A 67,098-nucleotide genomic window follows, 5' to 3' on the forward strand; every position below is an offset into this window, starting at 1 on the left:
CTACTTTCCTAAATAAACGGATCAGACAATATAAAATACATTTCGGTGGTTTGGTCCACTTTGGCCTAATTAGCACCCCCCATATAAAATCCTGGTTACGGGCCTAGCTAAACTTTACTTCCAATTACAACTTACACCAAAATAGCCCAAACTGACTGTATATGTGACCTACAGGATTACTGGAGCACCAACAGGTCAGCACCACCGAAAGATGCTGTTAACAACTTTGAGCTAGTTGAAGCCACGGAGATGGGTGGATATACCAGCGTTAAATTTGAAAGAAATTTGACGACAGGAGAATCAAAAGATGTTCAGTTTACGGTAAGGTTGTACAACAAATAGTACAGTAACTGGTGTGAGTGCACTCTGTAGCTAGTCTTTACACTGGACTGTTAAGTAAACCTATTGAGCTGCTAAGTTTTACTTAACCAAGGATACATGTGTGAAGGCCTAAGAACAATTTCAAGTTCTTTTAATTTGCATCTCATTGAAGTCGGAAAGTTTGAACGATTTAAGAAAAAAAGTTTCAAGTGACTTAAAAACCATCCTTAAAACCGACTTTGCGAACTTGCGCATTCTTGAGCTTTGTTTGAGGCAAAGCATGTCAATCAATCTTAATTATATTGCCTTCCTGGGAAAAGAGACTTAAGCTAACCTGAAGTAAAAAAAGAATCATTTGTGTCTGAAGCTTTATTTTATAGGATACTATTTTTCACGAAAAAGGTATCCCTTTCGTATACCTTCTATTGACGAGTGGTTTCCCTTTAACAAACCTTGTTTAGAACTTTCATCCCTTTTAACTGCTGAAAATACACTGTCTTTTAAATAGGAATCAGTCACAAAGCTATAAAATTCATCTGTTTGCGGCATTTTTGGGTTAGGGTATCGTTACTGTTTTCATTAATAAACAATTGGAATGTAGCTAACGCGTACAGTAATTGAGAAAACAACTTAAAATTTCCCTTCAGTACATAAAAAGTTTATAAAACACGTTTAAAATTCGGCTATAAAATCGCAACAAGTACACTTTACGTTTACCGTAGGTTACTCATCATTTCCTAGCCTTTAATTTGAAAAAAAAACTTCGCAAACTTAATTGTCAATTGATAATTTTCAGTTACAAGTTACTGCTGGCTTTTTACATAGTTTCTTTCTTTGTCTAACTTTGGAAATCAGATCAATACTGAACTCTACATTGTCTGGGCTATGCACTCAACTACGGATGCCAATTCAGCGTCGGCAACTTTGAGTCCATTCCACACTAACAGGGGAAGATCAGCAAATAAGCAAAACCTGATCGCTATGGCCATGGCTGCAGTTATGACACCTACCACCACTACCATGATGATGCCATCCACATCTGCTGTTTCTACGCCTCAACCAACAGGTAATGACAGATGTCAATATAAATAATATAGTCCCGGATTCTAATTTACTTGATTACTTCCCGCAATTATTGGCAGTGGAACCTCAATATAACGAAGGGCCAAGGGACGGGCAAAAGTTGGTCGCTATAACAAGGTTTCGTTATATCGAGGATGATTTTCATATATTTTACTATTACTCAGGGGTAAAGAAAATCGTTCGTTATATCGTGGACTTCGTTACATAGAGGTTCGTTATATCATGAGGTTCCACTGTACGTAATTTGTCAGAAAAAGCTATGAATGAACAAACAAAGAAGATTTACATCATTCTTCTACTTTAATAACTTTTCATCACTCGACAACTGAAAAAATGATAGCAAAAACTATTGATTTGGTGTCCTTGACGTTGTCTCGGACAACCCTTGAAGGGAATAAATAACACATAATATTTTTGAATCCAAATACTTTTAAAATCCGCAAAGAAAAAATTTCCATTTTCACACGTTTCCGTATTCAAATCGAATTTGCCGTTCCGCCGCGTACCCGACACGCATTCGGATTCACTCTAGTACCCAGGACTATTCTGGGAATATTGGCAACAAAGCTAAGCATGCGTCGTAAAGTGCCTCAAATCTGCATGTAGAATTAAAGGAGCTGTGTCACGGCGAAATTTAGCCAAATTAGGAAATTACAAAATGCCCGTTAAATTAAATGAAACCTAAAAATAACCACTTAAAACTTTAAAGGAAGGCTAAAATAACATAACAGAAACAACAGATGCCACGGATGGGCAAAACTGAAGAAGATTGAAACGGATTGAAGTTAGGGTTTTTGAAAACTGTTCAGCCTAACAGGTTTTCAAAGTTGATCCCTGCTGCTTGCAACTTTAAAAATAATGCTCATGAGACATATCTGTTTGTCACGGATCTTTGATTTTCTCATTTGCATGTAATTTCTTTGCTTACTTTGAGTTCCATAGCGATTGAGGGAGAGTAATTTGCAAAATTTAACAAAATGAACTGGACTGCCGTGACGCAGCCTCTTTAAAGCAGAATCACCCCAGAAGAGCTTTGCAAAGGGCAAGCTAAGGTTCACTCTTCGATGGGTAAGAGAAAGAACCTGGCAACGAGGTTGCCATCTTGAATACAGTATTCACGGTAAAGAACTGGGCTTGATCTTGTTACGTCACCGGATAAAACAATATTAAATCCGAACTTAGTGTCTACACGATTCCTGTTTCATGGGATATTCAAAAAATAAATCCGCTTAACGATGTATTGGGGTTTTAATTGCCAGTGCGCTTGTCGTAAATTCTGATGTATTTATCAAATTCTCAGCCTTGGGTTTATTCTTAAACTAACAATAACCAAAGGTTACGGAGTGCTGGCCACAGCGATCGAAGGTCAAAACGCTTTTGGTCCAACGCTGTGCTTTGTGTAAGTTTCATGTGACAGATCGTCTAAACAGGCGTGATCAGATTACGAGTGATCGAAGGTCCAAACGCGGGTGGTCAAATTGCCTTCTGTGCATCGGCATTCATTCTTAGTGGAAGTCCGAACGAACGCTGGCTACATACATGAGCCGCATACGCAAGAACAACCTGGATATTAGGATTAAGGGCTGCTCTTGTCACTTGCACTTATTCTTAGAATTTCGCAGATTTCACCCTCGACATTCTTATAAAATATATTCTTAAAATGATTATGTATAATCTTAAATAATCCGAGACACCGCGCAAGCAATTGACTGCCCTGATTTCCACTGTAAATGTCAAATTGCATGGGTAAACGGGATTTAACATTAAGTCACATATTTCAAATCGTACAGCACCTCACATTTTCTTCCGGCTTTGGAAACTGAGACCAAAACCTCTGCACAGATTTTTTTCTTCTTTTTTTTTAATTCGACAGCGCTCTACTAGCAATTTTATTGTCAAATATTCCCCTGCTGCTTAATAAGCTTACTCGTTCAGGGAATTCTCGGCATCCGAAGCGAGGGTTGTTTCGATGGCGATCCTCAAGAACTACGCATTTTAATGCTTATCTTGTTTCCTTTTTTTTTCCATGTAGTAGACGTATTGAATTACGCTGTGTTTAGTGATGGTAACGGCAATTTCATGTTGCATTGGACCTATAGCAACAACAAGCTGCTCTTTAACATGACTTGTAAAGCAACCGGCTGGTGTGCAGTGGGTTTTACAGAAAATCCTGGCGGTGGAGGTATGGTAAACTACGATATCGCTGCCGGCGGGGTCTCTGCTAATAACACATCTTATCTTAAGGTAAGTTTGTATAATGTGACCGGTTGTACTTTTCGGTAGCCAAGTAAACTATAAGTTAATTGATCGTTTACCTGGTTGCTAGAGAAAGCTTGCTTAGATGAATAGATACATGTCGCACTTTGTAATAATTGTCGCACTTTGTAATAAAATTGTCGCACTTTCTAATACCTATCGCACTTTGTAATAAAATAAGCTGTCGTAACAAACTTGTAATAAACTTGAAATAGATGGTCAGAGGACAAGTAAACCCAATAACAAGTATTCTAATCGACAACAACAACAATAATAACAACAATAACAATAATAGTTGTTTATTGTTATTACTATTAACATATTCAGGATTTAAAAGAAATACATAAGGTGGGATGAATTCTAAAATTAAACCAAAAACTCTTTTACTTTTGTACTGAAACAAAGGAGGAGAGGCATCACTGCCCACACTAGTCTGTTTACTGAACTTGTTATTACATAGAAATTTCCTTATTTATGTCTTTCCATACGATCATAAACAATTATTGGATGAGGTTTTTGTGATATCCGGAGTCATTAATAATTCGTAAAGGAAAAAACAAACAAATTATATTTAATTAGTGTCTTTATATCTGACATAGACACGGCTAAACTTTACTTCCAATTACAACTTACACCAAAATAACCCAAACTGACTGTATATGTGACCTACAGGATTACTGGAGCACCGGCAGGTCAGCACCACCAAAAGATGCTGTTAACAACTTTGAGCTAGTTGAAGCCACGGAGATGGGTGGATATACCAGCGTTAAATTTGAAAGAAATTTGACGACAGGAGAATCAAACATAGATGTTCAGTTCACGGTAAGGTTGTACAAGAAACATTCCAGTAACATATGTGAGTGCACTCTGTAGCTAGTCTTTACACTAGACCGTTAAGTAATTTTATGAGCTGCTAAGTTTTACTTAACCAAAGATACATGTTTGAAGGCTTAAGAAAAATTTCAAGTTCTTTTACTTTGCATCTCGTTGTAGTCGGGAAAGTTGAAACGATTTAAGAAAAAAAGTTTCAAGTGACTTAAAAACCATCCTCAAAACCGAGTTTGCGAACTTCCGCATTCTTGAGCTTTGTTTGAGGCAAAGCATGTCAATCAATCTTAATTATATTGCGTGGGAAAAAGGACTTAAGATAACTTCAAGTGAAAAAAAGGATCATTCCTTTCTGGAGCTTTATTTTATGGTACTATTTTTCACGAAAAAAGGTACCCCTTTCGTATACCTTCTATTCACGAATGGTACCCCTTTAACATACCTTGTTTAGAACTTTCGTCCCTTTTACCTGCTGTAAATACACTGTCTTTTAAATAGGAATCAATCACAAAAATAGAATGTTTTCTCAACTTTAGTTATAAAGCCATTAAATTCATCTGTTTGCGGCATTTTGGGGTTAGGGTACCGTTACTGATTTCATTAATAAACAATTGGAATGTAGATAACGCGTACAGTAATTGAGAAAACAACTTAAAATTTCCCTTCAGTACATAAAAAGTTTTTAAAACACGTTTAAAATTCGGCTGTAAATTCGCAACAAGTGGACTTTCTGTGTACCGTAGGTTACTCATCATTTTCATGCCTTTAATTTAAAGAAAAAAAAACTTCGCAAACTTTTCAATTGATAATTTTCAGTTACAAGTTACTGCCGGCTTTTTACATAGTTACTTTTTTATTCTACCTTTGGAAATCAGATCAATACTGAAGTCTATATTGTCTGGGCTATGCACCCAACTACGGATGCCAATTCAGCGTCGGCAAATTTGAGCCCACAGCACGTTAGCAGGGGAAGATCAGCAAATAAGCAAAACCTAATCGCTATGGCCATGGCTGCAGCGTTGACACCTACCACCACTACCATGATGATGCCATCCACATCTGTTGTTTCTACGCCTCAACCAACAGGTAATGACAGATGTCAATATAAATAATATAGTCCCGGATTCTAATTTACTTGATTACTTCCCGCAATTATTGGCAGTGGAACCTCAATATAACAAAGGACCAAGGGACGGGCAAAATTTGGTCGCTATAACAAGGTTTCGTTATATCGAGGATGATTTTCATATATTTTACTATTACTCAGGGGTAAAGAAAATCGTTCGTTATATCGACGTCTGCTTTACATAGAGGTTTGTTATATCATGAGGTTTCACTGTACGTAATTTGTCAGAAAAAGCTATGAATGACCAAACAAAGAAGATTTACATCATTCTTCTAATAAATTTTCATCACTCGACAACTGAAAAAATGATAGCAAAAACTATTGATTTGGTGTCCTTGACGTTGTTTCGGACAACGCTTGAAGGGAATAAATAACACATAATATTTTTGAATCCAAATACTTTTAAAATCCGCAAAGAAAAAATTTCCATTTCCACACGTATCCGTATTCAAATCGAATTTGCCCGTTCCGCCGCGTACCCGACACGCATCCGGATTCACTATAGTACCCAGGACTGCTCTGGGAATATTGGCAACAAAGCTAAACATGCGTCGTAAAGCGCCTCAAATCTGCATGTAGAATTATGGCAGAATCACCCCAGAAGAGCTTTGCAAAGAGCAAGCTAAGGTTCACTCCTTGACGGGTAAGAGAGAGAACCTGGCAACGAGGTTCCCATCTTGAATACAGTATTCACGGTAAAGAACTGGGCTTGATCTTTTTACGTCACCGGATAAAACAATATTAAATCCGAACTTAGTGTCTACACGATTCCGAATTCATGGCATATTCAAAAATTTCCACTCTGGAGAGCGGATTCAAAAAGTTGCAGATTCGTATGCCCGATTCACCGGATACGTGTGGACAAAAGTCTTGCTTATGCACACTCTTTTTGAGAAAGAATGTTGTTTTTCCGGCCCCGGGCTAAATTAATATTCTCATTTTCCTGTCCATTTTAGGCTGAGAATACCTGGAATTATTCTTAATTAAAAATGGCGTTAAATCTGCTTAAGGATATATTGGAGTTTTAATTCCCAGTGCGTATGCCGTTTTGTTAAGTGAAAAGCATAAATTCTGCTGTATTTATCACATTCTCAGCCTTGGGTTTATTCTTAAACTAGTAATAACCAAAGGTTACGCAGTGCTGACGACAACGATCGAAGGTCAAAACGCTTTTGGTCCAACGCTGTACTTTGTGTAAGTTTCATGTGACAGATCGTCTAAACACTCTTGGTCAGATTACGAGTGATCGAAGGCCCAAATACGCGTGGTCAAATTGCCTTCTGTGCATCGGCCTTCATTCTTAGCGACGTCCAAACGAATGCTGGCTACGTACATGCGACGCATACGCAAGAACAACCTGGAGATTAGAATTGAGGGCTCCTCTTGTCACCTGCACATATTCTTAGAATTTCGCAGATATGAGCCTCGACATTCTTATAAAATATATTCTTAAAATGATTATGTATAATCTTGCATAATCCGAGACCCCGCGCGAGCAACTGACCGCCCTGATTTTCACCGTAAAATGTCAAATTGCATGGGTAAACGGAATTTAATATTAAGGTCACATATTTCAAATGGTACAGCACCTCACACTTTCTTCCGGCTTTCGAACTGAGACCAAAACCTCTGCACAGATTTTTTCTTCTTTTTTACAATTCGACAGCGCTCTAATAAATCTATAGTGAAATAATTCCCTGCGGCTTAATCCGCTTATTCGTTCAGCGAATTATCGGCATTCGAAACGAGGGTTGTTTCGATGGCGATCCTCAAGAACTACGCATTTTTATACTTATCCTGTTTCCTTTTTTTCCATGTAGTAGACGTATTGAATTACGCTGTGTTTAGTGCTGGTAACGGCAATTTCATGTTGCATTGGACCTATAGCAACAACAAGCTGCTCTTCAACATGACTTGTAAAGCAACCGGCTGGTGTGCAGTGGGTTTTACAGAAAATCCTGGCGGTGGAGGTATGGTAAACTACGATATCGCTGCCGGCGGGGTCTCTGCTAATAACATATCTTATCTTGAGGTAAGTTTGAATGATGTGACCGGTTTTACTTTTCGGTAGTGAAGTAAACTATAAGTTAATTGATCGTTTACCTGGTTGCTAGAGAAAGATTGAGCTTAGATGAACAGATACATGTCGCACTTTGTAATAATCGTCGCACCTTGTAATACCTATCGAGCTTTGTAATAAAATTGTCGCATTTTGTAATAAAAAAGCTCTCGCACTTTGTAATAAAATAAGCGGTCGTAATAAACTTGTAATAAACTTCAAATAGATGGTCGGAGGACAATTAAACCCAATAACAAGAATCCGAATCGACAACAACAACAATAATAATAACAATAACAATAACAATAATAGTTGTTTATTTGTTATTATTATTATTATTAACATAATCGGGATTTAAGGGAAATACATAAGGTGGAACGAATTCTAAAAACTAAAAACTCTTACTTTTGTACTGAAACGAAGGAGGAGAGGCATCACTTCCCACACTAGTCTGTTTACTGAACTTGTTACTACATAGAAGTTTCCTTGTTTATGTCTTTCCATACGATGATAAACAATTATTGGATGAGGTTTTTGTGATATCCGGAGTCATTAATAATTCATAAAGGAAAAAATATATATATTTAATTAGTGTCTTTTTATTTTACATACACAAAGCTAAACTTTACTTCCAATGACAACTTACACAAAAATAACCCAAACTGACTGTATATGTGACCTACAGGATTACTGGAGCACTAGCACGTCATCACCACCAAAAGATGCTGTTAACAACTTTGAGCTAGTTGAAGCCACGGAGATGGGTGGATATACCAGCGTTACATTTGAAAGAAATTTGACGACAGGAGAATCAGACATAGATGTTCAGTTTACGGTAAGGTTGTACAACAAATATTCCAGTAACATGTGTAAGTGAACTCTGCAGCTAGTCTTTACACTAGACCGTTAAGTAAAACTTATGAGCTGCTAAGTTTTACTTAACCTAAGATACATGTGTGAAGGCCTAAGAAAAATTTCAAGTTCTTTTACTTTGCATCTCAAGAAAGTCGGAAAGTTGAAACGATTCAACTTGAGAAAAACAGCTTCAATTGTTTAAAAACCATCCTTAAAACCGACTTTGCGAACTTGCGCATTCTTGAGCTTTCTTTGAGGCAAAGCATGTCAATCAATCTTAATTAAATAGCGTGCCTGGGAAAAAAGTCTTCAGTTAACCTGAAGTAAAAAAACAATCATTTGTGTCTGGAGCTTTATTTTGTATGATACTATTTTTCACGAAAAAGGTACCCCTTTCGTATACCTTCTATTCACGAATGGTACCTCTTTTACATACCTTGTTTAGAAATTTCATCCCTTTTAACTGCTGTAAATACACTGTCTTTTGAATAGGAATCAATCACAGAATTAGAATGTTTTCTCAGCTTGAGTTATAAAGCCATAAAATTCATCTGTTTGCGGCATTTTGGGGTTAGGGTACCAGTGGTACCGTTACTGTTTCATTAATAAACAATTGGAATGTAGATAACGGGTACAGTAATTGAGAAAACAAATTAAAATTTCCCTTCAGTACATAAAAGTATATAAAACAAGTTTAAAATTCGGCTAATAAATCTCAACAAGTGCACTTTCTGTGTACCGTAGGTTACTCATCATTTTCATGCCTTTAATTAAAAAAAGAAAAAACTTCGCAAACTTGTCAATTGATAATTTTCAGTTACAAGTTACTGCCGGCTTATTAGAAAGTTACCTTTTTTGTCTACCTTTGGGAATCAGATCAATACTGAAGTCTATATTGTCTGGGCTATGCACTCAACTACGGATGCCAATCCAGCGTCGGCAAATTTAAGCCCAAAGCACACTAGCAGGGGAAGATCAGCAAATAAGCAAAACCTGATCGCTATGGCAATGGCTGCAGCCATGACACCTACCACCACTACCATGATGATGCCATCCACATCTGTTGTTTCTACGCCTCAACCAACAGGTAATGACAGATTCAATATAAATAATATAGTCCCGGATTCTAATTAACTTGATTACTTTCCGTAATTATTGGCAGTGGAACCTCAATATAACGAAGGGCCAAGGGACGGGCAAAATGTGGTCGCTATAACAAGGTTTCGTTATATCGAGGATGATTGTCATATATTTTACTATTACCAGGGTAAAGAAAATCCTTCGTTATATCGAGGACTTCTTTACAAGGAGGTTCGTTATATCATGAGGTTCCACTGTACGTAAAGAAGAAGATCATTCTTCTTTACTCATTCTTTTCTTTACTTTAATCATTCTTCTAATAACTTTTCATCACTCGACAATTGAAAAAATGATAGCAAAAGCTATTGATCTTGTGTCCTTGACGTTCTCTCGGACAACGCTTGAAGGGAATAAATAACGCATAATAGTTTTGAATCTAAATACTTTTGAAATCTGCCAAGAAAAAATTTCCATTTCGACAGGTATCCGTAGTCAAATCGAATTTGCTCGTTTCGGCGCGTATCCGACACGCATCCGGATTCACTGTAGTACCCAGGACTGCTCTGGGAATATTGGCAACGAAGCTAAGCATGCGTTGTAAAGCGCGTGAAATCTGCAAGTAGAATTATGGCAGAATCACCCCAGAAGTGCTTTGCAAAGAGCAAGCTAATTTCACACCTCGACGGGTAAGAGAGAGAACCTGGCAACGAGGTTGCCATCTTGAATACAGTATTCACGGTAAAGAACTGCGCTTGATCTTGTTACGTCACCGGATAAAACAATATTAAATCCGGACTTAGTGTCTACACGATTCCGAATTCATGGCATATTCAAAAAATAAATCCGCTTAAGGATGTATTGAGGTTTTAATTGCCAGTGCGCTTGCCGTTTTGTTACGGAAAAGCATAAACTCTGCTGTATTTATCAACTGCTCAGCCTTGGGCTTTAATTACCTTTTAATATCAGGGTGACGAATTACGTTAGCAATCTTGGATTTTTGACATGTTTATTTATCCTGGATCGTATCCATCGACAACTCCACTCTCTCAAATGTTTAGCAGGGTTTTCATTTGAGGCCGGAGGCCGGACGTTTCGTCGTTTGCCATTCCACGTCCGGTACTTTGAGATCAATATTGGCGATTTTTTTTTACTACTGTATTATATATTTTTCTTACTAAGGCATCTCATGAACATACTGACTAGAGGATAACAGAATAATCAATTACATTCTTCAAAACGGCCATATAACTCTTTTTTCTTTGCTTATTGAGCGGCGGGATATTTTATTGGTTTCCCCTCTTCATTTAAACGGAATTGAAGTGACTATTTCGTTCTCATTCCTGCTCGGCCAAGTCTTGAATAATCAAGTCTTGAGGGAAATCCCCAGGTAAAACACGCAACTTGTGTTAGTCAAACTGTTGAAAGAATGAAGAGGATAAGGGAGTTTTTCGTCCCGACGGCCAAGAGAAAACAAGGTAAGTTGAAGGGCATGATTATTCTGAATGAGTGTTTCACTGTACTGCGCTGTGAGCAGTGAGCGCCAGCATTGCCTAGGAAACTGTTTCCTTGGTTCCAGAAACGCTGGAAATGGCGTTTCTGAGTATTCTATTTTAAAAATTTCCTGGGGGAGCATGCCCCCAGACCCCCCTAGGTGCTTGCGCCTTCGGCGCTCGCGACGCGCCTTACGGCGCCAAGAAAAAATTAACGTCCGGTGCTTTCAGAAGTATGTCCGCTACTTTACAAAACAGTTGAAAACCCTGGTTTAGGCCTTAAATTTGGCTTATAAAGTTCAGAATTTTTCAGACCTTTTCGGCAAAATACCTGTATAAATCCTTCTTGATGTTCTTCTTGTGTGTTCAGGTTTTCTAAAGCGTGTTTTTGTGCCCTGACATTTTCATTCGCGGCATTTTAAAACTTCGTCGCCATCTTGACACTGAGACGTACGGAAGGGTTGCCATGGCAATTTTGTAATTTCACATGTGAAATTACAAATTAACGCTGAAATTTCGCGCCAGAATTAGGGAGTAATTCGTCACCTACGATATTAAGTCACATATTTCAAATCGTACAGCACCTCACATTTTCTTCCGGCTTTCGAACTGAGACCAACACCTCTGCACAGATTTTTTCTTCTTTTTTACAATTCGACCGCGCTCTAGTAAATCTATCGACAAATAATCCCCTGGGGCTAATAATCCGCTTATTCGTTGAGGGATTTCTCGGCATCCGAAGCGAGAGTGGTTTCGATGGCATTCCTAAAGAACTACGCATTTTTATGCTTATCTTGTTTCCATTTTTTCCATGTAGTTGATGTATTGAATTACGCTGTGTTTAGTGCTGGTAACGGCAATTTCATGTTGCATTGGACCTATAGCAACAACAAGCTGCTCTTCAACATGACTTGTAAAGCAACCGGCTGGTGTGCAGTGGGTTTTACAGAAAATCCTGGCGGTAGAGGTATGATAAACTACGATGTCGCTGCCGGCGGGGTCTCTGCTAATAACACATTTTATCTTGAGGTGAGTTTGTATAACGTGACCGGCTGTACTTTTCGGTAGTGAAGTAAACTATAAGTTAATTGATCGTTTACCTGGTTACTAGAGAAAGATTGAGCTTAGATGAATAGATACATGTCGCACTTTGTAATAATGGTCGCACTTTGTAATAATGGTCGCACTTTGTAATACCTATCGAGCTTTGTAATAAAAAAGCTGTCGCATTTTGTTATAAAATAAGCTGTCGTAGTAAACTTGTAATAAAGTTGAAATAGATGGTCAGAGGAGAAGTAAACCCAATAACAAGAATTCTAATCGACAACAACAACAATAATAACAACAATAACAATAATAGTTGTTTATTGTTATTATTATTATTATTATTAGTATTATTATTATCAAAATCCGGATTTAAGAGAAATACATAAAGTGGGACAAATTCTAAAATTAAACTAAAAACTATTTTACTTTTGTACTGAAACGAAGGAAGACAGGCATCACTGCCCACACTAGTCTGTTTGTTACTACATAGAAATTTCCTTGTATATGTGTTTCCATACGATGATAAACAATGACTGGATGAGCTTTTTGTGATATCCAGAGTCACTGATAATTCGTAAAGGAAAAAAACAAAAAAGTTATATTTATTTAGTGTCTTTATATCTGACAAAGACACGGCTAAACTTTACTTCCAATTACAACATACACCAAAATAACCCAAACTGACTGTATGTGTCACGTACAGGATTACTGGAGCACCAGCACGTCATCACCACCAAAAGATGCTGTTAACAACTTTGAGCTAGTTGAAGCCACGGAGATGGGTGGATATACCAGCGTTAAATTTGAAAGAAATTTGACGACAGGAGAATCAGACATAGATGTTCAGTTTACGGTAAGGTTGTACAACAAATAGTCCAGTAACATGTGTGAGTGAACTCTGCAGCTAGTCTTTACACTAGACCGTTAAGTAAAACTTATGAGCTGCTAAGTTTTACTTAACCAAGGATACATGTGTGATTAGGCCTACGAAAAATTTCAAGTTCTTTTACTTTGCATCTTATTGAAGTCGGAAAGTTGAAACGATTCAAGAAAAACAGCTTCAAGTGACTTAAAAACCATCCTTAAAACCGATTTTGCAAACTTGCGAATTCTTGAGCTTTGTTTGAGGCAAAGCATGTCAATCAATCTTAATTATACTGCGTGCGAAAAAAGACTTAAGTTAACCCGAAGTAAAAAAGAAACATTTGTGTCTGGAGCTTTATTTTATATGATACTATTTTTCACGAAAAAGGTAGACTACCCCTTTCGTAGACCTTCTATTGACGAATGGTACCCCTTTTACATACCTTGTTTAGAACTTTCATCCCTTTTAACTGCTGTAAATACACTGTCTTTTAAACAGGAATCAATCACAAAAATAGAATGTTTTCTCAACTTCAGTTATAAAGCCATAAAATTCATCTGTTTGGGGCATAGGGTACCGTTACTGTTTTCATTAATAAACAACTGGAATTTAGATAACGCGTACAGTAATTGAGAAAACGACTTAAAATTTCCCTTCAGTACTAGTAAAAGTTTATAAAACACGTTTAAAATTCGGCTATAAAATCGCAACAAGTGCACTCTATGTGTACCGTACTAGGTTACTCATCATTTCCATGCCTTTGATTCAAAAAAAAACTTCGCAAACTTCTCAATTGATAATTTTCAGTTACAAGTTACTGCCGGCTTTTTAGATAGTTACTTTTTTTGTCTATCTTTGGAAATCAGATCAATACTGAAGTCTATATTGTCTGGGCTATGCACTCAACTACGGATGCCAATTCAGCGTCGGCAAATTTGAGCCCATTCCACACTAGCAGGGGAAGATCAGCAAATAAGCAAAACCTGATCGCTATGGCCATGGCTGCAGCCATGACACCTACCACCACTACCATGATGATGCCATCCACATCTGTTGTTTCTACGCCTCAACCAACAGGTAATGACACATGTCAATATAAATAATATAGTCCTGGATTCTAACTAGCTTGATTACTTTCCGCCATTACTGGCAGTGGAACCTCAATATAACGAAGGGCCAAGGGACGGGCAAAATTTGTACGCTATACGGCGAGGTTTCGTTATATCGAGGTTGATTTTCATATATTTTACTATTACTGGGGTAAGGAAAAATCGTTCTTTATTTCGAGGACTTCCTTACATAGAGGTTCGTTATATCTAGGTTCCACTGTCATTTGTCAGAAATAGCTATGAATGACCAAACGAAGGAGATTTATATCCCCCCATTCATTCTTTTAATAACTTTCATTATTGGACAATTGAAACAATAAAAGCAAAAATTGTTGATCTTGTGACCTGGACATAGTGATACTGAAATTGATTTTGTCTCGGGCAACGCTCCAGGGGACTAAATAAAACTTTTAATTATTCATTCAAAATATTTCTCCGTTTATGATTGGCTAAAATCACACGCATAATTCATCAAAACCAGCTACTCTTGACCAAATTTGGAAGAGTTTTGCTCTATTGAACCGATGACATCAAAAGTGAAGCAAATTATTAAACCGTTAAACCAAGAAAACCTCGGGACGAGTTTGAGTTGTTTTCGAGGTAAGTGATGGAGAAGCTAGTAATGACAGAACATTTTTCGCGGCAAACTGTTATCTGTATGTTCTGAACAGATTTTACGTCATCAATATGGAATTTCTGTCGCTGAGTCGCGATATCCCTCCTCGCGAAACGTCCCCCAGAGGCGAGGAGCGAGGAAAAATGTGTGTTTTTTCAGGCGACCTCATTCAATAATTGCTAAATATGTTTCTTGTCGATTGTCGAAATGTGAGAGCCTAAAACAGTCTATTAGAGTTAATGACGTGCAAGTCAAACCATTAGTACGTTATTTTAGCATTTTGGTGAAGAAAAATTGTTTCTACCATGTTTGTTTTTACCCTTATTTCTTTGTTAAGGAACAACCGTCAGTGCCGGTGATAATTTTATGCTGACTTGGATATACACCAACAAAAAGTTGATGTTCACAATGAAATGCAAAACCACTGGTTGGTGTGCAGTCGCCTTTACAACAGGGGATGGTAGCGGCATGAGGGATTACGACATTGCCTTGGGCGGAGTCGCTTCCGGTAACAACTACCTTGATGTAAGTGGGATGGATTTCATTCAATGTAAAGAACTATCTTAGGGCCTGTTTACATGAAGGTGGGGGACCCCAGGTAGGTGAGGTAACATGCGTCGGGTTACCCCACCTAACATGTAAACGTGATCACATTAAAATAGAGATTGTATGGACAGGCGGGTTACCCCACCTAAGCGGGTTACCTCACCTGCCTGGGGTCCCCCACCTCCATGTAACCAGGCCCTTAGAGCATCTCACTGACGTCAGATGGGCCATTTCATTGAATAGCTTTCCCAAATTCACATTAATGGCTGAGCAAATGCCTATTACTAGTGGGTTTTACGACAATGAGATCACCAAGGCGACGATAATAACTGTGATATCATGTTCGCATTCGCCAATAATGATGTAGATGTCGCATATTTTGTGTCTGCAGCAGCAGCAATTCTACCGCCAACTAACTTAGCCCTCTTGATCCGCCACAGTACGCGATGTACAGAATCTTAAAAATATTCTATGACATAAAAAAATGAAAACGTTGTTTTTAAGACACGATCGCCGAACAAAAAATATATGTTGGATTAGGAAGGTGAACGATCCAATGAAAATGGCGAAAATAAATGGAAATACAGACACTGTGGCGATCATTGCCTGCGTGCAGACGTCTCCTATTTCCTTTGTTGCACGCGGAAAAGGGACGTCTGCGTAACGCCGTCGCTAATCGTGTTCCAGCGTCCTGCTGGGTTCCCAAGATCTTGGGAACACGCTGCGATAGGCTGACACACAGTGCGCATTGTTTGACTTAACGCTGATTGGTTGTTATCGAATGTGGTCTGATAATGTATGCGGTGATTTAAATGATTTATGTAAGCGGGGTTTTCTAACCAAAACAAATCAAAACATGTGCGATTGTGTGCTTTGTTTTTCGTCGATCGAAAAGCAGAGCGATCGAAATCTTGTGCGGGGAAGCGGAAAATTTAACGTGTACGAGGAAATTATTTCTTATCTGGAAACAATATCGTATCATGATGTAAATAGTTTAAATTCAATTCATTTCTTTTTTGTTTGTTTTTAACCTCCTAGCTAGCTATTTAAGCTAGGAGCCTAATAAGCTCCAGACCCTCGAGTATAAATAAAGTTTTCAGTTTTCAGTTTACAATTTACTGTGCATGACACATCACATCATATTTGTAAACAGTGTCTGAGAAAACTACAAAAGCGGCGTGGACTTCGCACCAGGCAGGCATTTCGGAGAAAGCCAGCCAAAGAAACTAAAATCTTTATTTAGCCGTAACAAACAGAGGTCAAGAAAATTTAAACACTTTACAACTGCATCTGAAATCAAATCCTATCGGGAACACCCACAGAAGCATAAACCACAGGAAATGATTACTCAGTATGCATGTAACAAACCTGCTTCATGACCTCTAAATGTAAGACTTAGCGCGGCAAAAATGAGATTTACTCAGTCAAAGGTTAGAATGCTACATGCACTGTGTAGTGCTAGTAATCTTCGCGCGAGAGAGAAAAGAAGAAAAACCTCTGTTCAAGCAGACTCTCAAGGTCACGTTTCGCCCGTATCACGAGCTTATGATGTTTTGTTTGGCCTGTCAACTCTTATTTCTAACCGGATATTATTTCACAATTTATGCGAAATAGAATACCCTGCCAGCGGGACGCTGGAACACGATTAGCGACGGCGTTACGCAGACGTCCCTTTTCCGCGTGCAACAAAGGAAATAGGAGACGTCTGCACGCAGGCAATGGCGATCATAGACAGTGCTTGAATGTTCGCTGAGAGGAAAGACGTTATGACCTCGGAAATCGTGTGTAAAAGGCCATTCAAGTACTTCTTCATTGAGTCAATCAGATCTCGGATATTTGCACAGAGCACGAAATTGTAATTTAAGATTATAATAACCTAAAAAGTGACGGTCAGTGCTGTGAAGGTGATTGACTTTTGTTTCTTCACCCGCAGGATTACTGGAGCACCTCAACGCTAAAACCATCAAAGGATAGTGCAAATAACTTTGTTCTTATATCGGCGACAGAGGCTGGTGGATATACAACGGTGGTATTTGAGAGATATCCTGAGACCAGCGACACTTCCAACGATGTTCAGTTTAAGGTAAATTCTAAACATCCCTAAACACAGATCTACGGGCTGGGACGAGGGTGGTGCGACACTGACCTTATGTCTGGTATGAGAGGAATATACAGGACAAAATAGGTATATTTACACTAAGCTCGTGAATATTGTGTACAGCCAATTTTCCTGTGGATCCACAGATGCTCGGAATTAAATACATAGGTCCAAAAGGCAAAGGGGTGTTTGTTTGTGACGGCCCAAGTGAGAGTATGTATCAAAGTTTAACTCAGTCCTCGATTGTATGGAGAAAAGTCATCTCGGGAGAGAGGGTCACCTTCCCAGCCGAGTCATCTTTTTAGCGCGGAGCGTTTATCTGAGCGAACCAAGAGCTGACAACAGTGCTAGTGTAGCTCCGATAGTCTCGCCTTGACCGAGATGACCCGAATTGGCGAGTCAACTTGATAATGTGAAGCAAATTTGGCCCGGCTAGGAGGGTGACCCTACCATCGAAATATGTAACCTGGATTTGCGTGTCATCCTACTAGCTGAGCCAACTCTTTGATTCTCATTAACGGTTCGCCAAGTTCTTTAAGGTAATGTAGGTTCACCCAAGATACTACTGTAGCTCGGGTAGACAAGTGACCCTTCTATCCTGGACAAGTTTTTTCCATATAAACCGCCGCGTCTTAGGAACTTGCTGCCGTTTCAGAAGGTTGAAAATAACATTAAAATAGCAAACTAATGAAATTCTTTACATATTTCTTTATGTAGCCTGGTACTGAAGTCAAGATTGCGTGGGCCATGCACAGCGCTATGGATGGAGATGTAGATATTTCTAGGCACACCGCCCGGGGAATTCTGCCAAACAAGTACACTCTGATTCCAGGACCAGTTGGAGGTACAGGTGCAGCAAGTGTGCTTGAGTCACGTGTCATGTTTTTAACAATTATTCCTCGATCCCGAATGGGCTCTGACTCTGAGGCCATGAGGGCGAGAAGAATAATTATTTTAGTAAAATCCAACTAGTTAGTCAAAAATATCTAGACAAACAACTCTAGCTAGCAAAACGCGATTCAGACGCCATTGTTTTGGTTTTTAAAGCCGGCTCTCTTCGCTACTAGTGGGCTATAACACATAGCCTAGTAGTAGCTCAACCAATCAGAACGCAGCGTTGATAATAGACCACGAGTTGGATTTTACTAAATTCTGTTATCCTGGCCGCCATTGCAGCCCTGCCTAGTTTGTTTCCCCACGAAAGACCTTTAGGTGCACCCACTCAGGCCATGCCGGCTTTTGAACTGAGACCAAAATCTCTGCACAGATTTTTTTCTTCTTTTTTACAATTCGACCGCGCTCTAGTAAATCTATTGTCAAATATTCCCATGCGGCTTAATCAGCTTATTCGTTCAGGGAATTCTCGGCATCCGAAGCGAGGGTTGTTTCGGTGGCGATCCTCAAGAACTACGCATTTTTATGCTTATCTTATTTTCTTTTTTTTCCATGTAGTTGATGTATTGAATTACGCTATGTTTAGTGCTGGTAACGGCAATTTCATGTTGCATTGGACCTATAGCAACAACAAGCTGCTCTTCAACATGACTTGTAAAGCAACCGGCTGGTGTGCAGTGGGTTTTACAGAAAATCCTGGCGGTAGAGGTATGGTAAACTACGATATCGCTGCCGGCGGGGTCTCTGCTAATAACACATCTTATCTTGAGGTAAGTTTGTATAATGTGACTGGCTGTTCTTTTCGGTAGTGAAGTAAACTTTAAGTTAATTGATCGTTTACCTGGCTGCTAGAGAAAGAATGCTTAGATGAATAGATACATGTCGCACTTTGTAATAAAAAAGCTATCGTACTTTGTTATAAAATAAGCTGTCGTAATAAACATGTAATAAACTTGAAATAGATGGTCGGAGGACAAGTAAACCCAATAACAAGAATTCTAATCGACAACAACAACAATAATAACAACAATAACAATAACAATAATAGTTGTTTATTATTATTATTATCATAATTAGGATTTAATTATAAGAGAAATACATAAGGTGGGACGAATTCTAAAATTAAACTAAAAACTATTTTACTTTTGTACTGAAACGAAGGAGGAGAGGCATCACTTCCCACACTAGTCTGTTTACTGAACTTGTTACTGCATAGAAATTTCCTTGTTTATGTCTTTCCATACAATGATAAAGAATTATTGGATGAGCTTTTTGTGATATCCAGAGTCATTAATAATTCGTAAAGGAAAAAACAAAAAATTATATTTATTTAGTGTCTTAATATGACATAGACACCGCTAAACTTTACTTCCAATTACAACTTACACCAAAATAACCCAAACTGACTGTATATGTCACGTACAGGATTACTGGAGCACCAGCACGTCATCACCACCAAAAGATGCTGTTAACAACTTTGAGCTAGTTGAAGCCACGGAGATGGGTGGATATACCAGCGTTAAATTTGAAAGAAATTTGACAACAGGAGAATCAAACATAGATGTTCAGTTTACGGTAAGGTTGTACAACAAATAGTCCAGTAACATGTGTGAGTGAACTCTGTAGCTAGTCTTTACACTAGGCGGTTAAGTAAAACTTATGAGCTGCTAAGTTTTACTTAACCAAAGATACGTGTGTGATTAGGCCTAAGAAAAATTTCAAGTTCTTTTACTTTGCATCTTATTGAAGTCGGAAAGTTGAAACGATTTAAGAAAAAAAGTTTCAAGTGACTTAAAAACCATCCTTAAAACCGACTTTGCGAACTTGTGCTTTCTTGAGCTTTGTTTGAGGCAAAGCATGTCAATCAATCTTAATTATATTGAGTGCGTAACTTAAGTTAACATGAAGTAAAAAAAGAATCATTTGTGTCTAAAGCTTTATTTTATATGATACTATTTTTCGCGAAAAAGGTACTCCTTTCATGTACCTTCTATTGACGAATGGTATCCCTTTAACATACCTTCTTTAGAACTTTCACCCCTTTTAACTGCTGTAAATACACTGTCTTTTAAACAGGAATCAATCACAAAAATAGAATGTTTTCTCAACTTCAGTTATAAAGCCATGAAATTTATCTGTTTGGGGCATTTTGGGGTTAGGTTACCGTTACTGTTTTCATTAATAAACAACTGGAATATAGATAAGGCGTACAGAAATTAAGAAAACAACTTAAAATGTCCCTTCAGTACATAAAAGTTGTAAATTGATAATTTTCAGTTACAAGTTACTGCCGGCTTTTACATAGTTACTTTTTTTGTCTACCTTTGGAAATCAGATCAATACTGAAGTCTATATTGTCTGGGCTATGCACTCAACTACGGATGCCAATTCAGCGTCGGCAAATTTGAGCCCATTCCATACTAACACGGGAAGATCACCAAATAAGCAAAACCTAATCGCTATGGCCATGGCTGCAGCGATGACACCTACCACTACTACCATGATGATGCCATCCACATCTGTTGTTTCTACGCCTCAACCAACAGGTAATGACAGATATCCATATAAATAATATAGTTCCGGATTCTAATTAACTTGATTACTTTCCGCAATTACTGGCGGTGGAACCTCAATATAACGAAGGGCCATGGGACGGTTGGAAGTTTGTTCGCTATAACAAGGTTTTGTTATATCGAGGTTGATTTTCATATATTTTACTATTACTGGAGTAAAGAAAATCGTATAAATAATATAGTCCCGGATTCTAATTAATTTGATTACTTCCCGTAATTACAGCGGAACCTTGATATAACGAAGGGCCAAGGAACTGGCAAAATTTGTTCGCGATAACGAGGTTTCGTTATATCGAGGTTCATTTTTATATATTTTACTATTACTGGGGTAAAGAAAATCGTTCGCTATAATAAAGAGGACTTCGTTACATAGAGGTTCGTTATATCAAGTTTCCACTGTAATTTGTCAGAAAAAGCTATAAATGACCAAACGAAGATTTATTTCATTCTTCTAATTACTTTTGACCACTGGACAATTAAAAAAAAATAAAAGCAAAAATTGTTCATCTTGTGATCTGGACATATTGATACTGAAGTTGATTTTGTCTCGGGCAACGCTCGAGCGTACTAAATAAAACTTTTAATTATTCATTCAAAATATTTCTCTGTTTCTGATTGGCTAAAATCACACGCATAATTCATCAAAACCAGCTACTGTTGACCAAATTTGGAAGAGTTTTGCCCTATTGAAAGAATGACGTCAAAAGTGAAGCAAAGTTGCAGGTTATAAAACCTGGGGACGAGTTTGAGTTGTTTTCGATGTAAGTGATGGCGAAGCTAGTAATGGTAGAACATTTTTCACGGCGAACTATACTATTATCTGTATGTTCTGAACAGATTTTACGTCATCAGCATGGAATTTCTGTCGCTGAGTCGCAGATGTCCCTCCCAAGGAAACGTCCCTCAGCGGCGAGGAGCGAGGAAAACCGTGTGTTTTATCAGGCTACCTCATCCAATAATTGCTAAATATGTTTCTTGTCGATTGTCGAAACTACGTGAGAGCCTAAAACAGGCTGTTAGAGTTAATGTCGTGCAAGTCAAACCATTAGTACGTTATTTTAGCATTTTGGTGAAGAAAAATGTTTCTATTATGTTTTTTTTTTTTTTCACCTTTATTTCTTTGTTAAGGAACAACCGTCAGTGCCGGAGATAATTTTATGCTGACTTGGATATACACCGACAAAAAGCTGATGTTCACAATGAAATGCAAAACCACTGGTTGGTGTGCAGTCGCCTTTACAACAGGGGATGGTAGCGGCATGAGGGATTACGACATTGCCTTAGGCGGGGTCTCTTCCAACGGCAACAATTATCTCTATGTAAGATGGATGGATTTCATTCAGTATAAAGAACTGCATCTCACTGACGTCAGATGGGCCATTTCATTGAATAGCTTTCCCAAATTCACGTTAACGGCTGAGCAAATGCCTATTACTAATGGGTTGTACGACAGTGAGATCACCATGGCGACGATAATAACTGTGATATCATGTTCGCATTCGCCGATAATGATGTAGATGTCGCATATTTTGTGTCTGCAGCAGCAGCAATTCTACCGCCAACTAACTTAGCCCTCTTGGTCCGCCACAGATACGCGATGTACAGAATCTTAAAAATATTCTATGACATAAAAAAATGAAATCTTTGTTTTTAAGACAAGATCTCAGAACAAAAAATAAAGGTTTGATTAGGAAGGTGAACTATCCAATGAAAATGGCGAAAATAAATGGAAATACAGACACTGAGGCGTTCATAGATAGTGTTCGAATGTTCACTGAGGGGAAATCGTGCGTAAAAGGCCATTCAAGTACTTCTTCATTGAGTCAATCAGATCTCGGATATTTGCACAGAGCACGAAATTGTAATTTAACATTATAATAACCAAAAAAGTGACGGTCTTCGCTTTGAAGGTGATTGACCTTTGTTTCTTTACCCGCAGGATTACTGGAGCACCTCAACGGGAAAACCATCAAAGGATAGTGCAAATAACTTTGTTCTTATAACGGCGACAGAGGCTGGGGGATATACAACGGTGGTATTTGAGAGAGATCCTGAGACAAACGACACTGCCAACGATGTTCAGTTTAAGGTAAATTCTTAACATCCCTAAACACAGCTCTACGGGCGGGGAGCAGGGTGGTGCGACACTGACCTAATGTCTGGTGTCCCTGTTAACGAAGAGAGGAATATACAGGGCAAAATATGTATATTTACACTAAGCTCGTGAATATTGTGTACAGCCAATTTCCCTGTGGATCCACAGATGCTCGGAATTAGATACATAGGTCCAAAAGGCAAAGGGGTGCTTGTTTGTGACGGCCCCAGGTGAGAATATGGATCCAAGTTTAACTTAGTCCTCGATTGTATGGAGAAACGTTATCTCGGGAGAGAGGGTCACCTTCCCAGCCGAGTCATCTTTAACGCGGAGCGTTTATCTGAGGGAACCAAGTGCTGACAACAGCGCTAGTGTAGCTCTAATAGTCTCGCCTCGCCTTGACCGAGATGACCCGACTTGGTGAGCCAACTTGATAATATGAAGCAAAGTTGGCCAGGCTAGGAGGATGACCCTACCATCGAAATATGTAACCTGGATATGAGTGTCAGCCTACTAGCTGAGCCAACTCTTTCATTCTCGTTAACGGTTCGCCAAGTTCTTTAAGGTAATGTGGGTTCACCCAGGATACTAGCTCGGGTAGGCAAGTGATCTTTCTATTCTGGACAAGTTTTCTCCATATAAACCGCCGCGTCTTAGGAACTTGCTGCCGTTTCAGAAGGTAGAAAACTACATTAAAATAGCAAACTAATGAAATTCTTTACATATTTCTTTACGTAGCCTGGTACTGAAGTCAAGATTGCGTGGGCCATGCACAGCGCTATGGATGGAGATGCAGATATTTCTAGGCACACCGCCCGGGGAATTCTGCCAAACAAGTACACTCTGGTTCCAGGACCAGTTGGAGGTACAGGTGCAACAAGTGTGCTTAAGTCACGTGTCATGTTTTTAACAATTATTCCTCGAGCCCGAATGGGCTCTGACTCTGAGGCCATGAGGGCGAGAAGAATAATTGTTTTAGTAAAATCCAACTAGTTGGTCAAAAATATCTAGACAAACAACTCTAGCTAGCAAAACGCGTATCAGACGCCATTGTTTTGGTTTTCAAAGGCGGCTCTCTTCGCTACTAGTGGGCTATAACACATAGCCTAGTAGTAGCTCAACCAATGAGAACGCAGCGTTGATAATAGACCACGAGTTGGATTTTACTAAATTCTGTTATCCTGGCCGCCATTGCAGTCCTGTCTAGTTTGTTTCCCCATGAAAGACCTTTAGGTGCACTTAGGCCATGCTTTGACGTGTCATGTTTATTCTGTTATCCTGGCCGCCATTGCAGCCCTGCCTAGTTTCTTTCCCAATGAAAGACCTTTAGGTGCACCCACTTAGGCCATGCTTTCACGTGTCATGTTTATTCTGTTATCCTGGCCGCCATTGCAGCCCTGCCTAGTTTCTTTCCCATGAAAGACCTTTAGGTGCACTTAGGCCATGCTTTCACGTGTCATGCTTATTCTGTTATCCTGGCCGCCATTGCAGCCCTGCCTAGTTTCTTTCCCCATGAAAGACCTTTAGGTGCACCCACTTAGGCCATGCTTTCACGTGTCATGTTTATTCTGTTATCCTGGCCGCCATTGCAGCCCTGCCTAGTTTCTTTCCCCATGAAAGACCTTTAGGTGCACCCACTTAGGCCATGCTTTCACGTGTCATGTTTATTCTGTTATCCTGGCCGCCATTGCAGCCCTGCCTAGTTTCTTTCCCCATGAAAGACCTTTAGGTGCACCCACTTAGGCCATGCTTTCACGTGTCATGTTTATTCTGTTATCCTGGCCGCCATTGCAGCCCTGCCTAGTTTCTTTCCCAATGAAAGACCTTTATGTGCACCCACTTAGGCCATGCTTTCACGTGTCATGTTTATTCTGTTATCCTGGCCGCCATTGCAGTCCTGCCTAGTTTCTTTCCCCATGAAAGACCTTTAGGTGCACCCACTTAGGCCATGCTTTGACGTGTCATGTTTATTCTGTTATCCTGGCCGCCATTGCAGCCCTGCCTAGTTTCTTTCCCAATGAAAGACCTTTAGGTGCACCCACTTAGGCCATACCTGCACTATACCTGATAGCTTTTCGTGTCGACTCGTAGCGCTATCCGATATAGTATGAGCAGCAACGGCCCGGATCAGCAACAAGTCCTTCACACACATCGAATATCGTGCCGTAGTGTTTGGCCAAGAGGTTTTGGTGTACGTCCCAGTCCTCACCCTTGAATTCTTTACTTCCGTCTGAGTGGGTTCCAGTCATTGCTCCTACTTTATCACTTCCGCTAAGGTCCGAATACTTGTTCATTCTGCATTAAAGTGTGGCACAAATAGCCTCAACCACAAGTTGCTCGGCGACTTTCTGACAACTTTTGATATTTGGAGAAGCGTTTGATTTTGGGGGCAACTTGATTAAATTTTTAGCAACTTATGGGACCTCTAATACTGCTTATGCTTTGTAAAACATCCTAAAAAAGAAAATTTTAGTATTTTGATGTTAGAGATAACAAATAACAACGTGAGAGTTAAACCTCCTTTTTTTAACAATCTTTTTTTCAGTAATATCCTCTGTGTAGTTATATTCTGATAGGAAACCGCGTGCGTTTCAAAAGTTCGGGAATAGCCCCGGGGTTGGCAAATGCCCGGCCCCCGGGCAGCGCAAAATTTGTAAATACCCCACCCCGGGACTGAAAGGCGGGCAAATGCCCTGCAGTAGCCCGGGAGGGGGGGGGAGGGGGCTGGGCGCAGCTGGAATTGACTGATACATAAATACCGGTAGATACGCTATGATACATATGGCATTTTTTATATTCCTGTAGATTTTGCTTTCAATTTACCACATTATGTTACTAGCTATATGCGCTACACAGGTAAAAAAGAGAGTAAAACAGAAAAAGCAAAAAAAGTAAGGTCACGAAAAATTTGCGTCAAGGGGATTCGAACCCGAACCCTCCGAATACGTTAGGATTAAAACTGGGCACCCCGATCCACAGGACCACCTCAGTAGGCGTTTCCAATTTGTTGTTTAAAAGAGGTATACATTCCTTCTCTATATGGTGATTGACAGTTTTCAAGGATGACTTAAATCTTTAAATCTTTAAATCTTTAACTGATTGATCTCACAATAAACCCATTGATACTCTTTCAGGGTCCATGCCGGGGAACGTTTAAGAAATTTATGAACTATCGATCTTGCGGCTACCGACTGAACATTATGACAGTACGATTCTTTCCCTGCTCGTAAGGTGTCTTTTCATCGGTCGGGGAAAACATTAACACAACATTGTTTATGATTATTACCATTGTTTTTATTAGGTTAGGGTAGGTTTAAGAACTGCTACATGAATGATGATATCTCTCCCCAGAATGAAGAAAAACAATATGGCCGCCAAATACATTCTTTTAGCTGTGAAATTTCTCCTTTATTACCAACGTTGAACATTTATTTCGACAAACAAACAGTTAAGTTGAAAAAGGATTTTACAAAAGTCTCAAAAGTAGATGTCCTCTTCGATTTTAATTTGCAATATCGGTCGATTTACGCAACTTTTAAACTTCTGGCTCAGTTTTCGTTTGCTTCTGTTTTGAAAATGTTATCATTATCTTAATCGTTATAATTGTTGTTATTGTTATTATAACAAAAATTTGCGGATTTATGGCGAAAAATGTACTTTAAAAACGAACTAAAATATTCAAAATGCTCTGATCACGTAAATTATGACATCATATCCCTCTTTTGGTGATGAAAACAATTGTCAGGTAGAACATTACTTATAATTATTATTATTCTTATTGTCTCTATTATCACAGTCTTTGCTGGTGTTCTTTTTGTGCATCAGCCGGGCGCAAACCATGCACCTAGAGCGTCAGTCACTCAAGTCAATCATTCTGTTCATACACTGAGCACCTTTCTGAGGATTCGTGCAGATCCCAGCATGCAGATCTTTTGAATCTCTGTCATAGTAGCTCTCTCTGATACTTTCTTGATGTTTTCTACCTTACCCTTCTTCGCTGTACCAAGCGCACCTACAACCACAGGGATCACTACGGTTTTCATATGCCACATTCTCTGTATTTCTAGTTCTAGGTCTTTGTACTTGCATTTTTTTTCAGTTTCCTTCAGTGCGATGTTTCTATCTGATGGAACAGTCATATCAATAAGTTTGCAGGTGGAATTCACTGAATCTTTAACGATGATATCTGGTCTGTTCGCTGTTATAGTTCTATCAGTATTGACTGGCATGTCCCACATGATGGTGATGTTGTTATCTTTATTGTGTGTCACGGTCTCTGGTTCGTGTTCGTACCATTTGTCTGTAATCTCTATATCATGATCTTTATTATTATTATTATTATTATTATTATTATTATTATTATTATTATTACTATTATTATTATTATTATCATCATCATTCTCGTTTTACTGTTAGACGTAGTCGTTAGCGGGAGCATCACAATTCTGATTCACAGCAAAGATAGTTGATGATCAGGACGGAAATTCTTACAATCGGTCGCGCATGAAAAATGACCGTTCATTCGTGTCGGGTTGAAAGAGTTATTAACCGTGGTCGAATTTTTTTTCCCTCATTTTAGCTGCGACAACACTTTAAACTCAAAAGATTTGTTTTTAGCCCCAAAATTGGGGCCAACTTTGGCAGTTAAATACTAACAATAACCGGCTTTTTTGAGGACTTAATTTGGCTAAAACTCAGGGAAAATTGCTTTTTCTTCAGGGATAACTACTACCACCAGTGCCATGACGGTGCCTTCTTCGTCAATTGTTTCTACGCTTCAACCAACAGGTAATGTAGCCCAGCAAATATTCATTTCGGTTAATTTAATTGTAAGAATATGTTATAGCTGATCAAGATTTACCTTATTCTTCCAATATTATAAAAAGCGAATTGTTGACATTGTTAACTCGGCATATATTGTCACTGAATTTTAAAAGAAAATAATTTTGTCTACAGTCAAAACCGGGGGAAATGAAAAATTAAAATTAATATTGTAATGAAAGAGTTACTCGTCTAATTCTTATCCAATCATGATGGTTTGTGTTAGTCATTTAATGTTTCATCGTAACGACCTTGAATAATTTTTCATCATTTCCGATAACCACCGTTTAAAGCACTTTTCTATTGAAGTGGTAGGGCCAACCCCAAATAACTACTCTGACCACTGATTATAAATTTCAGTGATCCAGTTTTAAAATAACCGGTATCAAGAGAGGATGAAGATATATGTATAAGGGATGGACAAAGACTTGTCACTGTGTAATCCCTGCTTTAACACGACACTGCATCTGATCTGAACATTGACTATACGCCGGAAAGTTCTAATGCTCAAGAAAAACAGAAATGAGCTTATGTCAAACAAAAACTTGGAAAATCTTAGAAAATATGTTGAGAACTGCAAATAGCAAAACATTTTAAAAAGATATGAACTAAAACATCATGATTCAGGCCACGAGCTAACAAGAAGGATTATTATTGAAAAATAATCTTGATTTTTAACATGTTCACTGACAATCAGGAGAGAATGAGCACATTAATTTTCTCTCGTTATATCTTATTCCTGACCTAACTGTCTCAATAGCAAAATGCTTGAATCTGATTGGTTCTTAACAGCACATATTTATAGCTTAATTTTTCTATTGTAACTTCAAAACTGCCCGATTAACAGGAGCTTGTAATCGGACAGGTCAAACGGACAGTTAAAGAACCGATGAAAATGAAGTAGCAAATGCCACTAGCCAATGAAATTTAACTAGCACATAACACATGATAACCAATCAAAATCAATGAAAAAATTGTGACCAGGTAAGCTGTCCAGCTTCAACTGGAAAAGAAAAATGGATGAAACTAACTGTTCCAATGACTCTTCTTTACATTAAAAAATATTCCAAGAATGAGATTCTCCCATTTTGTTATTGGCTCAATTAATTGGTAACAGGACTTCGTGTCGTACAATTCAGGGATAATCGGGCTCGCAATTTCAAATTCGAGATTACTCGCCCAATCACTCTCTGAATTGTACTCCATTCAGTCCTGCTACCAATACTTATACCATATTCCTGAACGAATTGGAAATAAGGAGAGGGGAAATTCGACGCATCAGAGAAAAACTCTCGGAGAAAAGACAAAAATTAACAAAAAAAATAACCCATAAATGGCGTGAGTGAAGGAAAGCGAACAAGACCCAAACGAAAACAAAACCAAATGCTCCCCGAGACCCCAGACAACCATTAAAAGGAAAAAAAGTAGACCACAGGTTCAACACATGTTGGAGCCTGTGAGCAAAATTTTGGGGCGGGGATATGGTAAAGGAGCCCCCGGTGTGGGCCACAATTGCTGAATTTTATTCCACACTTGACACATGTACATATGAATTTTGTTAGATCATCTTATGACCACACAACCAATTTCAGTCAGTGTTTCAGTTGGGGAAGCCGCAGCTTAACAATCATAAGAGACTTATAGCATAATCTGTTTGTTTCCGGTAGTCAAAACTAAGTGAGAACCTGAAAAAGGCTATAAGATCGTGTAAGTCACACTAAGGGTACATTACTTTGGTGTTTTCAACATGATCTTTTTCATCCTTATCTCTTTTTTAAGCATCCACGACCGTTAGTTTTGGTGATAAATTTATGCTGACTTGGATATACAGCAACAACAAGTTGTTTTTCACATTAAGATGCAAAACCATTGGTTGGTGTGCAGTCGCCTTTACAACAGGGGATGGTAGAGGCATGAAGGATTACGATATTGCCTTGGGCGGGGTCGCTTTCGGCGACAACTATCTTGATGTAAGTAAGATGGAGTTTCACTCAGTGTAAAGTAATACCCTGCTCTAGAACATTTGACTTACTCCAGATGGACTAGTCTAGGGAATAGCATTTCCAAACTTACAGTAAGACTCGAGCAAATATTACTATAATTACTAGTGGCTTATACGACACTGAGATCACTATAGCAAAGATATTAAATGTTAACGTACTCGTACCTCAACAAGGAGTTAGATATCGCTCATATTTGTGCCTACTGCAGCTATGTAGCGGTAGTTAAGTGCGTAAGTAAGACCGCAAAAAAAATAGAGCCTTAGTCCGCAACAGATACGCAATATTCGTAACAACAAAATCTGTTCGTGTAAAAGATCGAGAAAACCTTTTCGGTCGTTAAAAAGAGATTCTTTAACAAAACAATTCAAAACGCAGTTTTTAAGACAAAATCTCCGAACAAGAAAAACCTGCTTAGATAAGAAAAGAGAACGATCCAATGAATGTGAAAATGGCGACGTAAGTGAATGGAAACAGGACACTAAGGAGACTATAGACAGTGTTCGTATGTTGGCTGAAGCTGCTGAAGGGAAAGACATTATGACCTTGAAAATCGTGCGTAAAAGGCCATTCAAGCAGTCCAATGAGGCAATCAGGTCTCAGAAATTTCGCACAAAGCACGAAGTTGTAATTTAAGATTTAATACCGTAAAAAGTGACGGTCTGTGTTAAAGAGGTAAGAGACTCTGTTTCTTCACCGGTAGGATTACTGGAGCACCTCACTCACAAAACCATCAAAGGATAGTGCAAATAACTTTGTTCTTACAACGGCGACCGAGGCTGGTGGATATACAACGGTGCAGTTTGAGAGAGATCCAGAGACAAGCGACACTGCTAAAGATGTTCAGTTTCAGGTAAATTTTTAACATCTCTAGACACATCCGCAAATTCGCAACAATACCGTGGCCCCCACTCCCATACTCCCCAACCGGAGATGGAAAGAGGCGGGAGTTCGCGTAGAGAAGCGAGCCATCCCTGCAGGGAGGAGGATGGTGCGACAACCTGTTGTCAGGTGTCCGTGTCAACGAAGAGAGGGGAAAACAGGATAAAATACGTCTACTTCACTGAATTCGTAAATGTTGTGTGAAGCCGGTTTCCTTGTGGATCCACAGATGCTCGGAATTAAATACATAGGTCCAAAAGGCAAAGAGGTGTTTGTTTGTGACGACCCCAAGTGATAATAGGCATCCAAATTAAACTTAGTCCTCATTGTATGCAGAAAAATTTTCCTTGGAGCCGAGGGTCACCTTCCCAGCCGAGTCAACCATAGCGCGGAGCGTTTATCTGAACAAACCAAGACAACAGCAGCGCAAATGCATGCTCTGATTGTCTTGCTTTGACCAAGATGACGCGGATTGTCGAGCCAACTTGATTATATGAAGGAAAGTTGGCCCGGCTAAGAGGGTGACCATACCTTCGAAATATGTAACCTGGATAGGCGTGTCATCCTAACAATTTTTTCAATATTTATTACACAAGTGTCATCCTAACTGTCGAGCCCACTCTTTGATTCTCGTTAACGGCTGGCCAAGTTCTTTATATAAGGTAATGTAGGACTAAGTTGGCTCACCCAAGATACTATATAGCTCGTGTAGGCAAGTGACCCTTCTATCTGGGACAAGTTTTCTCCATATAAACCGCCGGGTCTTAGGAACTTGCTGCTGTGTCAGAGGGTTGAAAATAACATTAAAATAGCAAACTAATTAAATTCTTTACATATTTCCTTATGTAGCCTGGTACAGAAGTCATGATTGCGTGGGCCATGCACAGCTCTATGGATGGAAATGTAGATATTACTCAGCACACCGCCTGGGGAGTTCTTCCAAACAAGTACACGCTGGTTCCAGGAACGGGAAGTACCTCCACCTCCACCACCGCAGGTGCAGCAAGTATGCTGGAGTCACATGTTATGTTTTCCACGATCCTGGCTGCCATTGCGGTCTATTTGATGTCCAAATGAGAGACCTTTAGGTGCAGCTCCTTACACCACTGTAAACGAGACTATCCCGGCAACTAAACATTTAAATCGTTATGAATTTGTAATTTCTTTATTTTAACACATAAAATGTGTTTTGATAGACGTTTTTTTTATTTTCCAATGCTTAGTAGTTCGCGGAAACATCACGATTCTGATTCAAACCAAATACATTTTTTGTATTGATTTGTTCTCATACCCCCACCCCCCCTTTTGCTTTTTTAATTATTTTTATTTACTTATTTGTTTACTTTTTTTGCTTTCTTTTTCTTCGTTTCGTTTTTCCTTTTTTATTCAGTCATATGGATAGTGCAGAATTTCTCGACGCAAATGACGGAAATTTGGTCACGCATACCAAATCCATTCTATGGTGTGTTAAATTAGTGATTTACCGTGGTCGAAATTTTACCGTCATTTAAACTAGAGCTGTAGTTTAGTAAATTCAAAGGATTTGTTTTAAGCCCCAAAATTGGGTCATGGCTTGACAGTAACTGAAATATTGTACCTTTCTGAGGACTTAATTGGCTATCTTAAATTAGGGACACACTGGTTTCATTCAAGGGCCGATGTGAACTCACGGACTGAACATAGTTCCAAGGCTGCAATAGTTCTTTGATTGAGCTCTTTTGCTGGAGAAGTTGTTTCGGATTACTCCACGGATAGCTGAATAAGATTTGGACTTCAAGTCAACTTAGGGTTGATGAGCACTTTGGGTCTGAAACAGATCTTTAAATTTATAGTGTTTTCTTTTTGTCGGTATCCGGATAGTGCAAAGATTCGGTCTTGAAAGCATGCTCTTCAATTACAAATCACTGAAGTCGATTTCGCTTCTCTCCAGACAAACAGATCGAATCGATGGTTTTGTCAGGATTAAAGCATGTGAAAAGGGAACGGTTTTTGTTGCCCCTATTTTTTCTACTTGAACTTAACTAGAAGTTTTCCCTCAGAATTAGGCTCCAAAAGTTTTAATTCGTTTGTTGGTATAATTGTCAAATATTTAACGTAAAGATAAAGTGCATGTAGTGATTTCATTAGCCTTTACTAACAGTCTTTAAGTCGTAATTTTTAGCTTTTGTCTCAGTTTACGATATGATTTTGTATTCTCACATCTGATGTAATAAACTGTGAAAACGGAGTCAAGTCAGAAATTGAGTTTTAATTATTTCTTCTTACGTACATACACAGCGCTTTCAATCTCAAGCACTGACGGATTGTACGTATCCGAATATTTTTTAATCCGCAAATTTTTCTTTGCGGATTCAAAAATTTCCACGTTCACACGTATCCGTATTCAAATCGAATTTGCCGTTCCGGCGCGTATCCGACTGGAATCAGGATTGTCAGGATTCACTGTGGGAAAATTGGTAACAAAGCTAAGCATGCGTCGTAAAGCGCGCGAAATATGGCAGAGTCAGCCCGGAGGAAAATCAAAGAAAAATGAGAAGAGCAAGGTTGATTCCTCCATGGATAAGAGAGAGAACCTGGGAACGAGGTTTTCATCTTGAACAGAGTATTCACGGTAACGAACTGGGCCGAGTTGTTCAAAGCTGGGTTAAGTTAACACAGGGTTAGTGCGAGATTTGAATTCGGATTTGAAAGCTTAGAAAGCATTTCAGTTTTAATTCTTTTTGTCTACAAGTTAATGATTGGAAGCTCTAAAAATAGCACAGAAAATTATCCAAGAAAATGCTTTTGAACACAAGAAAAAGAAACCTGGGTTAAATTTAACCCCGGGTTAAGCGCTAATCGGCCTTCGAACCACTGGGCCCTGGGGCCCGTTTCTCGAAAGTTTCGGTAACTTTTCGGGCCCGAAATCAAATATTCAAATCGAAAAATAAAGAATAAGAGCGCGGGTCCCAGCTAGCAGACTACTCCATTTTGTTTCACTAAGTGATGGTTTTATCATGCTAGATGCAAAACTATTGAAACCTCGATCTTTAATGCAAACGGCGACAGCTTACCGGGCCCGTTAATTATCGGGACTTTCGAGAAACGGGCCCCTGGGCTCCATCTTGTCACGTCACCAGATAAAAAAATATTATATCCGGATTTAGCGTCCATACGATTCCGGATTCATAGCGGATTCAAAAAGCTGCGGAGTCGTATGCCGGATTCACCGGATACGCGTTGACGAAAGCCGCATCCGGAATGAAAAATTAAAGTTGCTTTTTCAAAAATATCCGGATACGTGTGGACGAGGCTTAAATAATTAGAGGGTAGGATCTTAAGACAGAATCCTTCAGGACACTGAGTAATTTTAATTTTCAGTGGACAAAGACCTTGTACCAGAATCTTTTAAGCCATATCGCATTCTTTTTTACACTTTTCAAGGGCTATAGATGTAATTAGTTATCTGTAATAACACCAACGACAATTTCTAACGGGAGTCTGAGAGGATAAATTTCAAATTTCACAGGAATTGAGAAAACACAAGTAAAATCGCCATGCGTAGTAAGATTTCATTTTGTGAAATTTGAAGGTTTGGAAGATTCTCGAGCTTCAATAAGAACCTTTTCTTTGGAGTTATTTCATATAACTTATTACATTTATAACACCCGGGACGTGAAGAAGAATGCAATATGTTTGAAATTATTCTGGTACAAGGTACCCTGGGAGCAGTGGTTCAGCTCCAGGCCGGACGTCCGGCCTGGGGAAACCACTGCTCGCAGGGTAGGTACAAGTTTTCTGTCTACTGAAAATTGAAATTACTTAATTTTCTAATGGATTTTGTCTTAATAGGTAATTTTTGAATAGAAAATAAGCAATAATAATTTATTGTTATGTTTGACTTTCTTTTTTTTTTAAGCATGTTGCTTCTCCGGCCCGGGATTAATATTCTTATTTTTTTTGTCAATTTTAGGGTGAAAATATTCTCGAATTATTCTTAACTATAAATTATAGCTTATCGCATTTCCGCTTTAGAATGTATTAGAGTTTTCCGATCAAACGGAATTGGAAAGACCATTTTTCCGCCTCGTTAGCTAATTGTATGCAAAATAGTGTTTAACTGAATTTGCCACTGCAATTTTAAACGTTACTCATCGTTTAAAAGTAGATTAGGTTTACAGATTATTTGTTTTCTCGAACGCAATCAGTCCAATTCAAAGGTGTTTTGTCAGATGCCAATCCCATATTTTCTGGAGTTCCATAGGGAAGTATATTGAGACCGCTATTGTTTAATATCCATTTTAATGATGTGCATGCGCCTATTCAATCAATCAATCATTTTAAACAGTTGAAAGAAACTTTTGAATTTTAGAGGCTGACAGTTTTTTTTTTTTTTATTGAAATGAAATGTTTTTAATTCGAATAAATTTTTCTTAGTTAAATTAACTCTTTCTAAGCTAAATTAAGTGCTTTTTAAATCTACAGGAATTGTAAATAGTGTTTTGAATGAATAGTTTTTTCTTTTTTTCAAGCGAATTAATTGTAAATAGGATTTTAATAGTTAGCATTGTTGTCAATAAATTTTTTTCATATTTTTAAAAATCAACTTCAGTCATCACCTATGCGAATGATACAGTAATTTTCACGGCTTCTAAAGATCTGGAATCCATTCAAAGGCATCTAAGTGAAGATTGTCACAACCTGTCTTCTTGGTTTCGTGATAATGAGCTTGTCCTTAATCTAAAAAAGGGCAAAACTGAGTGTATGATTTTTGGTACTGCCAAAAGGCTTAATGCATTGAATGGAAGACAACTAGCTTTGACTGTAAAATGGAACACTGATTAATACCACGTCATCCTTTAAATACTTGGGTGTAAACTTGGATTCATCCTTAAATCTCGAATCACATTTTGACAAAATGTATAAAAGAGCAGCTGAAAGCAGAGCAGTGCTGAGAAAATCTACAAAGCAATGATTAAACCTGTGTTTACGTATTGTGGAACTTTGGGTCTCAGTTTGTCCCCTTCCCGTAAAAGTCGAAGGAAAGGCTTGAACGTCAAAGTAGAAAGTCATTGATGGAAATTATCAAGTCCAGACAGTGGAGTTTAATAAAGAGACAGTCCTGCCAGCTTGTGTTTGACTGTCTTCAGGATAACGTCTGTACCCCTTTTAAAGGATATTTTACAAAAATTGAACACAACATTAACACTAGAAACAATGGGTGTTCACTAAAACTTCCCAAAGCCAAATTAGAATTTGGACGGAGAAGTTTTGCCTTTCAAGGGGCTCTGCACTGATTTCTACTGTAAATATCAAATTGCATGGGCTAATGGGATTTGTAAATTCTCTTCGGTTGCGTACCATTAAAAGAGAATTGATTTCTGTTCGCGATTATTTTAGCTGTTGATTACTTGTGAGATCACTGTCAGATGCTTTGAATGATTATGAAGCCAAGTATTTCTGAAAGCAATTGTATGTTTAATACGTGCTGATTGGAATTGGTATTTTGGGAGAAATATAGGCTGTTTCGAGTCAACCCCGGTCGTTACTCTTCCTTTTCTGCGAGAAAGTTTAATTTTATAGTTTTCTTTTATTATTTTTTTCGGCCTCGTAGGAAGGTTGTGGAGTTTTGGGGGTTGGTTCCTACCCAGGTTTCCTCTTTTTTCCCGCCCTTTTCGCGGCTTTTTTGTAGGTTTTTTTCTGGCCTCCGTCTCTTGTAGATACGTATCCAAAACTCCGTTAATTTTCCTTGATGTATTCTGTTAAGTATTTTTCAAAATTTGGTTTTTTACGCTCAGTTTGGTCTTCAAATAAAGCGTAGCGGCCTACTAAGGCACAATAAACCAGAAATGTTTATATGTTAGTTGTTATTTGTGTGTTGTTAGGTAGCTGTTGTTGAGAACGGAATTAATAAGTTAGATATTGCAATGGTACAGCACCTCACACTTTCTTCCGGTTCTCGAGCTGACCTACACCTATCTGTCTTCTTTTTTACAATTCGGCAGCGCTCGTGTTAATCTATACTCCATAAATCCCCTGTGGTTTTTAGATTTTTTAATCACACGTTCGACGATCTCTGAAAAGAAAATAGAGGGTCTGTGAACAGGCTAACTGCTAAGCCAGGTTCTTCGGTACCAGTGGAGGAAATAGAGTTTAAAACATCTGTGCAAAGCGGTAACACAAGCGGGAGAGTTGAAACAACATTATTGCAAAAGTTATCCCCCAAAAAAATCCAAGCAAATTCTAAAATGTATTTGAAACACATGCCCACTCCAACCCTGAGTTTGAAAAATTTACCCCCCCCCCCCCCGCTCCCCCCAGCCATAAAGAACGTACAGTCCCCTCTAAATAAGACATGAGTGAACCATGATCATCGGTCGCGAACCGGTTCAAAATAATGATCTTTATAATCGGCAAATATGGTTTCGTTTTGAATAAAGTAAATTTTGGACAAGGAAGTGCTTCAGTCAAATTTGATACCATTACTATTGCGCAACTTTATCGCGCTTACAATTGCAGGGAATTTCATCCGAAGCTGGGGTATTTTCGATGGCGTTCCCTAAGAACTACCCATTTCTTGTGCTTATCTTGTTTCCTTGTTCTCTCTGTGTAGTTCATGCATTGAATTACGCTACGTTTTCTACTGGCAACGGAAATTTCATGTTGCATTAGACCCATAGCAACAACAAGCTGATCTTCAACAAGACTTGTAAAGCAACCGGCTATTGTGCAGTAGGTTTTACAGAAACTGCTACAGGTAGAAATATCATCGGGAAATGTATGATATCGCTGCCGGCTTTTTCGTTAGTTCAATAACCACACCAGTAGTTCAATGACCACACATTAGCACAAATACGTTTGAGTTTTTTTTTTTAGTATAAATGTGTAGCATTAAGTAAGTGGTAAATACTCATTTAGCAACTGACAATACAAGAACTAAGTGAGAAATACAGTAGCTATCAATGGTACACTGTTATTAAGTTCTAGTGAGCTGTAAACAGGAACGTAGACTGATAGTAATTTAAAAGTTATAGTCTGCGCAGAACGTCAGTCAGTCTCATCAGGGGCACAGTGAACAGAACTTGAGAGAGAGTCAATGCTGCCAAGGGAAAGCTAACTCGGCCCAGAGGAAACTTCACCACTAAATAACCGAAAAAAGCGCGCGTTTCTATTCAAGAAATCAACCATACTTGTCAATTGTTTATAATAAACAAAAGCTCCCGACCAATCAGGATGTGACAATTTCTGCATTTTATTTCAAAAGACAAATATAGAGCTGACCTTAACTTTATCAATGTAAACTTGCAACGTAAAATTTGTGCTGTAATATTTTTGTTTATTATATCTTTTGTTAATGTCCGTTCTTAGAAGATGTGAGGATTTAATCTTTACTGCTAGTGTTTTTACGATTTGAAGCTAACTGAAAACGGAAAGTGATATATTACTATTCACACTAAAGCTTACACACGTTTAGTCAAACAATACTTTCGCTTCATAGCTGATAATATTTACTGACTCTGTATTTAGCACAAATGAAAGTAAAACTTAAAGGAGCTGTGTCGGCACGAGTTTTATCCAAATTTTAACGTAGGAACTGCCATCAAATTGAGTGAAACATAAAAATAGTCGCTTAAAACTTTACAATACTTATAGCACAGCAAGTGCACAAGTAGACACGAATGGACAAACTTGAAAAAGATTAAACAGGTGAAATTGTGGGTTTTTGAAAACTTGTTAACCTAGCAGGTTTTTCTCCTAAAAGTAATTTTTGCTGTTTGTAACGTATGATATAATACTGGGGACGTATATTTGTAGGAGAGGAAGCTGTTTTAATCATAATCGCGAGAAAAATGTTTTCAAAAAAACGAAACCCTAACAGGTCGTGAAAAGGCAAAAAACTAAACAATATTTAACACTTCCGATAATCACCTTTAATAATGCAAATACATTTATTATGCATGTAATTTATTTTGAGGGGACTTATACCAGTGTTTCAGTCAGTTTGGGTTTCATTACCATTCGGCGCGGTTTTATCTGCTATATTCGTTCAGGGAATTTCATCCGAAGCGAGGGTTGTTTCGATGGCGTTCGCTAAGAGCTACGCATTTTTTGTGCTTATCTTGTTTCCTTGTTCTCTCCATGAAGTTCATGCATTGAATTACGCTATGTCTAGTTCTGATGACGGCAATTTCACGTTGCATTGGACCTATAGCAACAACAAGCTGATCTTCAACATGACCTGTAAAGCAACCGGCTGGTGTGCAGTGGGTTTTACAGAAAATAATGGCGGTGAAGGTATGATAAACTACGATATCGCTGCCGGCGGGGTCTCTGCTAATAACACATCTTATCTTGAGGTAGGTTTGTATAACGTGACCGGTTGTACCTTTCGGTAGTCAAGTAAACTATAAGTAAATTGATCGTTTACCTGGTTGCTAGAGAAAGATTGCTTGGATGAACAGTTTGACGGTGATGTGCGCCGCGGGGATCTAGACTTGACTTCGCCTTCAGAATAACTATTTTTCTCAAATACGGAGTAGAAAGCAACAATTTACACACTCAGAAAGACAGTGTTGCATCTTGGCTGTCTTGGTAAAACAAAATTTTACTTTTTAAATAATTTCCAGTTGATTACCAAGATACCCACTATCTTTTCATTCTATTTACAGTTGAAGACGATGTAGAATGATTTTAATTTGAATTAAAAGTGCTTAGCTCGAAAAGCATAGTGTTCAACAAAACCAAAGCTAGCATTGACTGAATTGGGGTTAGTGCAGCATGAAACATCTGCACGTCCGCCTTATATTTATTCCTATCGCGTGCCAATTACGCTAAATATTTCTGCGGACATTTTGGACTTTTAGACCTCAGAACATTCGCGTCTTAAATCCAGTTCTCAGCTATTGCTGCAGCCAAATAACTCATGTCAGAAACAAAAATCAGTCGGGACACAAAGCACTTTTTACGGATTTTAAGGGAATATTGAAGACTCTATCATTTCTATTCTTTGTACAAGGAAAAATATCTGCCTCAGGGTGTATATGACGCAGGCCCCTTAGTCTACTTTTTTTTCTTCTAAAAAATTTTGTTTAAGTTGATTTAGCACCACAGAAGGATTCTTTTAACTTATGCTCACCTGAATTATCCAAATTATAAAAACGGAACATAAAACCTTCCCAGTATATTCCTGTTGACAAAAGTGACAAAAAGAAGTGACTTGTATAAAAGAACTTATTAAAATGTTCACTCAAGCCTCGATCACGCATCACAATCTTGCTTAGGGCGAGCGCGGGGATTGTTATTCCTGCTGTAAAAGTTACGGATGGATTTAATCTATGAAAGGAAAAAAAGGGGTTAAAACTCATTTAAAAGAGCGTACTGAAATTTTTCTGCGCCTCTCGATACATGACAATGACGTGCGGCATGATATGAAATGCTTGCAATTCACTTGGCGCAGAACCAATCGTGAAAGTTCTTTATAAGCATTGTTTTCGAGAAGCTAGGAGAAAAAGGCTGTCAGAGAACGAAAGATTTATTTGCTTTACTCTGAAAGACAATTTTCGTTAACATGAAGTCTTTTTAAATTCACGATTTCGTATCCGCAAAGTTTCATTCTTTACTGGGTTAGTTTTGTATGATTGTTTCTGATGCAAAAATATCTTGTAAGCCTCAGTTCAAACAATTTTTTTTTTTGCGATTCTAAAATCCATAGTTAAGGGTATTGGGTATAAACGGAGAAAATATATTTGAAAATATAAAAAACTGAAAAAAATATTTGACTGGAGTTCTCAGGGAAATTTTTTTAAAAATGTTATAAAAATGTGAAAAAATTGTAATCTATAAAGCTACGGTAAAATGGGCAACAAACACGTGCAACTTGTTTCGCAACATTGCTGCAGAACGTGTTGACAAGCATGTTGCGCGTTTTACCACCCACGTTCAAACCTGTATTGAAACAAATAAAGGTTGCTGCAAGTTGAATAAATACTGACTTCTGATTGGATAAGATTATGCGGGAGTCACGCTATACAAAGGCGTTACGTTACTTGCTGCAAAACAAGTGTGCCTTGGGCCGGTAAAACGCGCAGCATAGACAGAAGCAAAAAGTAAAACTTTCTGCAAAAACTTTTCGCAACCTGTAACAATCTGATTTGTTGCAAGACTGTGAGATTTGAACGTGGGTGGTAAAAAAGGGCAACATTGCTTTTCAACTCCTTTTGCTGCAATGTTGCAAAACAAGTTGCATCTTTATGTGCCCGTCTTACAGTACCTTAACCAAATATAGGTGAGCATGAATCAGTTTAATACTTTCAAATTCAAAATTTTCAGTACGTTAATAAAAAACCAGCCATGGTAGTGCTTTATTTCTGTTCCGGTAATGAAACACATCTTTGGAATTTACATAAGGCCCGTTGGTTTGACGCACTCTGAAATATTGCACGTTTTTCATATTGCTCTAGTAGAGCAGATCAGTCTAAAACAAATCTTTGGGAGTCGCGCGAAATGAAAATGATTTAAAGTCTTTAATATCCCAACTTTTGAATACCAAGAACAAAAAGACCGACTCGACAAGTGACCGTTCTGCATAGTTCGCCGTCTTTCTGGAACATTACGAAATAACTCCGACGTCTTAGGCCTTTTTGGGCTTGTTATCTTGCAAATAAATTCATCTTGCCCTGGAAAGGCAGATATTCCCTTATTTGGCGCAACTTGAACAGGGTGTCTTTTATTTCTACCGGAAGCCCTAAAAGAATGTGAAGAATGGCAATGAGCGGTCTAAATGTGTGGTACCAACAATTATTTACCAAACAATTCAAGTTCATGATAGCAGTTTAAAAACTATTTTTCTTTTGTACTGAACCGAAGGAGGAGAGGCATCACTGCCCACACTAGTCTGTTTACTGAACTTGTTACTGAATAGAAATTTCTTTGTTTATGGCATTCCATACGATAATAAACAATTATTGGTTCACGGAGGTTTTTGTGATATCTGGAATAAGAATTAGAAGGTCGAGGTAAGTGTTATCAGCCGAGCCCAAGGCCGAGGCTGATAACACTTACCGAGACCTTGATTATATAGGATGTCTCAAAACACAGAATCTAACAATTGATTTATTATACATTGTTTTGAAAACAAAACCACAAACACACCGTCGCAAGGAACCTGAATTGATGTTGTTACAGGAAATCATACATTGCGCTCGCAACCTACAGATTAGACAGTTATCTGCTAGCATATAACTAACTAATCTGTAGGTGCGCTGGTTTCTAAAATTAGCGGTAGGCTCTTAGCCAATGAGAAGCCAGTTAGTGAGTACAATGTATAATAACGTCATTTATCTGTTTACAACATTCACCGGTCGGGAGTTTATCTACTCTGGAGACCGTTTACGAATTTAAAAATCCTTCAGCCCTTAGCAAGATCGCTTGAAATCTTCTCAAACGTTCAAGTGTCAGCGCATACGTTTCAATTTCAATTAACCAAAGTTAGCCAAGCCTAAAAGCGGAGTTCCAAGAAACGTCAAGGAAACACAAAGAATGTTCTCTGCAAAGTAGAAAACGCAAAAAATCTCTTGAAATTATGCCTTTACCAATAAATCCAAGCAGAATTTTAGAATGAACGCTTACGAAATAAAAACAAGTTGGTAATATAAAGTAAAAACAGACGTAATTATTTATGCAAATGCAAACTTCCTCTACAAGCATTATTAAGTCACTGTGTGAGCGCTTGTTTAAATTACAGCCGAAGCTCTTGTAAGCAACCACTAGTTTTATAATTTCGATGAGTGATCGTAATTAGAGCTGATTACGAGAATGAGCTGTCGTAAGCGACCGCATGGTGAAACACTCGAGGGTGGTGTTATTAATAATTCGTAAAGGAAAAAACAAAAAAATTATATTTAGTTAGTGTCTTTATATCTGACATAGACACGGCTAAACTTTACTTCCAATTACAACTTGCACCAAAATAACCCAAACTGACTGTATATGTGACCTACAGGATTACTGGAGCACCAACACGTCAGCACCATCAAAAGATGCTGTTAACAACTTTGAGCTCGTTGAAGCCAAGCAGATGGGTGGATATACCAACGTTCAATTTGAAAGAAATTTGACGACAGGAGAATCAGGCAGAGATGTTCAGTTTACGGTAAGGTTGTACAACAAATAATATGTGAGAGTGAACTCTGTAACTAGTCTTTACAGTAAAACTTATAGGGGAGCTACTACTAAGTTTTACTTTTAATACTAAAGATACATGCGTGAAGGCCTAAGTAAAATTTCAAGTTCTTTTACTTTGCATCTTATTGAAGTCGGAAAGTTAAAACGATTCAAGAAAATTTTCAATTTTTTTTAGGTCTTGTTTACAAGGAGGAAGGGTAACCCTGGTTCATTGGTTACCTTAACACATGCACATTTATTTCTTTTTAACACGACGTGTTTACAAGAGGGTTACCCTAACAAGAGGGTTACCCTAAAGGCTACCTGCCTTGTAAACGCTTTGCTAGGGATAACTCGCCCACCCGGGACAACTTTCCTCCGTCATGCTTTGACCAGTAATTTTGACAATTTAAACGGAATTATCCAATTTGTGAGCTAAATTATAAACATCTGAACATAGTAAGGTATGTTCTGTATACGATGATAATATTTTTCCGTTTTTCGTGAATTTAGCGTGTTTTTCATAGTTTTATTTCAAATCTTGGACGTTACAAAGAATGTCACGCATCACGAAACACGTCAGTAAAGCTAGTAAAGTTGACCGGGGTGATAGGGTAACCTAGCTTAACTTGTAAACCAGAGCCCAGTTGTTCAAAAATGGGTTAAGATAACCCAGGGTTAGTGCGAGATTTGAATTCAGATTTGAAAGCTTAAAAAGCATTTCAGTTTTAATTCTTGTTGTCTACAAGTTGATGATTGGAAGCTCTAAAAATAGCACAGAAAATTATACAAGAAAATGCTTTTGAACACAAGAAAAAGAAACCCAGGTCAAGCGCTAATCGGCCTTCGAACAACTCGGCCCAGAAGACTAAATTTAACCCGCTTAAGCTTTGTTTTAGGGAAAGCATGTCAATCAGTCTTAATCATATTGCGAGGGGAAAAAAGCCTCAAGGTAAAAAAGAATCATTTGCGTCTGAAGCTTTATTTTACTTGAAGAGTAAATTTCCTTGTCTTGAAATATATCTTAGTAATCGAGAAAACAAATTAAAATTTTCCTTCAGAAAACACGTTTGAAATTCGGCTATGAAATCGCAACAAGTGCACCTTATGTGTACTGTAGGTTATTCGTCATTTCCACCCCTTTAATTTCAAAAAAACTGCGAAACATTGTCAATTAATTATTTTCAGTTTTAAGTTACTGCTGGCTTTTTATATAGTTACTTTCTTTGTCTACCTTTGGATTTCAGATGAATACTGAAGTCCTGAGAACTGAAAAATTAAATAACATTTTGCTGCTTTTATTACTGTATCACATTAAAGTTTTACGGGTAAAGCACTTGAACCCAGAATTCAGGTTATTCATCATTTCCATATCTTTAATTTTCAATAGTTTACTTGGAAAATTTGTCGATTAATAGTTTTCAGTTATGAGTTACTGCCGGCTTTTTACATGGTTACTTTCTTTGTCTACCTTTGGATTTCAGAACAATACTGAAGTCTATATTGTCTGGGCTATGCACTCAACTATGGATGCCAAGCCAGCGTCGGGAACTTTAAGCCCAAAGCACAGTATCAAGGGAAAATCAGGAAATGCGCGAAACCTGACCGCTGAGGCCATGGCTGCAGCGATGACACCTACCACCACTACCATGATAGTGCCATCCACATCTGTTGTTTCTACGCCTCAACCAACAGGTAATGACAGATGTCAATATAGATAATCAAGAGACTATAAAGGGGACAGAGAGGGCATCCCCCATATACACCCTATTCCATAGGTAATTCGTCTCGAGTTATTTTTAACAACACAGATCTCAAGGGGGATTAGACAACAGCCAATCACATAGCGCGAATGTGTTCCGCGTGGATGACCCACGCAGAGAGCCACGCGTCCTTCAGGAAATGACGCAGAACAAAATGGGGGAAGACGCGGAGAGCGATTTTGCTATTCCTTTTGTCGACGAAAACGACTACAGCGAGATTTCTGCGAAAGCTGTGTCAGCGAAACCGAAATTAAAAAAGAATCGCCCTTCCTCTCTTGTATAGAGCTAACAGTAGAGCAGGGAAATCCTTAACACACTGAATATTCTCTCAGGATCATTTATAATTTACAGTTTGAAGAGAGCAATTTTCTGGTTTGATATTTATTTTTTTCAGTCTTTATAGCGATTATTCCTACCCACTTATTGGTCAATTGTAGGCGAACCCTCCTAAAGCTGAATTTCAAGGGACCATATTCAAGCTCAGAAAGAGAAATAAAATTTCGTCGTTGCTTATTTACGTCCTCCATAAAACGCGAAATTAGGCATTTTCACGTCGTAGTCGTGCAAAAACGGGACAAAAAATGAACAAAAAAGTGTGTTGCACGTGCGAAGTTGTTGTTTTGCTAATTAAACCTATTGTTTTTTTGACGTTCTAGTTGTCGTCCGCTTCGTTGGATCTTAAACTCCCTAAATTGTACAAACGACCGGTTTCAATAGACCGACGAAATTTCTCATTTTATTAAAGCACTGAGGTTACGACAACTTCGAGTTAAACTGATTTCACGGGTAGTCAAAGAGTCCAGCGATTCCTTTTTCCCAGGTGAGCGCCGACTCATTTCGCTTCAATATTCAGGAATGCTCTCGATCTTTTTACGCTTTCATTGCCTCTCGCCCGACATGTTTTGCACGGCGTTTGGTCATGCGAAACCTCCACGAAACATCCACGCCTCGCGCGAGGTAACTTTATCCCGATTCTAAAAATAACTCGAGACGAATTACCTATGGAATAGGGTGTATATGGGGGATGCCCTCTCTGTCCCCTTTATAGTCTCTTGAGATAATACAGTCTCAGATTCTAATTAACTTGATTACTTCCCGCAATTGCTGGCAGTGGAACCTCGACATAACAAAGGGCCAAGGAACTGGCAAAATTTGTTTTCTATAACAAGGTTTAGTTATATCGAAGTTCATTTTCATATATTTTACTATTACTGAGGTAAAGAAAATCGTTCGTTATATCGAGGAAATCCTTATATAGAGGTTCGTTATATCGAGGTTCCACGGTGACTTTTCGGGCCCGAAATCAAATTTTCAAATCGAAATAAAACGAATAAGAGCACGGGTCCTGGCTAGCAAACTTCTCCATTTTGTTTCATTAACTGATGTTTTCATCTTGTTAAATGCCAAACTATTGAAACTTTTATCTTGCTGGAAGCAACAACAGCTTTACGAGCCCGTTGATTATCGGGACTTTCGAGAAACGGGTCCCAGGACATATTGATACTGAAATTGATTTTGTCTCAGGCAACGCTTGAGGGGACTAAATAACACTTTTAATTACTCTTTTGACCAAAATAAATCTCCATTTCCGATTGGCTAAAATCGCAGGCATAATTCATGATAATCAGCTTCTGTTGACCAGAATTCTGTAGAAGTCTTCATATCCTACTTAGCCTTATTCATAGCCTGGCAAAACAGCCGTCACTCCTCGCTACTCGCCGCTGGGGACTTTTCGCGAGGAGGAATGTCTGCGACTCAGCGACAGAAATTCCATACTGAGACGTACTCTGAGACGGTTGCGCTACTTGTCTAGTTCGCTACGTTCGAGTTCGCTACATGTTCGCTACTAACATCCAATGTCGTGCCGAAGTGTTTGGCCGAGAGGTTTTGGTGCACGTCCCAGTCCTTACAAGTCCGAATACCTGTTCACTTTTCATTAAAGTGTGGCACAAATAGCCTCACCCACAAGTAGTTCGGGAATACGTTTTGGCAACTTTTGCCGTTTTTGCTTTTGATTTTGATTTTGGGAGCAACTGGATTAAAAATTTAGCAACTTATGGTAATACTCCTTAAGCCTTGTAAAACATCCTAAAAAAGAAAATTTGAGTGTTTTAGATAATTTTTTAACAACGTGGGAAGTCCTTCACATTCATCGAATATTGTGCCGTAGTGTTTGGCCAAGAGGTTTTGGTGCACGTCCCAGTCCTCACTCTTGAATTCTTTACTCCCGTTCAGTGGGTTCCAGTACTTGCTCCTACTTTATCACTTCCGATAAGGTCCGAATACCTGTTCATTCTGCATTAAAGTGTGACACAAATAGCCTCAACCACAATTTTCTTGGCGACTTTCTGACAACTTCTGCTATGTGGAGGAGCCTTTGATTTTGGGAGCAACTTGATTAAATTTTTAGCGACTTATAGGAAAAACGAAGTCCTCTAATACTGCTTAAGCCTTGTAAAACATCCTAAAAAAGAAAATTTCAGTGTTTTGATGTTAGAGATAACAAATAACAACGTGAGAATTTAACCCTGTGCGCCCCCCCCCCCCCCCCCCCCCATACACACACACACACTCATCCCCTTCTTTAAGTGGACTACCCGGGGTTTGAGATCAATGGTTTGGAAATGGAACCACGCCTTTCAAAATAGCGACAAACATCTGACTTCTCCGCCTTTGAATGAAAAATGACCCTAGCAAAGCAGAAGAATACTTGCACAATGAAACCTAAAGAGAAAAAGATTTTGGTCTGAGAGGATTTTCGTTTCAGAAAGTTCAGTTGTCAGAAGAAAAAATGATATTTCACACTTGCTGTACATTTAAACGTTACCCGCCGTAGATTTTTAAAAGAATTTTGGAGAAATTTTTAAGTAAATTTGGAGCAACTGGAGGCCGAGGCTAGGAAAAAATCTATCCGATAAGTGACGCTCCACTTGATCGAAGGGGATGCATGCGCGCAGCTTCGCTCCGTTACAGAAATCGCGTCGAAATCACCGTTTGATATGTGAACAGAAATTCTATCCGGTATGATTTTTGTGCCGACGCCAGGGCTATCAGCTTTTGTGTGAATATGGCCTCAATCACTCCAGCCAAACATTTTTAAATCATCACGACTTCGTAGCCGGAATTCTTCTTCTCGTAACAGAAAGTGTTTATTACCATTATCATTATCATTATCATCATTATCATTCACTGTTTAATTTTCTTTTTGTTAGACGCTCTTTTAATTCCCAACGCCGTAGTCGTTAGTGGGAGCATCACGATCCTGATTCACAGTCTACTGTAGATAGTTGATAATCAGGACCGTGTAAATTCGTACATTCGGTCGCGCGTGATAAATGACCATTTACTGGTGTAGGGTTGAAATAGTTATTTATCCTGGTCGAAATGTTTTTCTGTCATTTCAGCTGCGGCTACATTTTGAATTCAAAATATTTGTTTTTAGCCCCAAAAATGAGGCCCATTTTGGCAGTTAAATAACAACAATAACTTTTTTGAGGCCTTATTTTGCTATCTAAACTCAGGGAAAATTGCTTTTTCTTCAGGAATAACACCTACCACCAGTACCATGGTAGTGCCTTCTTCCTCAACCGTTTCTACGCCTCAATCAACAGGTAATGTAGACTAGCAAATATTCATTTCTGTTAATCTAATTGTAAGAACAAGTTATAGCTAATCAAGATTTACCTTGTTCCTCCAATATTATAAAAAGCGAGTTGTTGACATTGTTTACCAGGCATATTGTCAGTAAACTTTAAAAAAAAACTTAGTCTTCTCTCAGAGCCGGGGAAAATGAAAAAATTAAAACGAACATTTTAATGAAAGAGTTACTCGTCTATGTCTTATTTAATCATGATTACTTGTGTCAAGACCGCCAATTATAAATTTCAGCGATCCAGCTTTAAAATAACAAATATCAAGGGAGGATGAAGATATATGTATAAGAGATGGACAAAGACTTGTTACTGTATAAGCCCTGTTTCAACGAGACACTGCATCTGATCTGAACATTGACTATATGGAAGGTTCTAATACAGATACCAAAACTGAGCTTATGCCAGACAAAAACTTGGAAAATCTTGGAAAATATGTGAAGAACTGCAAATAATAAAAAATGTTTAAAAAAGATATGAGTTAAAACATTATGATTCAGGCCATGAGCTAACAAGGAGAATTATTATTGAAAAACAATCTTGATTTTTAATATGTTCACTGACATTCAGGAGAGAATGAGCACATTTTCTCTTGTTGTATCTTATTCCTGACCTAACTGTGTCAATACCAAAATGCGTGAATCTGATTGTTTTTAACAGCACATCATATAGCTTAATTTTGCTATTGTAACTTCAAAACCGTCCGATTACCAGGAGCTTGTAATCGGACAGGTCAGACAGGTCAAAAGGACCGTTAAAGAACCAATGAAAATCAATTTTAAGCAGCAAATGCCACTAACCAATGAAATTTAACTACATAGCACACGATAACCAATCAAAATCAATGAAAACATTGTGACCAGGTATTTTAGGGACTGTGCAATAATTACCTGGAGGGGTGGGTTGGAAAATGAGAGAGGGGGGCATAGGAGAAAATAACAACAAGAGAGAGGTGGGGTTGGATGTAAAATTTAATACATACAGGGGGGCATTACTTTTTCATTCCTTTTTGCAAACTGGAAAAGTAGTAGAAGAGTTATTAGAGTTCAAATATAAATACTAACTGGAATAAAACTGACAAATTTATTAACTCTAAGGTGTTCTGATCTATGAACTGTTGTTTTCCCATCTGTCATGCAGTAGGAAAGGAATGCCTCTGTTATATATGTTAAAACAGTGCTACTTTATTTGCACTAGGACTTAATAAAACAGGAAACTTTAATTAAAAGTTGCAAAAGTAGCAGTATAATGTTATTCAATAAAAAAGAAAGATGCCAATGTTAGCACACATGGCATCATAATTTAGTAGAATGAAAAACCCAACTGTTGAAATTTTAATAGCAATACAAATTTTAAAGTAATACGTCCGCACTATACTATCTGAGAGCCTGGCACAGGCTACACCAAGACCCAAACGAAAACAAAACCAAATGATCCCCGAGAGACTAGACAACCATTAAAAGGAAAAAATAGGCCACAGTTTCAACGCATGTTGGAGCCTGTGAGCGAAATATTTGGGATATATAACAAGTTTAACAAATTGATAAATAAACATGCACCTATGAAAACAATTTCAAACCGCAAAGCAAAACAGCTCTCTAAACCATGGATTACCAAAGGTATAAGAATCTCCATTAAAGTTGAAAGTAAGTTATATGCGTCTGGTAACACCGCCAACTATAAAATCTGTAGGAACAAAATTTGTACCTTAACGCGTTTAAGTAATTTTTTCTAAATTTGTTAATGATCACTTAACTACTATGGAAAAAATATGGGACGGAATAAATAATGTACTTGCCCGTACATTGAAGAACACAAAACCTATAACTGTTATTAAAGACCCTAATAACAATGATTCTGTCACCATTGACCTAAGTAGAATAGCCGACGTTCTTAATGACCATTTCGCTTCTGTTCGACCTAAACCCGCAAATACGTTAGAAACCGTTCAGCGTAATTATTTTGATTATACGAACGGATCTAACTCTCGTGACTCTTCGTTTGCTTTCAACCTACAATACTCGTCACAAATTGTTGAAACAGGATTCATTTGTCTTGAATTTTCTCCAAATTTCTTACATTTACTCCTCACACCTTTGTTCTCACTCAAATGTGTCCCTCTCCTTCCACAATGTTGAGCCGCGAGCGTATTTTGGACCACTGAAATGAGTGCAAGCCCAAATCAACATTGGGGAGGGGAAAATCACACAAGTGTTTCAAGATTTGTGACAAGGATTGTAGTTACCCCAAACTGTTAACTGTTGTCATTTATTATTAGTAATACAGTTAGCTTATCAGTAGTCTTCAGTCATTGTTGTCAATTTTAGTTTTTTTAGTTCTCTTGTTACTTTTAGTTGTATTTAAATGTATTTATTTCCTGTAAAGATGACTCGCCTAGATTAGCTAAGCTACCTGCGGGCATGTTATAATTGTACTTTTAGCTCAAAACACAATAAAAAATGCATGTATGTATAAGATCGTGTAAGTCACACGAATAGTACATTATTTTAGCGTTTTGGTAAGAAACCGTTTTCTTCATGATCTTTTTAATCCTTATCTCTTTGTTAAGCAGCCACGACCGTTAGTTTCGGTGATAAATTTATGCTGACTTGGATATACAGCAACAACAAGTTGTTTTTCAAATTGAGATGCAAAACCACTGGTTGGTGTGCAGTTGCCTTTACAACAGGGGATGGTAGCGGCATGAAGAATTACGACATTGCCTTGGGCGGGGTCGCTTCCAACGGCAACTATCTTGACGTAAGTAAGATGGAGTTTCATTCCCTATAAGAACTACCCTGCATGCTTTTGAACATTTGACGTCCTCCAGATGGGCTAGTGTATTGAATAGCGTTTCCAAATTTACAGTAAGACCCAAGGAAATATTATTATTACTAGTGGTTTATACAACACTGAGATCACTATATATATGCATACATACTACATACATACTTTATTAACGTGACTAACACTTAGCTATAAAGCTAGTTTACGGGTCAGTCGATACATAGCAACGATATAAACTGTTAACATAGTCTTGAGTCAACAAGGAGATAGATATCGCTTATATTTGTGCCTATACCGCCGCTATGTAGCGGTAGTTAAGTGCGTAAGTTAGTCCGCAACGGATACTCAATGTTCATAACAACAAAATCTGCTATTATAAAAGATCTAAAAAACCTTTTATGTCGTCAAAAAAAGATTCTTAAATAAAACAATTCAAAACGCAGTTTTTAAGACAAGATCTCCGAACAAGAAAAACCTGGTTAGATTAGAAAAGCGAACGATCCACTGAGCGTGAAAATGAGGACGTAAGTGAATAGAAATAAGGACACTAAGGAGACTAAGGATACTATAGACAGTGTTCCTATGTTGGCTGAAGAGAAAGACATCATGACCTTGAAAATCGTGCGTAAAAGGCCATACCAGCAGTCCAATAATGGGCAACAGGTCTCAGAAATATCGCACACAGCACGAAGTTCTAATTTAAGATTTAATACCGTAAAAAGTGACGGCCTGTGTTAAAGAGGTAAATAAGAGACTTTGTTTCTTTACCCGTAGGATTACTGGAGCACCTCAACGACAAAACCATCAAAGGAGAGTGCAAATAACTTTGTTCTTACAACGGCGAGCGAGGCTGATGGATATACAACGGTGCAGTTTGAGAGAGATCCAGAGACAAGCGACACTGCTAACGATGTTCAGTTTAAGGTAAGTTCTTCCTTTTTTTAAATTCTATCTCCGGGTGGGACCGTGGCCCCCACTCCCATACGTCCCACCAGGAGATGGAAAGGAGGGGGAGTTTGGGCACAAAAGCGAGCCATCCCTGCGGGGAGGAGGATGGTACGACAACCTGTTGTCAGGTGCCAGTGTCAACGAAGAGAGAAAAAAACAGGACAAAATACGTCTATTTACACTAAATTCGTAAATATTGTGTACAGCCGGTTTCTTTGTGGATCCCGATGAGCAGAATTAAATACACAGGTCCAAAAGGCAAAGGGGCGTTTGTTTGTGACGGCCCCGAGTGAGAATAGGCATCCAAGTTAAATTTAGTCCTCGACTATAGGGAGAAAAGTCTTCCCTGGACAGAGGGTTACCTTCCTAGCCGAGTCATCTTTAGCGCGGAGCCATGAACAAACCAAGAGCTGACAACAGCGCAAGTGCATGCCTGCCTTGACTGAATTGGCCCGGCTTGACGAGCCAACTTGATTATATGGAGAAACGTTGACCTGACCAACGAAATATGTAACCTGGATAGGCCTGTCATCCTACCAGCCGAGCCAACTCTTTGATTCTCGTTAACAGTTCACCAAGTTTTTTAAGGTAATGTAGGAAGATTTGGCTGGCCCAAGCTCGGGTAGCCAAGTGACCCTTCTATCCATGACAAGTCTTCTCCATACATACATAAATTACATGTTTTATTTGGAGTCTTAGCCCGTGGGGGGGGGGGGGGGTCCTTGGGTTAATTTTTCCTGGGTATGTGCCGCTGGCCTCTGATAGCCCCTACTCCATTATAGTCTATTTTGTGGCCAATTATAGACCCCATCTTAGTCACTTTTGGGCAAATATATAATTTTCGCGATCCTAACTTACTCACTTTCTATTTTTATGAATTGAACCATTTTTTAAACTGAATGAAGAACGCTTTACTTTTCAGCTACAGCACAAACATTCTGGTACGTTTGCTAACCGTAAATTTGAAGAACTGTCTTTCACCAAAAAATCCGAAAATTTGCGACCCCATTCTAGTAACTCAATTGAAAATGCTACCCCATCCAGCGGCACATCCCCATTAGCCTCTTATAAGGAGGAACCCTCCCTCGCGGGGGCCTTAGGAACTTGCTGCTGTTTCAGAAGTTTGAAAATAGCATGAAATTCTTTACATATATCTTTATGTAGCCTGGTACTGAAGTCATGATTGCGTGGGCCATGCACAGCTCTATGGATGGAAATAACGATATTTCCAGGCACACCGAGAAAGAAGTACTACCAACCAAGTACATACTGGTCCCAGGTGCGGCAAATACGCTGAAGTCACGTGTCATGCTTTCTGCGATCCTCGCCGCCATTGTTGTCTATTTGGTGTCCTAATGAGAGACATTTACTTAACACCACGTTGAATGAGACTACCATGGCACTTTTAAAACATTTCTAAATTACTATGACTTCGTAATGCCGACGGTTCATCCTAAAACAAGAAGTGCTTTTTGTTAGAAGCACTTTAATTTTCCAACACTATCTAAAACTAGTAATAGTTGACACTACAGCTGCCCCCGCTCTGTATATTGTCGGTCAATAGCATTCTTGCTCGTTGTGTTGCTCTTTGAAATATACCGATTCATAAGGAAGATTTTCAAACATATTCCATACAATAGGTGAGGTAAATACAGGAAATGCATGGTTCCGTGCACAGTTTCAGGTCGATTTACACAGCTTTGATCAAAACATTCTCAGTTTCGAGAATAGCTTATTCTAAACCATAAGAAAATATTTAATTAGAAGTTGAATTTTTCGCTATTTCTCTTCACTTTTTACATTCAGTTCAAGTTATTTACCGGAAAGGAAGCCTTAGAAATAAAAAGGACGTTTGATCAATTCACACTTGCGCATTCTAGTCTTATTTTAAACGTTATAGCGGAAGGACATCTGTCAGCAGGGAATAAATCAGCACAGAATTTGATTGTAGGCGAATTTCTGTAATCGTCCATCGTTCTGTTAGTGAGAATCTAGCCGTTGTTCACTCGTCTTGCTTATTTGATTGGGGCTGAGTCTTATTCTGGTCAAAGAGAGAGAAAGAGTGTCTGGCAAGGTTTCCAATGAAAGATTTGTGAACTCGTGTCTGGCACACTCTTTAAGTGTTTATATATACACAGTTATACGCACCTTATAACTTCCTCTGCGCTTAACGAGTGTAGTCAAAATTTTGGTCCATAACTTTCACTGAAACAACTGCTCCACAGAATGTCACTGATAACACGTAACGCAAAAGAGTGTCGAAGTATGACTGCACAATAAATTTAACAAAATCTACCTAAGCGGTCCCTTTGGGATGATCTGTCTTTACGTCATCCTAACCATTTCGTACTTGCGTGCGCAAACAATAGAAACCTCATCATTACCTACCGATTCCTCGCGGCCCCTGTTTAATCAAATCGAGAAAAATTTGATAAGATTTGACGAATTGACCAAAGATGGAATAAGCGCGATAAAGTTCGAAGCGATGCGAATTCACTTTCAAAGCCGTCTCCGTTATTGCTGTTTGAGCTCCCCTAGGTGAAAACGGTTAAATCCTTCCTTCCTTCTAATATGAACTAATTTAGTTTAAAACTAGAAGTTTTAAACAGAATTAGACTTCAAAAGTTTTACTTTGTTTGTTGGTACTATTTGTCACATATTTAGCCTAAAAGTATTGATTTCATTAGCCTTTACCTGCAGTTTTTTAATCGTATTTCAAAGATTTTGTCTCAGTTTGCGATATGATTTTGTATTTTTACATTTGATGTAATAAACTGTGCAAACGGATTCAAGTCATTAGCTGTGTTTGAATTATTTCTCCTTGCACACATATACACAGCACTTCCAATTTCAAGCCTTCAGAAGGTAGTTTTTAATCTATTGTGAACATCACATAACCTGAAGTAATGAAACCGTCGCTTTTCTAGTGCTTTTTCTAGGCTCTGTTTTAGTGATTACTTGTTTGGTAGCCTTTTTGCCATTTTTTCCTTCAACTTTTAAACGGGGCCTCTCCCTCCCTCGGCTAAAACATTTATTCGCATCAATTGCATTACAAATTGAAATAATGCCTCAGTTTTGTCACTAAAGACTGTTTTTTATGCATTGAAACCAAGAGAGGATAAAGGGGACAGAGAAGGCATCCCCCATACACACCCTATTCCATAGGTAATTCGTCTCGAGTTATTTTTAGAATCGGGATAAAGTTACCTCGCGCGCTGCGTGGATGTTTCGTGGAGGTTTCGCATACCTAAACGCCGTGCAAAACATTTCGGGCGAAAGGCAATGAAAGCGTAAAGAGATTGAGAGTATTCCTGAATATTGAAGGGAAATGAATCGGCGCTCACCTGGGAAAAGGGAATCGCTGGACTCTTTGACAACCCGTGAAATCAGTTTAACTCGAAGTTGTCGTAACCTCCGTGCTTTAAAAAAATGAGAAATTTCGCCGGTCTATTGAAACCGGTCGTTTGTACAATACAGCAAGTAGGACGCCAAATGTTATTTTTGTTAAATAATAAAAGACTAATAAAAGAATAAATATCAAACCAGAACTTGCTCTCTTCAAACTGTAAATTATAAATGATCCTGAGGGAATATTCAGGATTTCCCTGCTGTACTGTTAGCTCTATACAAGAGAGGAAGGGCGATTCCTTTTTAATTTCCGTTTCGCTGACACAGCTTTAGCAGAAATCTCTCTGTAGTCGTTTTCGTCGACAAAAAGAATAGCCATATCGCTCTCCGCGTCTTCCGCCATTTTGTTCTGCGTCAATTCGTGAAGGACACGTGGCTCTGAGCGTGGGTCATCCACACGGAACACATTCGCGCTATGTGATTGGCTGTTGTCTAACCCCCTTTGAGATCTGTGGTGTTAAAAGTGACTCGAGACGAATTACCTATGGAATAGGGTGTGTATGGGGGATGACTTCTCTGCCCCCTTTATCCTCTCTTGATTGAACCTGTTTCCTGTCTTCTGTTGCTAAGGGTGGCAAGTGGAAAAAGATTGAAAAACTTGAAGAAATCTGGCCAACTTTTACACGTTTTTTTAATTATTATTATTTTAGGGGGGGATATGCCTTCAAAAATCACCAAAAAATGTTATGGTTAGTGCTCTCTGATAAAATTTGATTGATATCTTCTTCTTAACTCTACAGGAGCGTAAAACATCAACATTGTAGCTAGTTTCAAGTTTTTTGAGCTGAAGTCCCTTATTTTCGAAAGTGTCTTCGATATTTTGATGATTCTGATACAAGGTGGACTATACATTTCCTGACTCGCACTTTTATATCAAAGGCTTTCGACTATACTGCAAAGATCGTGACTGTTTTGTGGATGGTGTGTTCATTTATGTCAGAAGAGGACTGATTGTGACTAGAATACATGACTTGGAGGAACATAAAGTTGAATCAATAACCGCCTGTGTGTGCAAATGTCCAGGCCCCAGTTGTTCAAACGTTGGATAGCGCTATCCACCGAATAAATAACTATCCAACGGATAAGTGTTAGGGAAACCGATTGCGCTATCCACTGGATCGTGATTTATCCGGTGGATAGCGTTATCCATCTTTAGAACAACTGGGGCCAGGAGATCGAAAAAGCTGCTTCTTACCAGTATGTACAGACCACCAGGCTTATTTTAAAAAAGCTTTATGGAAAAATGAAATTAATAGTATTCGTCTTCGAGCAACGGTACGAGGGTATAATACTAATTGGAGACCTAAACTGCGACTTCTCCCGGCCCGTGACAAGGGTACTAAAGAGGGTAAAACTCTCATGGATTTGATGCTAGTATATGGTCTCACTCTTTGGTTAAAATACCAACTGGTATGGTGGTGGACTTTATCTCACTCATTGATGTAATACTTACGAACAAGCCACGCTCTGTACTTTCTTCAGTCTTGGAACAGTTGTAAAAGTGCCACTTGAATGGATATTAGTACTTGAATGGATACTAGCGAAGACCTGTCCTATCTTCAAGAGAGATGATGAGTTTGACGAGTTCAAATTCAGAACTGTATCCATCCTAGTATTGTTGGGCAAGGGTTTTGAGAGATATGTGCAAAAACAGCTTGTTCACTACTTCAATCCGTATTTATCTAAATTTTTTCAGCACATAGAAAAGGCTACAGTTGTGAGTCTGTGCATGTTTTTGCTTCTTATCGAGGACTAGAGAGGAGCTCGTGACAAGAGTTCTGTGGTTGGAACTGTGATAATGGACTAAGTGATTTGATTTGATTTGATACCACCAACTTATTACTTTCGAAGCTTTCTGCTCATGGTATTTCTACCCATAGTTTAAACTTAAAAAGGACGTATTTAACAAATCGCAGGCAAAGGGTTCGAGTGAAGGACGTTTCAAGTGATACCCCATATGTTAACAGCAGCGTTCCCCAAGGGTCCCTTTTAGGACGCTTATTGTTCAATATCTTCATTAATGACTTATTTTACTTCGTCAAAGAGGTGAAGTTGTCTAACTATGCTGATGATATTCAGCTGTATTTTTCTGATACTGATCCAGCTGTTGTCGAACATGTTCTCACCAAGACAGGAACTTGTGGTGGTATGTGAGTGGTTTCGCAATCTCTCGCGCGCGGAGCACCATGGGTAAGAAAATTTGGTTATATAAATATGCATCCAAGAAATCTTGGCTCTGACAAAATCGCGGGTACGTACGTTGAAATGGTTTTCTTCTTGTTATAGGTACATTGTATAATTAACTAAGAGTATTAACGAATGCCAAAACTTCACTTCCGGTTTCACTCAGTTTCCTATAAGCCCAAAATAACTAATCCTCGCACGCCGACCATTCGGCGTTCTGCAAATATACCCCTGGCAAAACATCAACTTGTCGCTTGCCCAAATTAAAAACCTAAACCCACAAATCAGCGATCTTTTATGCTTCACTCTCGTCTCAGTGATCTGACGGGGCAAAGATAAGTCACTACAAACCCCAGGCGAGCCAAAAATAATATTTCTTTTTTCCTCAAAACTAAACAACTCGAGCTGATCTCGAGATATCTCGAACAACTACCGCCCTCACTTCGGCAACAAACTGGAAATTAAAGAAATTTCTTTACTACCTCGTGATATCTAGAACTCATTCCGGTTTCACTACGTAAAATACACGAACCAAGCCGAGAAGTCACCAGCTTATCCCGTAACTCATGCATAAATTATAGCTATTTTTCACATATCTCAAATTACCTTGGGTCGCGGTGGCGACTTTTCTAGATTCTCTAGGGACAGTTTTAACGCTGATCTCTCTTGAATGTGAACTGGAATGCACTCTTAAATAAAAAACCGTGTGACGTGAACAATATATTTTCTTCTTTTTATAACAAGTTTAACAAATTGATAAATAAACATGTACCTATGAAAACAATTTCAAACCGCAAAGCAAACAGCTCTCTAAACCATGGATTACCATCCATTAAAAGGTGAAAGTAAGTTATCTGAAACAAAATTTGTACCTTAACGCGTTTAAGTAAACAGCAATATTATTCTAAATTTGTTACTGATAACTTAACTATTATGAAAAAAACATGGGAGGGAATACACAATGTACTTGCCCGTAAATTGAAGAACACAAAACCTATTACTTTTATTAAAGACCCTAACTCTCGTGACCCTTCGTTTGCTTTCAACGTAGTTACCCCAAACTGTTAACTGTTCAGGGACCGCGGAGGGGGAGGGGCTGGGAGGGCCGCGGCCCCACCACTTTTTTGCGTCCCCGCCCCCACTTTTTGCGCTAAAAAGAAAAATAATTAAAATTAAAAAAAGACTTAAAACAAGTTTTTTCCGTCTATATTCTGCTATATTCTCTGTATTTTCTTTAATTTCAAACGCCAGGCATTTTGTGGGGCTCCTGTGCTTTTCGCGGTAATTGTGCCCTGGGGCCGACTTGCCCCTTGATCAAACGCCATGCCTTGGCCACCCCTTCGCTTTGTTCGGCAGCGTGTTTTGTACTTCCAGCTCCCGCAGAGTTTTTTATGAGTTTTATCAGACGAAATGAAGAAACTTACTAGCTTTTTCAAGCCAAACGAAGGTGAGTAATTGTTTTGAGTTGATAAAAGTTTTATATTTTGTCTTTCTCCTTTCGAATCAATGAAATATTCGATGGCAATAAGAATTACATGACTTGAACAGTGAACGGCTATACACCGTATTCACAAATGGCGGATACGCGGGAAAAAACTGGTGCCTAGTCATGAAAGCGAGGCTTTGGAGGATAAACAAAAATTGCAAATGAAGACTTTCAGTAAACTTGCTGAGTGTTAAGCGCGGATTCCACCTAAAATAACTTTGTACGGACTTCTTTTTAAATACAACTACGTGGGATGTCTTCTGCCTTTAATGTTTAGTAGTGATTTGCTGTTTGCAATCAAAAGGGACGCGTATATCTTCAAGGAAACAGGATGATTTTGTAGGTTTCCCAAGCATCAGAAGCTTGACAAGTGGGCTATGGCTGGAGAAAAGCGGCAAAATGTTGGCCCAAACTTCACATTGAAACATTGAAACAAAACATTGAAACATTGAAACCGAGTACGAAAGCCAGACCACTACAATTCTGTAAAACGGAAATAAAAACAGATATTGGTGGCGAGAAATTATATATCCGTCGCTTATTTCTCTGTTACAGAGAAATAAGCGACGGATATATGGTCTACTTGTTAACGGAAGAGACCTCCGCCATTACACAAAACAGGTCAAGTCGAGAGCGGGTGAAAGATTCATTCACAAGGCTCATTTATTCATGTCAGTGTCATTTTATACATGTCTATGTATATATGTATTTCTGCATTTACAACTTCCTTTGGATCATATTAATTCCGTCGCTTTGGAGTGAATTGTTACTGAGGTACGTTGGCAGAGCTTAGTAAAAATCTCATGATTTCTTTGTCATTGTGAAATAATTAAAAATAATTTTATTAAAATTAGAAGCTGTACTGTGTGAATCTTATGGCTTGCTATTTGCCTGGTCTCCTTTAGGGCATTATCTCAGAGAGCTCTTGGTAAAAAAGTAGTATAAAGCTTACATTTTACTAGGTTAAACTTTTGAGGCAATATTTGTGTCAGGAATGAACACGGCAAGCTTCTGTTTCGAATAATTAAATTCGAGTCTGGATCCGTTTAAGAAGACCATCATTTTATTTATTTATGTATTCTTCAACTTTAAAATATTATGAAACATTAAGGTAAAAGTCTTAACAGCCAAAGATAAGAAATACGAAATTTCTCGCTGAAATGATATGCGGCCGGCTTACCGAGTCTGCCGAGTAACATGTTGAAATTTTGAGCGTACTCCACTCGATCGCTCCTGCATTTATACTAAAAAAATAGTTCTAATTGATGTCCTTCATCGATAAAGACCAGAGAAAACCAGAGAATAACGTCCTGGCAAACAAAAACCAAACATAACTTCATCGAAACCTCAGTCACCTCTTCTTTCCTGTCTTCCTTTTTTCCATGTGTTTCAGTTCCACGGTAGACGTCTCTTGCGTTAACAAGTAGGCCATATATCTGTCGCTTATTTCTTTTTTTCTTGCCACCAAGATTTGTTTATATTTCTGTTTCACCGAATTGCAGTGAGCTGGCTTTCGTACTCGGTTTCAATGTGAAGTTTGGGCCAACATGTTTGTCGCTTTCCTACGGCGATCGTCCACGAAACCTACAAAATCATCCTGTTTCCTTGAAGATATACGCGTCCCTTTTGATTGCAAACAGCAAATCACTACTAAACATTAAAGGCAGAAGACATCCCACGTAATTGTATTTAAAAAGAAGTCCGTACAAAGTTATTTTAGGTGGAATCCGTGCCAAACACTCTGCAAGTTCACTGAAAGTCTTTATTTGCAATTTTTGTTTATCCTCCAAAGCCTCGCTTTCATGACTAGGCACCAGTTTTTTCCCGCGTGTCCGCCATTTGTGAATACGGTGTATAGTTAGAAATTTTTCAGATCACTTCAGTGTAGTATTTTCTATACTAAAATTGTAATCGCGTCTTTTCTTGCATTGAATCTGAAAGACATGGCTGAGATCGAACATGAAACAGCAGCGATTCAGCAACTTGACAGTACTTAATTGTCATAAGAAATTAACGGAAAGCTTGGGCGTGATTCAGATCGCAAACACATTTGCTGGACGGAATGAAAATCGTATGAAGAATTTCGGTATCTTCACTAATGCCGACCTATAAAGAGCAACAAATACTGGATAAAGTATGCAAAGTCACGCGACAGAAACAAATCAAATGCTATGATTTTATTCCTTTTTTTGATTTTCAATATGAAAAAATTATTTTCAATTGTCAGCCCTCCCACTTTTCACCTTGCTCCGCGGTCCCTGCTGTTGTCATTTCTCATTGCTAAAACCGTTAGTTTATCAGTAGTCTCTAGTCATTGTTGTCAACTTTAGTTTCTTTAGTTCTCTTGTTACTTCTAGTTGTATTTAGTTGTATTTATTTCCTGTAAACATGACCTGCCTAGATTAGCGGGCATGTTACAATTGTACTTTAATCTCAAAACACAATAAAAAAATGTATGTATATATGTATGTAAAAGGTTATAAGATCGTGTATACACGTAAATGGTTTTTGGGAAGAAAATGTAATGGAACCGCTCTCTATGCTAGTCTCCTGTTCCTCTTTTTCCCGCTGACGGCGTTGTCTTCGTTGTGCTAAACGATGGTCTCTGCTCCGCGCTTTCTTGCTGTCCTCTTTTTCTTCGGTGCTCGCGCTGAATTTCAAGTCGGCACTCTCGCTCCAGAGAAGTTTCAGTGGTAAACAAGGAATTCCAGCTGCTTGTTGAATCCAGCGTTGCCATTGTATTTGTATGAGAAATTGCTCCCGATTCAGCGAATGTAAACATTGTCTCACTATCACCATCACAAAAAAAAGGAAAAGAAAATAAAAAGAAAAGGAAAGGAATAAAATTCTTCAGATAAAAGGATCAATGCTATTAACAAGAAATATCATAATATTCTAGAGTTAATCTTACTGAGGTTATTAAAATTTTGATAGTTTCAAATAGAATACCGCTTGCCAAAAACACACGTTCACTTCAATGCCATCAATCTGAGATCCTCAGCATATTAAATACATTCAACAAGGAAGCTGTTTGTGAAGGCAAAATACGTGTTACGCACTACAATATTGAAAGACAGAAACCAAGAGAAAATAATCTAGATTTATTCTAGTAATCCGAGACCCCAAGCAAGCAATTGACCGCACCGATTTCTACTGTAAATATCAAATTGCATGGGCTAATGGGATTTGTAAATTCTCTTCGTTGTGTACCATTAAAAGAGAACTGATTTCTGTTCGCTATTATTTTAGCTGTTGATTACTTGTGAGATCACTGTCAGATGCTTTGAATGATTATGACACCAAGTATTTCTGAAAGCAATTGTATGTTGAATACGTGCAGATTGGAATTAGTATTTTGGTAGAGAGAAATATAGGCTGTTTCGAGTCAACCCCGGTAGTTACTCTTCCTTTTCTGCGAGAAAGTTTAATTTTATATTTTCCTTTTATTATTTTTTTCGGCACCGTAGGAAGGTCGTGGAGTTTTGGGGCTTGGTTCCTACCCAGGTTTCCTCTATTTTTCCCGCCGCTTCTCGCGGCTTTTTTGTAGGGATTTTTTCTGGCCTCCATCTCTTGTAGATACGTAACCAAAACTCCGCTCATTTTCTTTGATGTATTCTGTTAAGTATTTTCACAATTTCGTTTTTTAGGCTCAGTTTGGTCTTTAAATAAAGCGTAGCGGCCTACTACGGCACCATGTGTTATTAGGTAGCTGTTGTTAAGAACGGAATTAATAAGTCACATATTGCAATCGTACAGCACCTCACACTTTCTTCCGGTTCTCGAACTGACCTACACCTGTATGTCTTCTTTTTTACAATTCGACAGCGCTCGATTTAATCGATAGTCCATAAATCCCCTGTGGTTTTTTTTATTTTTTAAACGCGCGTTCGTTGATCTCTGAAAAGAAAATAGAGGGTCTGTGAACAGGCTAACTGCTGAACCAGGTTCTTCGGTACCAGTGGAGGAAATAAAGTTTAATACATCTGTGCAAAGCGGTAACACAAGCGGGAAAGTTGAAACAACATTATTCCAAAAGTTATCCCCAAAATCCAAAAAAATTCTAAAATGTATCTGAAACACATGCCCACTCCAACTCTAATTTAGAAAAATTTACCCCCCCACCCCCCCCCCCCCCCCGTAAAGACAAGACAAGACAATGCTTTATTTGGAGTCTTATACAGTTCTATGTACATCGACTTTATCCAAATAATTTAAAATCATAACACAGTACCCTCTAAATAAGACATGAGTGCACCATGATCATCCGTGGCATGATTGATCTTTATAATCGACAAATATGCTTTCGTTTTGAATAAAGTAAATTTTGGACAAGGAAGTGCTTCAGTCAAATTTGATACCATTAATATTGCGCGACTTTATTGCGCTTACAATTACAGGGAATTTCATCAGAAGCAAGGGTATTCTCGATGGCGTTCCCTAAGAACTACCCATTTTTTGTGCTTATCTTGCTTCCAGGTTCTCTCTGTGTAGTTCATGCATTGAATTACGCTGCGTGTTCTACTGACAACGGAAATTTCATGTTGTATTGGACCTATAGCAACAACAAGCTGATCTTTAACAAGACTTGCAAAGCAACCGGCTATTGTGCAGTAGGTTTTACAGAAACTGCTACCGGTAGAAATATGGAAATGTACGATATCGCTACCGGCTTTTTCGTTAGTTCAATAACCACACCAGCAGTTCAATGATCACAAATTAGCCACAAATACGTAAGATTTTTTTAAATACAAATGTGTAGCATTAAGTAAGTGGTAAATACTCATTTGGCAACAATACGAGAACTAAATTGAGAAATAGCTATGGTACACTGTTATTAAGTTCTAATGAGCTCACTAATGTAAACAGGAACGTAGACTGATAGTAATTTAAAAGTTAAAGTCTGCTCAGAGGGTCAGTCAGTCTCATCAGGGGCACAGTGAACAGAACTTGAAGGAGAGTCAGCGCTGCCAAGGGAAAGCTAACTCGGTCCAGAGGAAACCGTTTCACCACTAAATAACCCGTCAAAGCGCGCGTTTCTATAATTCAAGAAATCAACCATACTCTTGTCAATTGTTTATAATAAACAAAAGCTCCCGACCAATCAGGATGTGACAATTTCTGCATTTTATTTCAAAAGACAAATATAGAGCTGACCTTAACTTTATCAATGTAAATGACTTGCAATGTAAAATTTGTGCTGTAATATTTTTGTTTATTTTATTTTTTGTTAATGTCTGCCCTTTAAAGATGTGAGGATTTAATCTTTACAGCTAGTGTTTTTACGATTCCCTTATTAACAAGTGATTTGAAGCTAACTGAAAACGGAAAGTGATCTATTACTATTCACACCAAAGCTTATACGTTTAGTCAAACAACTCACTTTGGCTTCATAAGCTGATGATATTTACTGACTCTATATTCATCACAAATGAAAGTAAAAGTTAAAGGAGCTGTGTCGGCACGAGTTTTATCCAAATTTTAACAGTAGGAACTGCCACCAAATTGAGTGAAACATAAAAATAATCGCTCAAAACTTTTCAATACTGATGACACAGCAAGTGCATTAGTAGACACGAATGGACAAACTTGAAAAAGATTAAACAGGTGAAATTGTGGGTTTTTGAAAACTTGTTGAACTAGCAGGGTTTTTTTGGCTAAAAGTAATTTTTGTTGTTTGTAACGTATGATATGATACTTGTGAAGTATATTTGTAGGACAGGAAGCTGTTTTAATCATAATCTCGAGAAAAATGTTTTCAAAAACACGAAACCCTAACAGGTCGTGACTAGGCAAAAAACTGAACAATATTTAATTCTTCCGATAATAACCTTTAATAATGCAAACACATTTATTATACATGTAATTTATTTTGAGGGTACTTATATAAACCAGTGTTTCAGTCAGTTTGGGTTTCATTACCATTGCGCGGTTTTATCTGCTATGTTCGTTCAGGGAATTTCATCCAAAGCGAGGGTTTTTTCGATGGCGCTCGCTAAGAACTACGCATTTTTTGTGCTTATCTTGTTTCCTTGTTCTCTCCATGTAGTTCATGCATTGAATTACGCTACGTTTAGTTCTGATGACGGCAATTTCACGTTGCATTGGACCTATAGCAACAGCAAGCTAGTTTTCAACATAACTTGTAAAGTAGCCGGCTCGTGTGCAGTGGGTTTTACAGAAACTCCTGAAGGTGGAGGTATGGTAAACTACGATATCGCTGCCGGCGGGGTCGATGGTAACTCATCTTATCTTGAGGTAGGTTTGTATAACGTGACCGGCTGTACTTTTCGGTAGTCAAGTAAACTATAAGTAAATTGATCGTTTACCTGGTTGCTAGAGAAAGATTGCTTGGATGAACAGTTTGGCAGTGATGTGCACCGCGGTGATCTAGACTAGGTTTGAGTTCGCCTTCAGAATAATTATTTTTCTGAAATACGGAGTATAGAAAGCAACAATTTACATACTCAGAAAGACAGTGTTGCATCTTGACTGTCTTGGTAAAAAACATTCACTTTTTAAAAAATTTCCCGTTGATTGCCAAGATACCCACTATCTTTTCAGTCTATTTACAGTGAAAGACGGTGTAGAATGATTTTAATTTGAATTAAAAGTGCCTAGTGGGAAAAGCATAGTGTTCAACAAAACCAAAGCTAGCATTCACTGAATTGAGGTTAGTGCAGCATGAAACATCTGCACGTCCGCCTCATATTTATTTCTATCGCGTGCCAACTACGCTAAATATTTCTGCGGACATTTTGGACTTTTAGACTTCAGAACATTCGCGTCTTAAATCCAGTTCTCAGCTATTGCTGCAGTCAGATAACTCATGTCAGAAACAAAAATCAGTCGGGACACCAAAGCGCTTTTACGGATTTTAAGGGAATATTGAAGACCCTATAATTTCTATTCTTTGGACAAAGTATTATAATTATCTTCCTCAGGGTGTATATGATACAGGCTCTTTAGTCTACTTTTTTTCTTCTAAAGCAGTTTGTTTAAGTTGATTTAGCACCACAGAAGGATTCTTTTAACTTATGCGCACCTAAATTATCAAAATTATAAAAACTGAACATTAAACCTTTCCCGTATTCCTGTGGACAAAAGTGACAAAAAGAAGTGATCGATTTGAACAAAAGACCCTTAGGCTATTAAAAAGTTAACTCAAACCTCGATCACGCATCACAATCTTGCTTATCGGAGCCGGCAGGAATGTGGAAAAAGTCTTTAGGGTCTGGGTTGTTAATCTTGCTGTAAAAGATAGTAACGGATTTCATCCATCTATGAAAGGAAAAAAGGGTTAAAACTAATTTAAAAGAGCTTACTGAAATTTTTCTGCTCCTCTCGATACATGACAATGGCGTGCGTCATGATATGAGATGCTTGCAAGTCACTTTGCGCAGAACCAATGTACGAGTAGCCAGCAGAAAACGGCTTTTAGAGAACGAATTATTTATTTCCTTTACTCAAGACAGTTTTCGTTCACAAGAAGTCTTTTTATATTCACGATTTCGTATCCACAAAGTTTCATTCTTTACTGGTTTAGTTTGGTATGATTGTTTCTGATACAAAAATAGCTTATAAGCCTTTTTCAAACAAAATTTTTGTTATGATCCTAAAATCCATAGTTAAGGGTATTGTTTGTAAACCGAGAAAATATTAAATTTGACTGGAGTTCTCGGGGAATTTTTTTTAAAAAAGTTATAAAAGTGTGAAAAATAGTAACAGATAAAACTACTGTAAAACGGGCAACAAACAGGTGCAACTTGTTTCGCAACATTGCTGCAGAACGTGTTGACGTTTAAACCTGTATTGAAAAAAATAAAGGTTGCTGCAGGTTGAATAAATACTGACTTCTGATTGGATAAGATTATGCGGGAGTCACGCCATACAAAGGCGTTACGTTACTTTCTGCAAAACAAGTTTGCCTTGGGCCGGTAAGACGCGCAACATACTAACATAGACAGATCTTATTGCAAAAAGTAGAACTACTCTCTACTTTCTGCAACAACTTTTCGCAACCTGCAACAATCTGATTTGTTGCAAGACTGTGAGGTTTAAACGTGGGTGGTAAAAAACGCAACATCGCT

The 67,098-nt window shown here is 38.4% G+C and overlaps 2 protein-coding genes across 3 annotated transcripts; both read left to right on the plus strand.

The window, feature by feature from the left end:
• Positions 1-20,734: 20,734 nt before the first annotated feature.
• Positions 20,735-26,098, plus strand: LOC140934741 (DBH-like monooxygenase protein 1 homolog). The gene is made up of 6 exons (XM_073384314.1): positions 20,735-20,819; positions 21,975-22,165; positions 22,786-22,935; positions 23,680-23,806; positions 25,747-25,797; positions 26,076-26,098. Exons 1-6 carry the CDS (start codon positions 20,735-20,737, stop codon positions 26,096-26,098), a joined length of 627 nt encoding a protein of 208 aa, XP_073240415.1.
• A 3,449-nt stretch (positions 26,099-29,547) lies between these two features.
• Positions 29,548-53,441, plus strand: LOC140936017 (DBH-like monooxygenase protein 1 homolog). 2 transcript variants are annotated; one of them, XM_073385598.1, is made up of 4 exons: positions 48,093-48,159; positions 50,771-50,958; positions 51,760-51,909; positions 53,098-53,441. In XM_073385598.1, the coding sequence occupies exons 1-4, from the start codon at positions 48,114-48,116 to the stop codon at positions 53,287-53,289; spliced, it is 576 nt and encodes a 191-aa protein (XP_073241699.1). In that variant the 5' UTR covers positions 48,093-48,113; the 3' UTR covers positions 53,290-53,441. The 2 variants fall into 2 exon arrangements, with proteins under 2 accessions (XP_073241700.1, XP_073241699.1); XM_073385599.1 differs by lacking the exons at positions 48,093-48,159; positions 50,771-50,958 and adding an exon at positions 29,548-29,732.
• Positions 53,442-67,098: the final 13,657 nt, after the last annotated feature.

Source organism: Porites lutea, chromosome 4 (genome assembly GCF_958299795.1).
Source record: "Porites lutea chromosome 4, jaPorLute2.1, whole genome shotgun sequence".
In the NCBI taxonomy this organism is placed as follows: Eukaryota; Metazoa; Cnidaria; class Anthozoa; order Scleractinia; family Poritidae; genus Porites; species Porites lutea.

Coding starts and splice junctions, on each gene's coding strand:
- LOC140936017 (XM_073385598.1), top strand. CDS start 48,114: ATGGTAGTGCCTTCTTCCTCAACCGTTTCTACGCCTCAATCAACAG. Junction 48,160..50,770: donor TTCTACGCCTCAATCAACAG/GTAATGTAGACT, acceptor TTTGTTAAGCAG/CCACGACCGTTAGTTTCGGT. Junction 50,959..51,759: donor CCAACGGCAACTATCTTGAC/GTAAGTAAGATG, acceptor CTTTACCCGTAG/GATTACTGGAGCACCTCAAC.
- LOC140934741 (XM_073384314.1), top strand. CDS start 20,735: ATGGCCATGGCTGCAGCGATGACACCTACCACTACTACCATGATGATG. Junction 20,820..21,974: donor TTCTACGCCTCAACCAACAG/GTAATGACAGAT, acceptor TTCTTTGTTAAG/GAACAACCGTCAGTGCCGGA. Junction 22,166..22,785: donor ACGGCAACAATTATCTCTAT/GTAAGATGGATG, acceptor CTTTACCCGCAG/GATTACTGGAGCACCTCAAC.